General features: G+C 49.8%; 2 protein-coding genes across 2 annotated transcripts in view; both read left to right on the top strand.

Annotated features, from left to right (window-relative positions):
- Nucleotides 1-5,428: 5,428 nt before the first annotated feature.
- On the top strand, nt 5,429-29,875 carry SULT4A1 (sulfotransferase family 4A member 1; the record flags this gene model as incomplete). Its single annotated transcript, XM_080939789.1, has 8 exons — nt 5,429-5,597; nt 13,931-14,061; nt 16,242-16,322; nt 16,724-16,850; nt 20,024-20,118; nt 25,809-25,947; nt 27,396-27,524; nt 28,636-29,875. The coding sequence occupies 7 exons, from the start codon at nt 5,429-5,431 to the stop codon at nt 27,494-27,496; spliced, it is 843 nt and encodes a 280-aa protein (XP_080795915.1). The 3' UTR covers nt 27,497-27,524; nt 28,636-29,875.
- Nucleotides 29,876-48,283: 18,408 nt separating this feature from the next.
- EFCAB6 (EF-hand calcium binding domain 6) overlaps nt 48,284-70,864 on the top strand; it is a gene marked incomplete at both ends in the record, with an annotated part of 175,142 nt that continues 152,561 nt past the window's right edge. The window contains 3 exons of the mRNA XM_080939474.1: nt 48,284-48,354; nt 59,261-59,400; nt 68,626-68,837. Of these exons, the coding sequence (XP_080795600.1) occupies nt 48,284-48,354; nt 59,261-59,400; nt 68,626-68,837 (423 nt within the window). The remainder of the gene's footprint in view (nt 48,355-59,260; nt 59,401-68,625; nt 68,838-70,864) is intronic.

Genomic DNA, 70,864 nt, shown 5'->3' on the forward strand with positions numbered 1-70,864 from the left:
CAGGAGGCTGCTCCAAGAAGGCTGCCATTGAGCTGAGGTCTGAGAACAGGCCAGGAGTTATGCAAGGCCCTGGACGGAACTGCAGGTGCAGAGGTCTGGCAAAGAGATTGAAGACCTTGTCACAGCATGGCCATAGCTGTGGGAAAGAGGATGGAGGGCATTTTGAGAGCCACAGGCAGGTGGCGGGCGGCAAGGCTGCATCACCAAGGATTTTGGAGATTTCTTTATTTTTATTATGTGCTGTGTCTGTGTGAGTTTATGTGCAACACTTGTATGCTAGTAACCACAGAAGCCAGGAGATGGCATCCAATCCCCTGGAACTAGAATCACAAGTGTCTGTGAGATGCCGGATGAGGATGCTGGGAACTTGGATCCTCTGCGGGAGTGATCTTTCTCTCTAGCCCCATCACCAGGGAGTTTGGGTCAGGGGAGGGGATGAAGAAATGAATGAAGAGCTGGTGTAGGGTTTGGAGTGCAAGCCTTTAATCCGGCAGTGAGGGGCAGAAGCAGGGGAAATATCAAGTTCCAGGCTATCCTGGGCTACACAGCAAAACACATCTAAAAGACAAACAATCCCGCCTCCCCTGAAACCTCAGAGGTGTGAGCCAGTGGCACACAGACAGGGCAGGGGTGAAGGGACAAGGAGAGTAGACAGCAGGAGTGAGAAGCCCTCCTCCCCTGGCAGTGCTGGGGCCAAGCTAGCCTCACCTCCTCGCTGTCTCTCATGTCTCCCAGGTGGGCCAGACACAGACTTGGTCTAACATTAGGGAGGGGCAGTTCTCTGTCTAAACTGAGCTGGGGGTGCTGACGTACCCCTACCTTCAGACTCTAGTTTGAGGCTTTTTCATCCTGGTCAACTGGGGCTCTAGGCCAGGGGACTAGACGACCACGAGAACATTCTCATTCCTGTCCTTTGTGTCTTACCGTGGACCCATCCTCCATGCTAAAGACTTCTCAGCCTCTCTATGCCTTCCCCTTTCATATCAGCTCATTCCATACAGGACCTGCTGGGATGACAGAAATGCTGGCTGTAACTACCACACATAGTGGCACTGGGGATGGAACACAAGGCTTTACTGATACTAGGCAAGGGTTCTACCAATGGGACTACATCTGAGTCCCTTTGGGTGTATGTGTGTGGTATTTGGTGTGTGTGTGTGTGTGTGTGTGTGTGGTATATGGTGTATATGTGTGTATGCATGTGTGGTATGTGTGTGGGGTATGGGTGTGTGTGTGTGTGGTGTATGTGTAGCACATGTATGTGTGATGTGTGTGTGTGTGTGTGATGTGTGCATAACTGTATATGTGTCTCTGTGTGAGGCATGAATGTGTGGTGTGTGTTTAAGTGTGTATATGTAGCATTTGTGAGTGGTGTATGTGTGCATGTGTGTGGTGGGTGTGTGTTTGTATGTGTGGTATATGGTGTATGTGTGTGGTGTGTGTGTGTTTATGTGTTTGGTATGTGTGATGTATGTATGTATGTCTGTGTATGTGTGTGTGTGTTCCATGCACGCATGTGTGCAGGTGCAGAAGTAAGAGACTGTGTGTCTTCTGTCTCCCTCTGCCTTGTTGCCTTGAGACAGAATCTCTGACAGAAGTGGAAACTCATCCTTTTGGATAAACCAATTGGCTAGTGTGCTCTTGGGTTCTGCCTATCTTGGCTCTCAATGCTGGGATTACAGGCATGTACAGTCATATCACATATTATTTAATATGGGTGTTGGGATTCAAACTCATGACTCCATGCTTTCACGGAAAGAACTTAAGCCATCTCCTTGGCCCTTCTTACTTCTTTTAAATGATGCTATTGTGCTATGTATGGGATGCAGAGTGAGCTGGATCTTACAGTGAAACAGGTTTGTTTATCATCTCCCACGGTCACTCCTGTCCTTGGAGTTGTGAGACAGTCTTGAAAGAGCCAGCGTTGGGATCAATCTAAGGTCAGTGGAAAATTTCCACCACAAACCTTTGAGCACAAAGACCCCTCTCTTCCAGGAAGAAAAAAAAAAGCTAGTTTAGTTCCTGGAACAGCTCTAAGCCAAACTGTCAGACAAAGCTACCTGTAACTCCCAACCGACCCCCATTGGGAAAGTTCTGTACGGTGCACTGGGTCAGTTTGAAAGTTGTTTTGCTCCACCAAATGTGCATTATACCTGCCTAGTTACCATTGTTCAAGTTCTGCCCCAGTTGTTTGAATTCTGCCCCAATTGTTTAAAAGGTATAAAATCCCGTTAGAATCTGCTCAGGGCTGTCTCCCCTTGAAGTGGGACAGCCCCACATGTCAGAATGATCAAACTTCTCTTGCTTTTGCATCGATCAACACCTCTGTGAGTCTCTTTCAAGGGGACCCAGAAGAGGCCCAATTCAAACTTCACAGTCTCATGTGGCCCAGGTTGGCCTCACACTTACTGTGTGGTTGAAGATGACCCAAACTCCTGATTCCCCTTTCTTACAGCTCCTAAATGCTGGGATGACGGGCATGAGACAGGATGCTTCACCGGTCGCCTGAGAATTGCTCTTAGGTTGTGCCTCTGTCTTAGGAAGTGAGTTTTCAAAGAGTTCTTATCTCTTAGTGATCTATAGGGAAATATGCACGAATGAGATCATGCACAAACACCCTAGTGCGTGTGTGCATGATGCATATGCATGCGTGTAAGCTGATAAAACATGAGTTGATAATGGACACTGTGATGAGATGTGGCAAGTGCATACACACTATCTCATTCCCTTATATTTTATATGTTGGGCATTTCAAGTTCAAGAAAAGTTATTTACTTATTCAAATTATATGTTGGGCTGGACAGATGGCTCAGAAGCTAAGAGCACTGACTGCTCTTCTAGAGGGTCTGAGCCCAAATCCCAGCAACCACATGGTGGCTCGAAATCATCTGTAATGAGATCTGATGCCCTCTTCTGGTGTGTCTGCAGACAGCTACAGTGTACTTATATATAAGTATTTTTTTTAATTAAATGCACTTAAGCCAATAATTTAAATAGATTTAAATAACATTTTTCATTTAAACCTTTATTCATCCATTAACCTATGTATGTATCTAAATATCTATCTCTTTATTATGTATGTGTGTGTGTATGTGACTGTCCCACAGCAAATGTTTGGCGGTCAGAGAACAACTTGAGGGATCAATTTTCTCTTTCTAGAGGGTTCTGTTTTTAGCAGTATAGTGAAATAGGAGAATATGTCTCAAAATAATGTTAAGTGAAGCTGGGTTGCTGTGTGTTAGGCGGTGGGGAACGAGCTTCGGGTGTTCAGCACCGTGGACAGCGCCACGACGCTGTGCCTCTGCGTGAGGTCCCTCCCAAAATTGTGGCAGTCTTACTCCTACAGCTGGTTCTCAACGCTGTGCCGTCACCCCGAGAGCCTGGCATCTCTTTCTATTCCACTAGGTTTCCTTTTATCCTTCCTTTCTCACATTTGTACAGTTTTTTGGCATAAAATGCTTGCATGGGGTTTCTTAGCTTTGAAGAACTTTTTAAAAAAATTTTACATAAATGTTACTAAAACCTTAGACTCCTAGTGCTTGTCCAAGTGGTTCAGTAGCCATGTCTACCCTGATTCCACTAAACTCATTTCTTAGCTCCACTGCCTTTTGTTTCTTTGTTGAATATTCCTAGGTATGTCTTTAAACCCACTGAAAAATTTACTGCCACTGCAGAAAGAGGGATGCTTGTCCTCCAAAGATGCCCACCCTCTAACTAGGAATTTGTTAGAGTAGTGCTATGTCAGAGTGAAGGCGCGTGGGCACAGCATTGACTTGAATATCTCAGAGCCACAGATCAAAGTTTCCTCAAGAGTGGGAGAGGAGGTTGGAAGGAGAGGAGTGGCTCTGGGGATGGAAAGTGACCAGAAGCCAAGGCATGCAGGCAACATATAGGAAGAGCCAGTGCACCCCTGTAATCCTGTCAGTAGGACCTGGTATTCAAGGCCAGCAGTGGTGACGCAGAGCTCGGAACTCTGCCTGCAGGGATCTGGTGGGCATGATGTAGCAGCGTCCACAGCGATGCCCATGTCTGTCCTCACTCCTGTCAGCACTGATATCATGTGACCCGGGTCTATTCTCAGTAGACGCCCAAGTCAACACCCTTAGACCTCTGTCTGCAGATATCGGTTCTATCTGAAGTGTGAGTAGAATCTCACAGGACCAGTTGTCTCATGTGCCTGGGTTTCTTGGCTTCACACTGAAATAGCAGCTTACCAGGGATTGTTATGTGTGGGGGTTAGCTTTTGGGAATCTGACACAAGCTAGCATTATTTGGAAAGAAGGAACCTCAATTAGAAAAAAAAAAATGCCTCCAATCCAATTGACCGGAAAACAAGGCTGTGGGGCATTTCTGTAACTGTCTTCAGACACACCAGAAGAGGGCATCAGATCCCATTACAGGTGGTTGTGAGCCACCATGTGGTTGCTGGGAATTGAACTCAGGACCTTTGGAAGAGCAGTCAGTGCTCTTAACCGATGAGCCATCTCTCTACCCCCCAGTTACTGGTATCTCAAGTGTGTGCAAGCCCAACTTTTGTATGTCTGTTTTCCCCTTTCTCCAGTGCTGGGGAACTGACCCCAGGGCTTCATGAGAGGGAGAAGCTCTATACCTAAGAGGTTTTTCAGCCCCTTGGGTTCTTGTTAGCTGCTTCCCCCAGATGTGGCTCCTGGAAGTAGGATTCCCACTGTCAAGGAGAATGAGGACCTGGGCAGGTGGCGGGCGCCACCTGGAGGGTCCTCTCTGCTTGGGGGTTTCCTGAGGGCGCATCTCTGCTGGGGTTTCCTCTATCTGGGGGTCCTCTTTGCCTGGGGGTCCACTCTTGGGTTCCTCTCTGCCGAGGGTCTTTTCCGCATGGGAGTTTCCTCCCTGGAGGAGGGGATTGCCTCTGTCCGGAGTGTCCTGGGGGAGGGGGGGGACTCTTTCTCAGCCTGGAAGGACCCTCTCTGTGGTTCCGATCTGCAGGGGGAATCCTCTGCTGATTGTCTTCTCTGCTTAGGGGTGCGGGGAGTCCTCTCTGCCTGGAAGTCTTTTCTTGGGGCCTCTGCCCGGATTCTTCCTAGGGGAGTCCTCTCTGGCACCTGATTCCAGGCTCTCTAAGAGCTGCCTTTGTCAGCCGCGCTCTGATACGAGCTTTTCCATCTCTGGCATCAGAAGCTTCTGGAGGTGCGGCTTTCCGAACCCTGAGGCTCGCCCTGGGTCTGCGCGGACGCCTCCTTTTTGTTCCAGGGCGTGGGGTCCCTGACCTGGCACGGATGACTGACAGGTAGCGGTCCGGCCAGGACTCACCTTTGCGGCAGGCGCGGGGCCTCGGCCACCGACGTCACGGGGCGCGCCGTGCGTGGGTGCGGCCATGACGTCATGCCCGCGGAGCCCCGCGCCGGCGCCGTGACGTCACGCCCTGGAGCTGCGGGCCGGGCCGGGCGGCGGCATGGCGGAGAGCGAAGCGGAGACCCCGGGCACCCCGGGCGAGTTCGAGAGCAAGTACTTCGAGTTCCATGGCGTGCGGCTGCCGCCCTTCTGCCGCGGGAAGATGGAGGACATCGCCGACTTCCCAGTGCGGCCCAGCGACGTGTGGATCGTCACCTACCCCAAGTCTGGTGAGCCGAGGACCCCACGCCGTACCCGTCGCCCGCGCGGCTGTGTGACCTTGGGCAGGTCGCTCAGCCTCTCTGTGCCCTAGTCCTGTCCGGCTCCCCGTGTGGTGAGGACAGTGGGGGCAGCGGGCGCGCCTCCAGTGTAGGCTCTGTGGGGGATGGGACCGCCCTCCGCTGCCCCTGTATCCTGTTTACAGGCGACTGTCCCCAGGCGGAGACCTGGTCACTTGGGTCCCCAGCAACTATGTAAGGTAGAGCTTTTGGGCAGAGGACCAGAGAAGGGAGGAGGCTTGTCCAAGGTCACACAGCTGGGCTGGGATCTGAGCCACACAGCTCTCCAGGCCTGGTGTAGAGATCGCTGGTGTAGAGATAGCTCTCCTGTTAGTTCGCTGTCCCTGTAGGGCGTCCTTGTGACCACTGTCCTGCAGGCTCAGGGTAGTTGAGAAGGTGGCTGTCCATCAGCCCGCGGTATCCAAGCAGGGCGGTTACAGGAGAAAATATTAGCAGGGTATCTCCCAGGGTGGAGTCCAGGTTCCCAGGGCAGCTGCCCATCATCCCCCACAGAGTGATGTCAGGGTAAGGGTGGGGGTGCAAAGGCCCTGGGGTCAAGTCCAGGTGCAGGTACTGAACCTACCACTGGGCATACAGCCAGCTGGGCTGTCCTGGAAGAGGCATCCCAGGAGACAGGCAGAGCTGACGGAGGCTTCCACCACCCTACAACCTCATCTCAGCCGTCGGTCCCTGCTGGCCTTGGCGAGGGTTGGCTAGAGAACTCTCTATGTACATCTGGGTTAGTGGCTGTACCTGGTGTTGTTTCTTTTGGTTCAGTGCCTGGGATGAACCCAGGGCTTTGTGGCCCTATGGCTCATGTATGCTGGGTGCCCAGCCTCAGGGTGGTACTTAAGGAGGAATCATGGTTGTACTGTCCTTGCCACAAAGTGTACTAAGGTGCCCATGGGTGAAGAAAGATTCTCGTTTCCTCCCTAGACCCTGGGAATTGTGGGGGACTTGGTTTTCAGAGCCCTTTGGACCAGGGCTTGGGGCTGTGGTTATCATGGAGCGGCTGCAGGAGGGGACAGAGCATGAGTTACTAACTGGAAGGTGCCGGGGAGGGACTTGGACCCAGGATACCTGAGGGAACAGTCAGGCTGGAGGACCAACTTAGAGAGCTGGTGAGTGTTAGCAAACCCTGTGCACAAGCCTAGTGGGTTCTGGGGAGCTCCGTGGACACTGCAGAGAAAAGCTGGATGGGAACTATCATTGTGTGTGTGCATGCGTGTGTGCGTGCGTGAGTATTTTCAGACAGGGTCTCTCTGTGTACCCCAGCTGGCCTTGAATTTCCAGTCTTCCTGTCAGCCTTCCCAGTGCTGGAGTTGTTGGGGATATACTATTTCAGTCACCCGGACAGGATGCCAGGTTTTTGTTGTTTGAGACAGGGTCTCAGGTAGCACAAGGCTGTCACTGAACTTGCTGTGTAGCCGAGGCTAGCCTTGATTGAAACTCGTGATCCTCCTGCCTGAGCCTCTCAAATGCTGGCGTTATAGGAGTCTTCCACCACCATCCTTGGCTGGATGCTCCTTTTCTGGGCAACACATACATCTCATGTGTAACATGTACCAAGTGTAGAGAGAATCACGGGCCAGAGGTGGTGTAAAAGCATCAAGTCCTTCCCCAGCAATGAGACCCCAGAGGTGCTTCAGGGACCCCAACTCTGCCCTCCCCATCATAGCCTGGTATCTCTTGATGGATGCCCTGACACTCCCTGTCCCTCCCTTAAGGCCACCATGCTAGAGCACAGTTGAGTTAGGAGCCACCTCCAGGCTCTGAGCTGTCTCAGCTCCTGACCTCCCCCACTATGTTTGAGTAGGTAGATTGGGAGTCCCACAGCACAGGTGAGGACTGTGACTCTGGTAGTCACCTGTGCGGCAGGTTCCAAGGTGAAGCAAGCTCCTCTGGCTCTTCTGGGAGGAAAGCTTTCTTTTCAGAAGTCAGTTGACCAGTTCTGGGTCACTCTGGGGTCAATGTCTTGGCACCAACATTGCCGCTGCAGGTGCCAAATGCTGTGCCCAGGCCACTGGGGTCACTCACCTCATCTCCCAGAGAGGAGCCACTGTCAGGGTTGAGCCTGGCTGCCCCCAGGTCTCTGGGCACTTCCTGGACCTATTGACCTCCAGGGTTGAGAGTCGGCCTGACAGTGGATCCTGAAGAGTAGCCCAGCATTAATCAGGCAGGAGTGGTCTCAGTTGGGAGAGGGGAGGAACCAGAGAAAGACAACCTCTGTGGCCTTCTGAGAGACAGGTGGCCATATCTCAGGTTCTTTGCCCCTGCGAGAGAGGTAGGAGTCACTGGCAATTTCCCAGCCCTGCCCCAGTGCTCTGGGGCTATTGTTACTGTTCTTTTAACATAAGCTTCTCTTCCATAAAGAACTGGCTCAGGGCTGAGGCTAGGTGCCTCCGTGCATCAAGGAGCCAACCACCTCAGCATCAGGGGCCCCCAGTGGCTGAAGGGCATTGTCTATTGGAAGAAGGCAGGCGGGGAGGACCTAGGTTTGTTCCTAGTTAGAGGTCAGCTTCCAGTCTGTCTAATCTGGACTTAGAGCCAGCTCACGTGACTGCAGGGTCTCCGGGCTTGCTCCAGGTGGGGATAGCCAAGCCGTTGCACTCCCATCTCCTGGCTTTGGGATGAACTGCCCAGCCTGGGGAGGTCACCACAGTGGTAGGCGGTCTAGAGCACAGCCAGAGTCTGCATTGGCTGCAGTGGATCACATGGTTCTACCAGGGTGACGGCAGAATTGTTATGGCTGAGTTGTACCCGGGTGTCCTCTCTGTCTTTGGTGTTCTCACTTGTCCTAAGCTCTTCCTTCAAGAGCACCTGCCTGGTATGTTCTAGTGCACGCTCTTTTAGAGGTGCATGCTTCACCACATGGGGTCCTGAACTCGGCTAATGGGCTGCAAGGTGTCATCTGCACCAGTGTGCAGCAGGGATGTTCTCCACCTGAGTGTCCACTCAAGAGAGCTGCAGGCCCTGGAGATTGGCACTGTGGGAGAGCTGAGGCCCAGAAGAGTGGTGGTATCTTTCTTTGGCTCCTAGAGTCACTCACTAGAGGACCAGGCTTGGTATCCAGGTGAGCTTTCTCTTGTTGTGATAAAATAGCCATTGAGCAAAGCAAATTGGAGGAGGAAAGGGTTCCTTTTCAGCTTACGATTTCTGGTCTCAATTTATCATTGGGAGAAGTCAGGATAGGAATCTGAGACAGGAGTCTGTAGGCAGGAACCTTGGAGGAATACTGCTTGATGGCTCACCCTGGCTCATGCTTTTTAGCTAGGTTTTGTTAACACAGCCCAGGACCACCTGCCTAGGGATGGTGCTGCCCATAGTGGGCGGGGGAGGAGGAGGGCTCACATCAAAACCATTCTTCACAGACACACCCACAGGCCACTGTGAGCTCAGTGGTCCCTGGGTTGAGACTTTCTCAGATTCCTGTACAGAGTTAACAACTGAAGCAAAGCAGAATGGCTGTGGACTGGGTTCCAGGTCCTTGGGGTTTCTGAGTTGTGGCCAGGTGGTGTTGCCTGAATAGAGGAGCAAGTTGCACTTGGTGACTGGAGATGCTGCTTCCTCTTGGACCCGGCACAGGCTTTGTTAGCAGTGGAAGGTATACCCTGAGAGGTGAGGTTCATCTGTCCTTGACAGGATGCCTGGACCCCTGTTTGAGCCCTGTGCCGGAGGTTGGAGGTTGCCATCTTTGGGAACATGGACACGAAAGAACTGGTCTATGGGAGAGTACAGATCCAAGGGGAAGAGAAGTGATGGGTGCTCTGTAAGGAAATAGGTGGGTGATTTGTGCTCTAATGTCTGTCTGTGTTTCTGCCTACCTGTTCTTTTCTCTCTCCTCACCTTTCTGTGTGTGTGTGTGTGTGTCTGTCTGTCTGTCTGAGTCCCACATCTCATCTGTGCATACACCTGGACTTCCCTTCACTTCCCCAGATGGTGGGAGGCTCCCAGACGAGGTAGTAAAGCTTCCTGTAGAATAGTGACCCCTTCCCAGGGTTCACACGTCAGACATCCTACATATCAGATAGTTATATCACGGCCTATAACAGTAGCGAAATTACAGTTAGGAAGTAGCAACAGAATAATCTTACGGTTAGGAGGTCACAACATGAGGAACTGTATTAAAGGGTCACCGCAATGGGAAGGTTGAGACCCACCGCTGTAGCATAACGGAGACCCCCAGACACTTAAGTGTGGGAAAAGAAGACACTGAGTGGTGTCTTAAGTGTCCCCTCCTGTGCCTTGGTGGCTTCTGTCCTCAAACAGTGAGGGCAGTACCTGCTCGGAGAAAGCAGCACGGAAGGGATTGGAGGGGGCGTTTTGGGTTCCAGAAAGTCTTGAGAGGGAAAGTCCAAGAGGATTTCCTGTCATACATTCCACTGTACTTGAAACTTGATGGCCATGCGGCTTTGGTGAATGCTATCAGTAAAAATTAAAGGGCTCATCCCCAGGAACCTGGGGGTGCCAGGCCCTGCTCCCATTAGGGTCTCGTCTCCAGAATTCTGAGAAGATTTTGCTGGTCTCCTTGGGTGTGTTGACAGGCTGCACCCCAGATTCTCAGGCAGGTCCACTCCTGAATCCCATACACCTCAACTTAGGACTCAGGTCAGAGTGTCCTGTCAGCCACCACCAGGACATCGGTGCTTTGTTATTCAAGCGTTAGCTGTGTTCGTGAGGTGAGCTGTGATGGTACTGGTCCATCAACAGCAGAGCCAATGGAGAGTCTGGCCGCCTTCCCAACTGACAGCTGTCTCCCCTGCAGGTTGCGTATGCTGGGGTGCCGCAGGCTGGTAGCTCAGGGGCTCCCTCCTCCAGGCAGCATGAGAGGCCATATTTTTTTGTACATTTCAAGGTGTTCCAGCATGACCGTGGCCACCAGAGCAGCATGAAGGCCTTTCTGCTGCCCCTTTTCCCAAGTACTTGTGTGGGTTTGGCTCCAGCCCCTGGTCTTACTCTTTCCGGCTCTGATGTGGCCTTAACTGTCACTCTGTATTGGCTGACCCACTGAGAGAAAGGTACCTCTGTACCCTGTTCCCAAGACCCAGAGTTGACAGCTGGAGGAACCACACAGGCTCTCATTTAGGAGCTATCCCATCCAATTAGCCTGTTGTTGGGATGCAGTGCACGGTCCTTCTGCCTGTTGTTTCAGCTGGGGGTGGGGGGCAGTGCGGTGTCCACAAATCAGCATACTCAGTATTAATTAGCCGTTGAGCAGCCTTGACCCGAGCAGGTCCTTCCTGTGTCTTCTGTAGAAGGGAAGCTTCGTTTTAGTTTTAAAATGTAATAGCTTTGCTTATTCTCAAAAGAATTTCATACATGTATAAAACACATTTTGGTCATGTCTGTGTTGTTTCCCCTTCCAGAACCCCCCTGGGTCCCTCAGTGCCTCTCCCTCCCAACCTCATGGCTTTTAAATAAACAGCCCACTGAGGTTACTTAGTGCTGTCTGTGTGCACATGGGTGACGGGAGGTGGTAGCTGCTTTGGCTCTCTCGGGGTGCCGTTCTTAGGATGAATTTGTAGTGGAAGTAAGGGTGCACTTATAAATGGAGGTGGCTTTGAACTACAGTTCAGGTGTGTTTGGGATGTGGGCCTATGTGGACCGAAGGCAGGATAGAGCGTGTTAAAAACTGGCCATGAAGATGGACCAAGGAGAAACTCATTTCAGGGCCTTTCTTGGATGCTAGCTCGCTGAGCCTGAGTGGGCAGTACTCACAGGCAAGCTGTCCTCACCAGGGCCTTGGCACCTTCTGGCCTTCCAGCTTCATTGTGTGTGCATGTGTGTGTGTGTGTGTGTGTGTGTGTGGGCGCGTGCACGTGTTCATGTGTGTATGTGATATGTGGTATCTTCCTCCTCCAGCTATGGCCTAGAACCCTCCACATGTGACTGAAAGGCCTGTGATACTGGCCATTTCCTCACTGGTGACTTTGGTCCCTGCTGCCTGGCTTTCCTCTTGTCTGTTCTGCAGAGCTCACTGTGACCTGTGTCCAGGTGATGGGCCCTTGGAGATGGATGGACCACAGAAACATCTTTGCTTTCTGGTTATATATAGTTATGGCTAAGATCTGGCCTCAAGTGTGTGGCTTCTGGGCTGTTGGCACAGCAGGCTTTGCTGATGGGTGGCATTTGCTAAATAGGGAGAGGGAGAAGCAGGGAGAAAGGGCTTTTACAGAGGAGCAGCCAGGAGAAAGGGGAAAGGTCTCTCTGACGCGGTCTCTCTGTTTCTGTCTGTCTCCCTCTCTCTTACACACACACACACACACACACACACACACACACACACACAGTAAAGGCTTTGTCAAGTCTTGCTTTTTAACTTAAAAAAATTATTTTAAAAATAGTAACTTTATAACTCTGTAACTCAGGGTGCCCTCCAACTCAATCCTCCTGCATCAGTCTCCTGGTTGCGGGATTATAGGTGTGTGTGTGTGTGTGTGTGTGTGTGTGTGTGTTTTCACTTTTATTAAGTGCAGAGTCCCCTGGAAATAGATGGGCAGTGTTATTTGGCTTCCAGGCCTAAACCCTGACTATACTGCCTTGAAAACAAGTCAGATGTGTTTCCTGGAAGCCGCTGAGGCACGTTTGCAGGCCTCTCAGGAAGCTGTTTAGGCGTGAAGACAAACATCGCTGCGGGTAGGAAAGCTCAGGTTTGGTCACACCTGTGGTGGGAGTCAGGGTTTGCCGAGGTGGGAGGAACGTGAGGTTGTTCGGTGTGAACAGCTTTTGAAGGTGTGGATTGCTGAGATGTTGGAGAAAGGCTGTAGACAAGACTCCACCTCCACTGGGATGTGTGCATTATCCACAAGGCCTACATGGGCCATCTTGGCAAGGCCAGGGAGGAAGTACCAGGATGCTCAAAGAGAAGGGACCGTACACACTTCTCTTCTTTGAGTCCCTGGGAGATTAGCCTAGCTCCGGGAAGTACCTGCTCCCATGCCTTGGGAACTGGAGGGCACAGGGGTTAGAGAATTTCAGGCATGCCCGCCTGCTTCTCTCCGCTCCCTGCTGTCATTGGGTTGGCTGACCTGTCCAGCCCTTAGGCTCCAGCTCAAACTGTATGCCCCCGCAGAGCCCAGGCAACTTTCTGGGTGTGACTCACACACAGGGATTAGAATGCAGTGGGGGGGGGGCAGGCTTAGCATGGTGGGAATGCAGTGAGGGAGGGTCTGAGTGGCAGTGTGTGCTGTGAGTGTCCTAGGGCTTCTGAGAAGGCAGGCTGTGGGGGTGGAGATGCTGTAGGATTCCTGAGTTTTCGAGGAGGGAAGCTAAGTCTTGTGAACAGGGGAAGTTTGTGGAAGCAATTTAGGTTGGAGACAGTGGGATCTAGTCTGAGGGGACTGATGGTCCCCAAATCCAGCAGGGGACCCATCCGTGTCATGCTGCTTTAGGAAGATAGGGGTTTATTTATAGGTCCTTAGCTCCTTGTACCACTATGCCCATGTCTCCTGGTGGGTCTCTCTCCACAGCTCATGTGTGGGCTCAGCTCTGTCCTTGACCTTTGGCCCTCCCATGCTGTGGAGCAGGCTGTGTAGAGCAGGCTGCTGCAGGCAGAAGTGGGTTCTGTCTCTTGGTGAACACAACTTCCACACACCTCCCATGATGTGCAGTGAGAGACCCGAGGCCCTGCTCTTCTTTATGTCTCTGAGTGACCACTTCATGCGGCTTCTGGTCTCGCTTTCTTCTCCTCAGCTCCTTTTGCAAAGGAACAGCCAGAGTTGCACCGAGGTCCTGGGCCCTCCCCACCTTGGGTGTTCCGTGTCTGCCCTTCCTTGCCACGTGTGTCCCATCATGTGATCATTGGTGTTTTCGGGCCCTGGGTGTTTCATGAACAACAAAGCCAAGAACGATCTGGAATGCTCCCGTTGGCTTGTTCCCCTTGAGAGCATGAGCGGCGTGTGTGCTTAGCTTAGTAGACCCTGGGCACATAAAGGAATCGGTTGGTAGCGGAGGTCACACCCTTGTCCTCTGAGCTTGGTCACTCCCGAATCCAGTGGAAAGTTTAGCTCTTGGAAGCTTCAGGTGAACTTGTACCCACCGTGTTGGGTGACAGGCACATCCTGCTTGTTTTCCCAGCTGTCCTGCCCCAGTCAGCACTGAGGAAAGCTGCAGTCTGGGCACTGGTGGCCGTGGTGGGCTCAGACCTCATGTCCAGCCTGGGTTTTTCTCTTGGTCCCTCTTTATGGCTCCCTGAGCTATGCCCACTTTTCATGCAGCAGGAGTTGACTGTGAGGCTGGTCCAGTGGCTCCTCTGAGCACCTTTCCTTGTTTCTCTCTCTACCTAGGTACAAGCTTGCTGCAAGAGGTGGTCTACTTGGTGAGCCAGGGGGCTGACCCTGATGAAATCGGCTTGATGAACATTGACGAGCAGCTGCCAGTGCTGGAGTACCCACAGCCCGGGCTGGACATCATCAAGGTACTCGTGTGACCCCCTTCCGTCATAGTTACTCAGTAACAGTGGCTTCTCAAGAGGCTCCCGAGGGCTCATGGACACCTGAGGGCCTCCTGGTAGTTCCAGCTAGCCAGGAGGAAGAGACTGACAGGTCCGAGTTTTTGACTATGACCCCAGGACCTGTGAGTTACAGGTAACGGATGTCAGCAGCAGGAAGTCTCCGAGGCGGAGAGGAAATACATACACGTGTTTGGTAATGGCCTGGGGGAACCACTGGTCATTTCTTCATCTGTCAAGGGAGCTGGGAAGGACGTGTTTGAATAAAATCTTGGGTATCAAGAATGAGATTAGTGGGCTGGAGAGATGGCTCATTGGTTAAAAGCACTGACTGCTCTTCCAGAGGTCCTGAGTTCAAATCCTAGCAGCCACACGGTGGCTCACAACCATCTGTAATGGGATCTGATGCCCTCTTCTGGTGTGTCTGATGATAAATACTTATATAAATGTACTTATATAAATAAAATAAATAAATCTTTAAAAAAATGAAAGAATGAAATTATTGCCCCAGCACTGAGGTGGCTGAGGCAGGAGAATAACATGCGTTTGAGGCCAGCCTAGGCTGCATGATGAGATGCTGTCTCTACAGTAAGAGGGTTTGTGCATTCTGTCCCTCAGAGGCATCTGTGCCTATCTTTACACTCCATCCCCTGCTACCTCTGTAGTTCAGGCTTTGTAGCCCTCACCTCAACTACCTGCCTTTCTGCTAGATAAGAATTGTGGGACACTCTGAGAGCCCCACTCCACATGTCATGGTAACAGATGCCTCCTGCTCTTGGTGAGCTTGTTCCTGACTGTACCCGGCACCTGGAGGTTGGCCTTCCTGTGGGCAGTCTGTGCTGGTCACATTGACTCCTCCCCAGGAAACACTGGGAGTGTGGGGTGCCTCTTCTCTGAGTGCCTCACGTGTGGGTGCTGCTCCTGTATCTGGGGCAGTAGTGAGCTGATAGTTCCCACCTCATAAGGCAGTAAGTCGTGATGGCTACAGAGCTGGGGACAGTGCACCAGGAGGCAGCAGATGTCTAAAGAACATCCATAAGGGAGAGATGGACAGGGGCAAGATTCATGGTCCAAGGGGAAGCTGACAGGATGAGGGCCTCTGCACAGAGGGCTGAGGGAGCCAAAGCTCCTACCCATGATCCTCTGGGCTGCTGTGAGGTCAGAGTTCAGGATAGCTGGATGCTTTAAAGCTGGACCTCTTCCTGTTCTTACAGGCACTATTTTATGCCTGTGTTTCATGTTTCTCCTGCCCCACAGACCCTTCCTCATTCTCAGCCACTCAAATCACAACCCCTATAGCCATAAGGGATAGATCCCTCAGGCTGGGGAACAGGGATTCTCATTACAACTCTGGGGTCCAGCCAGCTGTGTACCATGTTCAGATGGCTCAGGTTGTTGGGTTAAATGGTGGGGAGTCCCATGTCTGCTCTGCTACAGGGCTCGGGCACTGGGGGAATCAGGACGCGGGAAGTTTGACCGTGCTTATTCTGTGCCTCTGCCACCAGAGCTGGCTGCCTGGTTCCCGGGCTCTTGGACACCCAGACACTGCTGGATGCTGCAAAAGAGCTGAGAATGGAGTGGGGGGCTCATGGGCGGGATCTAGCCCAGGCAGGAGGGGGGACTCCAGCTGGTCCCTCGGGGGTCCTGGTCTTGACAGTGGGTGGGCTGTAGGCTTGGGCTTAATGGCAGCCGCAGCTGGGAACATAGAGAGGCCTTCTATGGGAGGTTAGGCTGTGGCTCTGTAAGTGAAGGCTTTCTCTACAGATCCCGACAGCAGGTCCCAGAGAAGAAACAGTCCGTAGGTTTAAGGCATTTATTGTCATGGCAGAAATTGGATGGTAAAACTGTACCCCCACTTCTTAAATACCTTTTACAGGGAGGCGTGTCTTGGGAAAAAAGTCTAATTCGCTAAGCCTCCATGCTTTTTGGTTCCTCATTATAATGAAGATCTGTCTTGAGCCTATGTAACCTAAGTGGGTAGTTGGTTAAAGCATGTATTAAGTCTTGCTTGGTCAGGATCCTCCTAGACCTGTTATAAAAGCCCTGGGAGGAGAGAAGAAGTATGCTTGTGTATGCACATGTGTGTGTGTTCACATACACATATGTACATACATACATGAACATAACAGCCACACATCTTCCTGCAGGAACTGACTTCTCCCCGCCTCATCAAGAGCCACCTTCCCTACCGCTTCCTGCCCTCTGACCTCCACAATGGGGACTCCAAGGTAACCTACCCCACATCTCTCTTCCTCCACTTCCTCATTAAGAACCCCAGGCCTCTGAACCTATTCCACGTGCCACTCACTGTCTCTGGCCCAGGGTCCCTCTTGGATCACGTCTGCAGTGCTTTCTCCGTGCTCACCGGGTAGTAGGGGGTGCTCTCTCACCGTTGAACATCAGAAGATGGGGTTCATTGTGCTTCCTGTTCTTGTCTCTGTCCTCAGTCGCCAAGTCCCCAGGCCACCAGGCCCTCACGAGGGCATCTGTCTCCTGAAGATTACAGTAGTGCCCAGATAAAACTTGGCAGTAAAAGAATCACGTGCTCACCCCGCACACTCAGCCCGTGGGCCAGAGCCCATCTGTGCCTGGAATGAGCAATGGTGACCTATCTTCCTGCTACCCGCAGGTCATCTACATGGCTCGCAACCCCAAGGACCTGGTGGTGTCTTACTATCAGTTCCACCGCTCGCTGCGGACCATGAGCTACCGAGGCACCTTCCAGGAGTTCTGTCGGAGGTTCATGAACGACAAACGTAAGTGCCTCAGGGTGCGTGTGCTCTACCCTACAACTACCAGCCAGCGCTGCACTTCCTGGGGGGCCATGCCTGTCATGGAACCTCGCCTGCCACCTTTGCAAGCCCACTGTGCAGACGGGGCTTGAGTTATTGCCAAATGGAGGAGGTGCCGAGGCTGGGGAGCTGTGAATCTTAGAGGCAGTGGAGATCCTGGGACTTCTGAGTCCTGTCCCCTACCACCTTGCAGGCTTTCCAGTTACACGTCTGTCCTTCCTGCCTGGGTCCTTAGTGAGGTGAGAATGACAACTGTGAACTCAGAGGCCCGGATCTCTATGCTGTGAGTGGCGTAGCTGCCACTGGGTGTGAGTTATCACATGGGCTGGACTTCAGGGGCTGGCAGTGAGGCAGAGCAGACTGATTGGAATGTATACTTCCTGTTGGCTCCTTTCTGCCTGGGGTAGAGGGAACAGGGTCTTTCCACCCCACTCCACCCCACCCCACCCCACTTGTCTCCTAGGAAGTCAGGGCCCATAGGAGGAAGCAGCCCCATCCCCATCACTTCTTTCTTCACTCTGCAGGCCACCTATCTCTCTGGAAACACTATAGCAGTACCTCTATGGCTGTGTTCCCACTAAGCCCCTCAAGTTCCCCCTACACTCCTGTGGGTCTTGTGTCTGGCAAGGAATAGTGTGGTGTGCACTCGGTCATGAGGAAGGCGTTAGTTACATCCCAGGTTCATTTAGTCCACACTGAGACTGTCCTATCTCTGAGCCTGAAAACACATTAACTGCTCGGTGTGGCTCGTTGGCGGTCCTGGGAGCTAGTGAGTCAGGATAAGAATAGAGTATGTGACAGTAAAGCTCCCGGTACTGTAGGCCTCAGGGCAGCCTCCGGGAGCCTCCTACCCAGGCTGTGGTGCTGACACCCTGTAGACTGGGCCGTAGCAGGCACACTGGGCGGCCTGCAGTTAGAAACCCATGGGGCCAGAGTTCTCCTTCTGTTAAACATGGCTTCAGCCATGCTTATGCCCAGAGCTGGTACCCTGTTCCCATTTGTGGTGGGAAACTGTAGCACCTGTTCTCCAGGGTCCCTGAGCCTGCTGCAGGCTCTCACCCAGCTTCTTTCCTTGTGTACTATTGGGGGTGCTCCATGCAGTCTCCCAGGTGTTTGAACAGCCCCCTCTTGGCTCACAGCATCATACCTTCCAGTCCTGGTGCCCATTCTGGCCTCATAGGTGCACAGGAATAGCACAGTCATGACAGCAGGAGTCTGCCACAATCAGCCTCTGTACTCTCAGCCAGAGTGTTAAAATCTCCCTGTTTGATACAAAGTTCCCAGGTTCAAGCCTATGCACTCTGACCTGTATTCTACTTAAAGTGTCTGACTTGGGTGCTCACTTCTCCAGCTCTACGCTTGTCCTCTCAGTGACCACGACAGGCTGATCTTCCTTGTCAGCTAAGAGGAGGAACAGTAAAACATCATTTCCTGGCTAGGATGGTGCCACAGGGCTGTAATCCCAGCTGCTTAGGAACTAAGGCAGGTGACCGGCAGGCTCAAGGCCGGCCTGAGCTACAGAGTGAATTCAGGGGTAGCCTGGTCAACTTAATGAGACCTTGTCTCAAAATGGAAGGGAGTTAGAAGGCCGGGGATGTAGGCGTGGTGCATGGAAGGCCCTGGGTTTGCTGTTCTCAGTACAGGACAGAGTAGAGGACAGAGCAGGCAGATCTTCACAAAAATGTTGGTGGCCTGAGACTCCAGAGATGGGGATAAGGGATATCCAGGTCAAGTGACATGTCTGCGGACAAGGTCACTTCACAGATGCTGTGTTGGCAGTGGTCCGTGGACAGACACTGCTCTGTGCCGCATGGGAAGTACGGTGACCTCTTCCTAGGTGGGGGCTGTGTGGAAGTAGAACATCCTGCAGGCCCTGGGTAAGTGGCTTTGTGGTCTTACCATAGTGAAGCATGGAGAGAAGCAGTCGTGACAGGGCCTTCTCTGGAGGCTCAGCTTTCCCTAGCATGCATTGGCTCTTTCCTCTGTGGCCCCGAGGACCACACAGTGGGGTGTTCTTGATCTCCCTGCTAGCTGGCAGCCTGCTTTGTTTGGTTCATGATCCCGGCTGGCCTCTCTTGTAGAGCATCTTGTGATCAATGGGGTCCAGGCCACCTGGAGGTTATGTGCCTTTTCTAGGAGTGGAGAGAGTTCCCCCCCTTTCTTTACTAGGTGGCTTACCTTCCTCCTGCTCCAGGACCTCATCTGCTTGAACCGAGCTGCAGGGATCCAGATCCCATGGATCCAGACCAGGGTCCAGGCTCCCATGGCACTTGACCTCTTGTGACCTGGCCTGCCACTGCCCTTTCCTGAGACTCAGCTCTGTAAAATGACTAGATTTGCTAAGACGAGTTTGCAGAGGTCAACCAGGTGTGTCTGTGCAGGAGTGGGGTGTGCCTATGCAGGTCCACTGTACCCCAGTACTTCTTACCAGGGAGCTTGCTGATGGCCCTGAGGGTGGAGCCTCATCTATGCCTCTACATCTTCCTGCTGCCCAGCAGGGTTCAGGGAACCCCCCTTCTGAGAACCCCCATAGTAGCAGGGCACGAAGACCATCACAGGACTGCACAGTTCCCAGAGAGATGAGAGCACAGTGCAGTGGAACTTGCCCCTAGGAATGCTATGGTGTAGCCTGCAGACTGGACCACGTCCTCTTATACCTGCCAAGTTGCCTAGCCCAGACCGGAAGTGCTGTGGGGAGGCGAGGCCACACTGTGGCACATGTTGCCCGTGTGACAGCGCAGGGTTTCCACCTCTCTTTAATTGCAGGTTTCTCTGAGAATGCCTGGAGTCAACAAGAAGTCATGGGCAGGGCCTTGTTCTGGAACTGTCTTAAGAGATTCACATGCCCCAGCCTACTCCATCTGCCTCTTTATTCTGATTTCTTTGGGCATTGTTTTCTCTCGTTGGTACCAGCATATGCACCATGTCCTCATGTCTTCAGAGTGCCCTCTGTCATGTCAGGTCTCCAGGACATCTGTACTTAGGCTGGGTAGGGGTGAAGAGCAGGAGAAGGAGGAATGAGGGCCATTAATGGTTTCTTCCTTCTAGGAGACCCCGTAGTTTCCTTCCCAGCAGCTGGGGGCAGGAATACCTGCACAGTTCCCTTCCTAGCTGTGCCCTTTTCTCTGTTTCCACAGTGGGCTATGGCTCCTGGTTTGAGCACGTTCAGGAATTCTGGGAACATCGAATGGATGCAAATGTGCTTTTCCTCAAGTATGAAGACATGCACCGGGTGAGTAGTTGGGGGGTAGGTACTCTGTCCACCTTGCCCAGAGACGCTGTCCACGGTGCTGGAGCTGTCCGTGGTGCTTAAGGCGTGTGGTGTCATCACCAAGTGGAGGCAATGGAGGGATCTGCACTATTTCTTCCATGCCCAGGGGTACATGTGGGCTTACGTCCCTGTTCCACTGGGACAGGCTGATTTCCAGTGATGTCATGGGAAGCCTGTTTCTTGGCTTTACTGTCTTAGCAATAGAAGCAGGACCTTGGCCATTCTCATGTGCAGTCTCAGTACCATCGCCTTGGTGACCGTGTAAGGTGGTATACTGTGGTAGTTGAGTCTCTGCCTTCTGTGTCAGCTTTTGGGATGCTCGTGACCTTGTGTGTTGGCCTGTGGTTCCCCCTCCCTGTCTCTCCTTGGTGCTCAGGGAAGGAGGTTAGTGTGGATGTGAAGTCTTACTCTGTGTAGGTTCTGCTGGGTATGGCTGTAGAGGTGAGGAACACTTGGTATGTGAGCATTTTGGGTGTTCTGATAGCTGTATTGTCTTCTTCTTCTCCTCCTCCTCCTCCTCCTCCTCCTCCTCCTCCTTCTTCTTCTTCTCTCTCTCCCTCTCTCTCTCTCTCTCTCTCTCTCTCTCTCTCTCTCTCTGTTTTTGGAGGTAGAGTCTCTCTGTATAGTCCTGGCTGTCATGAGACTAACTCTGTAGACCAGTCTGGCCTCAAATTCAGAGATCTAACTGCTTCTACCCTGAAAGCTGAGATTAAAGGGGTGTGCTTTAAAACACCAGTGGTTTTTCTCTTAAAACAGACCAAGAGCAAACTTGGCCTTGACCTCGACCCCTCTCAGTTTCTTACCCTTATCTTCACTTCACTGAAAACCCTTCCCTTCCTGTCTCAGGCCTCTTGCTGCCCCACAATTCCCACACTGTTCTGTCACTGTCTGAAATGATGTCCAACTTCGGTACAGCAGGTAATGGTTACTGGGTTCCCGTAACCCAGCCTCCTAATGATATTTGACATAGCTGCTCCCTTCCTCATTTGGCTGCCAAGATACCCTCATCTCTCATGATCCCCTTCTCTCAGACTCTCAGATTTATAGTTTTTTGGGTTTTTTTTTTTTTTTTTTTTTTTTGCTTGAATGTATGTATGTGCACAATGTACATGCCAATTCCCAAAGAGGTCAGAAGAAGGTATTGGATCTGAAGTTAGGAATGGTTGTGAGCAACTATGTTTATGTTGGAAACCAAACTTAGGTCCTCTGCGAGGGCACCAAATGCTTTTAGCTGCTGAGCTACCTCTCCAGCCCTGCATCTTGCATCTCTTGCCATTTTCCCATCTCCTGACTGCAGATGCTTACACACTACAGATGCTCACATGCCAACGAACTCAGCCCTGGCCTTGTTTTTCATCTTCCGTTCAGTTCCTATGGTCTCATTCCTTTGCCAGGTTTAACTGTCCTGTGGGTGTCACGAGACACGTCTGTGTGGTTGTCCAAGGGAGACTGAGGATTTGATGCCCCCAGACCAAGTGCTCACTGTCCCTCATCTCAGTCCATGGCAGGCTGCTCTGCCTTTCGGGGTTGCTCAGGTGGAATTCTCTACTTGCCCTAATGTCCCTTTCATACTGTGCGTCATGTCCCAAGTCCTATTGGCTGTCTTTAAATCCTCTCACTTACACCACAAGCTGTGCCCAAGTCTGTCTTCCTGTCTATGCTGCATCTCTCCATCCTGTTACTGAGTTATAATCTGAGCTTTTACTCCTCCCTGGCCTCTCTACCAAGTTCTCTCATCACAGCGGCTGTACCTACTGGTGCTAAAAATTCGTCATCATTCGTCTTGTCACAGCCATGTGGCCATGATGATTGTCCCAATTCCCGGATACCTTAACCCCTCGATTACCTTGATAATGCTCAAACCTGTCCCTCAGCTTCTGTCTCGGGTCTGTGCATTTGGTCTTGTCATCCAGAATGTTCTTCAGATATCTACATAGGCTGTCTGCTCACCTCTGTCTTGGCTGCTCATAGGCCCCCTTGTCAACAGTTCCCTTTCATGTGTGTGTGTGTGTGTGTGTGTATATGTGTGTGTGTGTGTGTGTGTGTTCATGTGTTCAAATCAATAGCTGACAGGTTTCAGGTTCTCAGCCACTGCTTTCAGAGAGAGAGAGTGGTCTGCAGGATGGAGACACCTACCCGCTTTCCACAGGAAGATGGAGGAATGAGTCTCAAAAGCCTGTGCAGGTCTCTTGCTGGAGAATGCTAAGGGTACACAGGTCTGGGTTGCAGAGAGCCAAGAGCAAGTGTCCTCTTGAGGTTCTGAACCAGGGCCAAGCTCACTGTGCCTAGGGGGGAATGGGATGGTTCCTGGGAAGCACTGGAGCAGAGGTCAGAGAGACTGAAGGTGTGTGTTAGAGCATGGCAGCCTGTGTGGACTTGCACACAGCCTTGGACATTTGATCGAGAGTGTGTTGAAGGCACTAGGTGGAGGTGAGGGGCTCATGAAGGGACCTGGTTGAGGATGGCTCCCAGGCACTGGGAAGGGCTGGATAGAGGTTGTGATGTGGTGTCCATCATACCTCCTAATACACCATCCTGGATGTCCTCTCTGTGGTGACTATAGGCTGGGCTTATGCACTGGGGTCCATGAAGTACCAGAAAACATGCCATAAGGGAAGTAGGTGGGGTGGGAACGTGCTTCAGGGGTCAGGTACCCCCATAAGGAGCAGGAAGCCAAGAGGGACAGAGGTTGGAAATTCCTTTCAAAGGCCCACCCTAGAGACTGCTTCTTTCAGCCAGGCCAGGCCTTCTAAGGATTCTGCTGCTTCCACAGTGTCCCCAGCTTGGGGCCAAGTTAGACCCATGGCTACTGTCTGATTTTTAAGAATCACTTAGTTATGCATATGTATGTGGGTTTGTGCACATCAGTGCAGGTGCCCATGGAGGTCAGAAGAGGGCATCAGGTCCCCCTGAATCTACGGTCACAGGCAGTTGTGAACTGTCACACACGGGTACTGGGATCTGAACTCCAGTCACCTGGACAGGAAATGTGTGTGCTTGATGGTTGAACCATCTCTCCAGCCCTTGTTTCTTGCCTTTTAGGGTCCCTCAGCATACCCCAAAAGTGCAGCTAAGAACAGGAGCTCCCTGAGGGTTAAGGATGGTATATACTCACCAATAAACCAGTCACTGAAGTCAGTTGCTTTAGTGTCTAATCAGCATTGCCGATTTTTCTAGAAACCTCATCTGTAGCTACTGAGGTCTTTGATGGAGACTAGGGGGATAAGATTACTTTGTTTGAGACAGGGTTTTTCTGGGTAGCTGTAGGTGTTCTGGAACTCACTTTTTAGACCAGGTTAGCCTCAAACTCAGAGTGTGGGGATTTAAGGCTTGCACTACTACTATGCCCTGCCTGAGATCACATTTTGTTTTAAATTTTAAACTTTTTATTTTATGTGTATGACTGCTTTGACTGCATGTATGTCTGTGTACCACATGGGTTTCAGAATCCCTGGAACTGGAGTTATATAGGCAGTTGTGATCTACCACATGGGTGCTGAGAATTGAACCTGGGTCCTCCTGGAAGAGCAGCAAGCTCTCTTAACCACTGAGCCACTCCTCCAGCCCCTAGAATTACATCTTTTAGGAACTTAAAACTTAAGTTCTCGTCTTACTGTAGAAAACTAGCTGTGAGAGAACATCTGCAATCTCCAGTTGTGGAACAGGTTGGGCACATTTTTGTCTTGGTGTTTATAGGCAGAGCAGGGAGCTCCCCATGTATCCACTCTGTGTGTGTGTGTGTGTGTGTGTGTGTGTGTGTGTGTGTGTGTGTGTGTCAGGGCTTCTTGTCTTCTGTGGCTCATGCCAGGCTGGCTCGCTAGTGACCTTGCTAGGATTCTCTCTGCCTCCTGTCTCTCTGTAGGAGCGCTGGCATTGCATCTGCGTGGATCCGCACCCATGCACGCATCTGAACCAGCTTTAATCAGATTCTGGGGATCTATACCCCAACCCCCACTTCCCCCCTTTGTGCCACAGCTGCCTTACTGCTGCCAGTCCTGTTTTGGTGGACTGTGCGAAGGTGCCCCAGTTAAGGTCCCCTTCATCCCCACAGTCAATCTGAGGGGTAGTCTGTCACTAATGAGGTTCTCCTGATAAGGACCGGTGGCTGGTCAGCGCTCCTGTCCCTGATTGTGAATGGAAAGTACATCTCGGATGAGTGAGTAGTACAGTTAAGTTTGGCCTGGAAACCATCCAGCAGTTTTCTTTAACATGTATCCAGATGCAGAACCGGTCCATCTTCCAAGAAGGTACATGGATGCTGAGCTGCCTGGAGCAGTCCTGCAGGGCACCCCAGCTACCCGGCTACCTGCTGCAGCTCTTTCCTTGGGCGGTTTCTTCCGAGGGCCCGTTTTATTTCTCTCGTCTTTTTTTTTCCTTTTAAACGACAGGGTCAGTAGATGCGGGTTCTTCCTATTTACTTTGTGTTTCTCTGACATCTCTTGTTCACATAACCCAATGTGTCATTCCTGTGCCTGAGACCTTGGGCCTATGTGCCTCCCTGCCCCCAGGAGACAGAGAAGGTCGGAGTGGTAACACCAGCATCAAGCCTGTTGGGTGGGTGCTGTGGGAATCCTTGGAGAGGCAGACACTTTCACCACAGCCTGTTGAAGTTAAAAATGGCATCAGTTAACCAGTGTGTGCTGTGCCCTTGCACAGCTTTAGGGACTGACCTAACTGGGGTGATGGGGACAGACATACAAAAGACATGGGGTCAAGTGGGAGGTGCTACACAAGCAGCATGTGGAAGCTCATTGGGTTTATTGTATACAGCCAAACAAGCAGACAGGCTTAGCTAATCTTGGTGGGGGTCTCTGTAGGGATGCAGTATCAGGACATAACCATCCAGGAGGAGGGAGGAAGAAGGAAGAAGGGTATGCCAGCATCCTCATATGGACCAGGGGAGGCTTTGCAATTCCCCTGGGTCTGAGGCATGGGGTACCTTGGCCCGTGTGTGTTCATGTTAACACGTTCAGTCAGAACTTTCTCCACCCCTGGTACCACCATCTAAGGTGCTGAGGCTTCACGTGCTGATTTCCTTTTAGAGTGAAAGTGACCTCTAGCATTTTCCTAATGTTTGAACAAGGCAGCTGACAGTGGGCTTTGGGGGACTTGAAAGGGACAGCTCAAGGACACCACTGGACATAGGAGTTTCCTCAGGATTTCCTGGGGAGAGCATGGCTGCTGTGAGGAGACATGGTGTGCCTGCTCCAGCTATATTCTAACTTCAGTTGTGGCATTTTGGGGCCCATAAGTGGTTCTTTGTCCAGTGGGCTACTTTGTAGGACTGATTTGTCTCTGTCCACTTTTATGTTGGTAAGGTGGTCGGGGCACAGGCCACCAGGGCACCTGTGGTGCAGAGGATTCCAGAAGCTGGGTGGCGGCTAGATCTTGCTAGTGATGGGCTATTCTTTATTGCTGTTTATAAATGAGCCACAGGTCTCAAAACCTCTTATGTGTATCTCCCATCTCCCTCCTCTTCCCAGAACCATGGGTTCAAATCCCAGCCTTGCGGGTTTTGAGTTGAGTGGCCCAATCAGCATCTTACCCTCTTGGCTGATGGTTGCCTGAGCTCTCATATAATCCCCAGCTCAGCCCTGTGTCCTGGACGCTGCCTCTGAAGGGCTGCTCTGCTCTCTCTCCTTGTCTTCCAGGACCTGGTGACCATGGTGGAGCAGCTGGCCAGATTCCTGGGTGTGTCCTGTGATAAGGCGCAGCTGGAGTCCCTGATTGAGCACTGCCACCAGCTGGTGGACCAGTGCTGCAATGCCGAGGCCCTGCCTGTGGGCCGGGGTATGTCTCCTCCCTCCTCCCTGCTCCGAACCTTCTGGATTAATTTCTCTCTGGGTAGCAGCACTTGCTGGCTGGCCAGTACCTATTGAGGGCACGGTGCTCCTGGAGTAGGGCATGCTCCGCCCACCTGCACACATGGTGCTGCAGTTCAAAGGGGCAGCAGCTGCTGGGGCTGGCTCAGGCTCTGGACAAGGTGTGTTTACGCAGAGCCATCCCCACTGTCAAATGCCCACAGAGGAGAGCTACGGCAGGGCAGTGGTGCCAAGGTGTTTTGCAATATAGGGCAGGTTACTGACTTAGCAGCCTTCCTTCTGCTGTCTGTGAGTCGTGAACTATGGTGGATTGGAAGATGGATCCCATGTTAGGAGATGTCCTCTTCTCTTCCCAACCCAGAGTATGCCGACCAAGGGAGGGGCTTCCAAGTTTGAGTGGCACACATGATAAATAACCAAGCCTACAGGCAGCCAAGCATGGGTAATCAGAAGCCAGATGGAGGCGGGACACATCCATGGTAGCAAGAACAGTTGGTGGGTGGGCAGGCAGACTTTGGGGATGATATTCCAGACAGGAGTCCGCCCCGGGCCACTGAGTCAGTCTCCCCGTTCTTTACGCACGTGTTAGCTGCCGCTCTACAGCAGTGTAGAGGTGGGGTAGGTACTGAAGTCCCGGCATGTCTCAGAGCAGTGGCCATTTCCACAGGTCCACCCTACGTAAGTATGGTCTAGGGTTGCAGCCAGCTGTCAGCAGTGTGAACTGGACACTTGTAGAGGGTGAGAAGCTGTAAATGGAGATCTTAGGATTTTGGGTGGTGCCTGAGGTGGAGAGAGATTGCAGCCTGGCTGCCTTCAGGTGTCTATCTTCTATTAGCTCTGGAACAGCTATGGCTTCTAGGAGGTCCTGTAAGTTCCAGTTGCTAGGGGCTAGAGGCAGTTGCTGGGGGCTAAAGGCAGTTGCTAGGAGCCAATGGCAGTTGCCAGGGGATAAAGGCAGTTGCTAGGGGTCAATGGCAGTTGCTAGGGGCTAAAGGCAGTTTCTAGGGGCCAAAGGCAGTTGCTAGGGGCTAAAGGCAGTTGCTAGGGGCCAAAGGTAGTTGCTAGGGTGCAATGACAGTTGCTAGGGGCCACAGGCAGTTGGAGAAGGATGAACTCTTCTCCTCCAGAGAGCAGCTCCCCAAATCACATTCCCTGTCCTGTGGCTACATCTTCACAAGCATTTATTATTTTATTTGCCATCTTTTGATTTTGCTTTCACGATATTTTGTTAACCCCTTCTGGGACCGCCTCCTCAGCCCCTTTTTGTTTGCACGTGGTGAGTGTGTGGTTCGTCTGTAGCTCGCCAGGTCATGTGTGCTCCGCTGGGTGTCAACACACTCCTTCAGAGGTGTCCCCTCTGTCGCTGTTGGCCTTGGTTTTGCTTTATTTCAGTTCTGTGGTTTTGTTTTCTTTTAGCACATTGCCTCTTTACTCGGAAGATCGCCTTGAGGTGGCGAGGATGCAGGGGCTCGGGGAGCCGGCTGCATTGCTTAAATTTGGTTCATGTCACAGCATAAATTGTCTTGATTCCAAATCCTACATCAGGTGGGTGACTCCTCTGACAAGCTCTCAGCTGGGAAAAAGAAATAATCATGGAAAAATATATTTATAGTGTGGTTGGTCTAGAAGCTTCTAATTTGGTCCCTTTGGTATCGTTAGAAGGTGACACGAAGAATTTTATTTTACTTTTCCAACACCGGCAGATGATGTCTCATTAGCAAAGAGAAAGTCCTGATGTGTCCGTTGTTTTAGCTCAGCTACTGGAGGGCTGTGGCTGCAGACTTGAAGTCTTGCTGGCACAAATTTGATGCAGGGCTGCCTGTTAGAGATGACAGAGTTTTCTAACTTTAGAGCTGCCTCCTCCCTCCTCCCCCAATCCCACTTGTATAAAAGCACAAAGCCAGCCCACAAACTGTTCAGCACTCCCATGAATGGGAGGTGTGGAATACCAACTCCTCTCTCTCTTGCTTACACACACACACACACCCTGCTGCACACACAGGCATACATACAGTCCCCTATTCCCCCCTCCCCTCCCCCCCCAGCTCTAGGCAGCTGAGGCTGTGGAGAGACTCGCTGTTTCTTTTGAGTGACACATTTTGTACCTAGCCTGGAAAGCCAGCTTATGCCATGGGCATTTCATTTATTTTAAGCCCTCCCCAACTGATTTTTATTTTTTTAAACTCAGGTTTCTAGAAATCTCCACCCTTGATGCTTTCAGGAGAGCTTCCTGTTGGCCCTTGGGATGATTTTTCTTCTTTTATACTTTTGCAAATTCTCCAGAGGCAACCGATACATCATCAGCACGCACTTAGCCCACAGTACTTCCTCTCTGGCAGGTTCATGGCAAGAACGCCTGCTGTGTGGTAGGTTCAGGGAGCTAACCTGGAACAGGAGGTGAAGTTCCTCTCAGATCACAGGTTCAAACCTGTGTGATGCCTGGGGCGTAGTTGACAGAAGCAGACAGAAGAAAAGCTTCCCCCAGACATAGGGCAGTTGGTTCCATTGAGTCTGGCCACAAGCAAGACTGGTGATCTAGTGCAGGTGGTCCATCTCACTTGGCAGACCAAGTTCAGAGGGGTCTGGCCATTCCCCAGGCTGCCTTATATTCTGAAACTGGTGAATTCAACCAGCTCTACTCTGGTCTGTGTTGCAGGAAGAGTCGGGTTGTGGAAGGACATCTTCACTGTCTCCATGAATGAGAAGTTTGATCTAGTGTATAAACAGAAGATGGGGAAGTGTGACCTCACATTTGACTTTTATTTATAATACCGGAATCCGCAAACTTGCATGCTCACGGTCCCCAGACGCTCTACTAGCTAAAAGTCCTGTTTGCGTTCATTTATTCCTTGCTGGACACACTCTGGAAGCTGCTCGGAAACAGCAGGGGGCGAGCCAGGTGGAGAGAGCCGAGGAGTGCGATGCGGCTGCTTCAGCAGCTGCCTGGCCCGTAGCGTTTGAGTCTCCATGTGGTGGCCATACCACACACACAGGGCAGGCAAATGTCTGCCCTCTGCCCCATGTTATTCACTGTATTTTATAGCGCTTTTCACTGAAAATCGAAATAAATATCTGTCAACCAAATGCAAGTCTGTTTCCAAGGGGGAGCAGGAGCAAGCTGTGCCGGGATGCTAGGAAGCTCTCAGGGGTCACTGTAATTTTTATAGTCTTTTCTCTAGGCACAGCCCTCCCACCTTGCTCTGAGATCGAAGGACAGGTTGGGGGGAAGCTGGAGAGGTGGGTGTAGTCTGTGGAGTTCAGTCTTCTGGAACCATCCTGACACCAAGCCAGGACCTGTCCCAGGCTGAAACGCCTCGAACTGAGCAGCCCTCTGAACCCAGTACAGAAGAGCCCAAGGAATGTTCTGGAAGGGAAGCTGGCCTGAGGCTGCAGATGGCCTCTGAAGGCATTGGTGGTGTGTGAAGAGTCCCCACAGACACCAGACTGCACCAAGAATGAGCATCTTCCACAGCCTTCACTTGCTCCCCAAGGCAGTTACTGACACACATAGCATGGTTCTAAAGTCCCTAGTCACTGTCCCGGTCTGTTCCATCTGTGCCAAGGGCTCTCACCCAGGAGACCCAGTCTGCCGGCTGACTGTCCTCCATGCAGATAAGATTGGCAAGCCCACCTGTCTGGGCACCGTTAGCACTCAGAAGTGTCTGAGGGAGCGATGGTCCCACGTGCTACCCACCCCCACACCTACCGGCTCTGTCTTCCAACTCAATTTTGGCTCAAGTCATGACCAGATGATCGGCCGACCAGGGGATTGCTGCTTGTGTGGGACCAACTTGTTCTGTTCTTTACCAGGTCTGGAAGAGTCTAACGTGGTAGTTGGAGGCTCTGGCCATGGAAGGGAAGGGGCTGTGAGCCACCTTTGAAGCAGGTGTGGTTGGAGGGGCGTTATCTCTGTCCAGAAAAAAGCTTGTGTGGTTCTGGTGCATGGTTCTCTGAGGCGGGCATGGCAGCACCTTTCCTGTGTGTCTGGGGAGGAAGGCTGCTTTCTGTGAAATTTTCTTTCTATTTTTCTATTTTTTTAGTACTGTACGGATGTTCTGGAACCACACACGGTACTCTGTGCTTGCTTGCATCTTTAATAAAAGACACCTTCCCCGTTTGTGTGTTTTGTCTGTGTGTTGGGTGGAGAAGGGCCCCTGAGCATTCTCCTCCAAGGAGTATGAGCCCCACTCCTGCCCTGAGTGGCTACGGGGGTATAGCCTGGAGTAGGTTCTGATGAGGCTGGATTTGGTTGCTTCACCCCCATGCAAACTTCAGTGAGAGCTGAAGCCTATGCACGCATGTGCGCGCACGCACACACACACACACACACACACACACACACACATGCACGCACAAGACATCAATGACCTTTGATCTCCTGGAAGTGAAAAGGGTGAGAGATTCTGGTGGTCCTGTGGACCTCTTCTACCTCTGCAGTCTGTCTACCTCTGGCTCCAGCCCAGGGCATGGTGGGACAGAGACTGATCAAGTCCTTCCTGGCCATCTTCTTCAGTCTTGAAGTGGTACGGCTGGGGTGAGGGGCCACTCTCCCATATAGGAGAGTGAAGTCTGGGCACCATTTCCTCTACAGAGGGAGAACTTGGGATGAATGCAAACTCTGGAGAGCCATCTTTGTGTCCCCATACTGTGCCTAGAAGGATCTGCCCTTAAGTCATTTCCAAATTCGAGACATACTAGGGAGTCCAGAGGAAGCAGGGTGATGGAATCTTTTGCCTGCTGTACCTGTAACCCCTCAGCATGTGCAGGGGGTTGGGGGAGGGTTGGGGAGGGTCAGTGCTACTATGGCACTGTGCTAGCCAGCAAGAAGACCCAGCCTTCCAGAGCTTGAGTTCCAGTCAGGGATAAGCCAAGGATATTTAGGGTTAGTTCAGGATTAGGAGTGATGTCATGGGGCCATTGAGATCAAGTGACATCATAGGGCCACTGAGATAGAGATATCTCAGTGGGTAGAGTGTGCTGTACCAAAAAAGACTGGTGTTCAGTATGTGAGTGTAGCCATCATTCCAGCACTTGGGAGGTAGAGGATCCACTGAATAAGCTAGGCCAGCCCGTATTGGTGAGATTTAGGCTGAGTGAAGAGACTGCCTTGACATATAATGGGGTGAGCAAGCAAAGAGAACACTTCCTGTAACACCCCCCCACCCAGCATGTAGACACGTGCACCCCCATGTACATGCATGTAAGCATGCATGCACACCACACACATCCCCTCCCTACCTCCCAGAAGGCAGATGTTGCAGCTGGTAAGCTCACACGGAGGACTTGGGCTTAGGAGATTGTTGGGGGGGGGGGCAGGACTGGCAAACTCCAGAGTGCCCCACACAGGGGCCGTAATGGAGGTTAGCCTGGCATTTGGTCAACAGAGTGCTCCCTAGAACACGAGAGCTTGGGAAAGCCCAGGAAGGTTTAATCGGGGGATGCTACCTTGTCAGTGGTTTCTAGGGCTCCCTGACTGCTGAGAAGTTTCTTGTGAGGATGGGGGCCCCTCACCCCAGCCGTACCACTTAGGCTAGAGGGTAAGGGCAGGGTCTGTGTCTTAGAGGTTCTTTGTCCAGAAGCTGGGTTCTGAGCATCCCTGGGGATCCCAGTTATTCCTGCATGGCTCCTGCCTCTTGCTGGAGTGACAGGAACACAGGACAGGTGTGGTAAGTGGACTTGGAGAAGAGCAATGGGAGCATCGGGTGGCCCGTGGTGAGCAGAACAAAAGGAGAAGGGTGGAATCATAGGCTAGTGTTTATAGAATGGCCCCTTCTGCTCCCCAATGGTAGGGCCGGAGTGCAGGTCAGTGGTTGCCTGGCTTGGGTTCCCAGAAGAAAACCCCAGAGACTCTTGTGGGAACAGCAGTGGTGTCAGCTCTTCCTTAAGGACTGGAAGTTCAGGCGGCTGCGCCCGTAAGCCCATCAGTGGGGGAGGCTGAAGCAGGAAGCTCGTGAATTCAGTGCCAGCCTGAAACGCTCCAAAATCAACAGACAAACAAACAAACAAACAAACAAACAAAAAATCAGAACTAGAAGGTAAAAGAAAACCCTTACGTAGCAGGTCCTGCTCATCCCCAAGCTGCTGGCCAGCCAGCGCCACCTGGTGGCTGTAGTGGGATTGTCATCTCACAGCTTGGGCTTTGTGGGGTTTTTACAGCCCAAGAGGTGGGGAGTGGGGTGGGAAGGACACCACCACCCTAGGTGGGTACACACACCACTAAGAGCAGACCTAATCCTGGGGACCTCCTGGGGACAGGTTTTACCCACCTTCCTGTTTGTTGATATCGGGGAAGGGTGTGTGGCTCCCATGCAGCTAGTCCTCTGTAGCTACCAGCCCTGCTCTGCTTAGAGCTTGGCAACCCCTTCCCAGAATGCCATCCATCACTATGCACTGCATGTTGTGTGTCTTAGGACGGGATGGCCCCTCAGTGTGGGTATAGGCATGGAACGACCTCTGACCCTAGCAGCTGAGTGCTCCCATGACCTCAACGCCTCAACTCAGAGCAGTCCTTTGTGCCCCCTGGCAGACAGTGTCCCCATACAGCCTGAATGACTCTTAACATGCTTACCCCCTCCCCTGGGCTGCCCAGCCCTGCATCTCCACCGAGGCAGCATCCCTTCCTGAACTGGATTGGTTCCTCTACACTCCCACCCTTGCTTGCCTTCTGACAAGGAGGTCACCTAATCCACGACACCTCCTGTCATTCCCCCTTCCCCCGTGGACAGGGCTTCACTGGAAGCAGGGATGTGCTGCCTAACCAGCAGCTGATGAATGAATAGCACAGCGGACGGTTGTGGTCATTCTTCTCTCTAGATCTTTGCTCACTTCCAATCCCCTTCTCTGTTCTTCTAGGGCAGTGGTCCTTAAATCTTCCTAATGCTACGACTCTTTAATGCAATTCTTCATCTCGTGGCGACCTCCAATCATAAAATAATTTTGTTGCTGCCTTCTAACTGTAATTTTGCTATGGCTATGAGTTGTGATGTACATAGTTTTAGAGACAGAGGTTTGTCAAAGGGGCGGCAACCCACAGGTTGAGAACAACTGCTTGAGGAACTCACTGCTGCCAACCAAAAGCCAGGCTCCAGCCAGCCAGGCAGAGGAGAGGAGCCGAGCCAGTAGCTTGAAAGTTCTGAACTAGCAACCTCAGGTAGGGTGAAGATGCTGCTGGGTGTAAGCAACAGGCAGGGGCAGGGTCTGGGACAGGGTGGCCCAGCAGGGAATGGGACAGCATAGGAAACAAGGGGACGCTATTTCCTTACCTGGAGTACCCCAACACTCTTGGGACCACAATAAGAGACCATTCGTCTCTGACAACGGGTCCCAATATGCAGCCCGGGAGCCTCCTGTGACTTTGGCACAGAGCACAGTTGTCTGGAGAGGGTAGTTGATCATGAAAGCTTGTAACTGCTGTCCAGTGGGGATGGGGCCAGCAGAATATAGCCAACTCAGAAACATCTGCCACACAGTGTGGCCGTAGTCACGCTCTGCGAGGCATGCTGGGCTTCTGCCAGTTCCTCACATCGGAGGGTGAGCTGGTTTGTGCTTGGATCCTGGGGTGGTGTTGACTCACTGTGAGCTGCAGCCCTGAATCCTGCCTCAGAAGGGAGCCTCCTGCCGCCACAGGAGGGCGCTCATGTTCTATTAACCATGGTTCTTGAGACCCCACCCCCACCCCCCTGGAAGCTGCTGAAGCCTTACTGCAAGGCAACCAGGAAATGGATCTTAGGGTTTTAAAAATTGTCATTATTATTTGTGTGGGGGTGTGCACGCGCATGTGCACATGTATACACGTGTTTGCAGGAGTGTGAGGCCAAGAGGTTCATGGTGGGTGCCTTTTTCAGTTGCTCTCTGCCTTGTTCTCTTGGGATAGGTCTCATGGAGCCTGGAACTCACAACTTCAGTCGGGCTAACTGGCCTGTGGGCCCTGGGGAAGTCAACTATTGCCACTTCTTTTTTATTTTATTTTTTTAATGTGGGCTCTGGGTTCTCACACTTGGGCAACCCACCCTGTGTTGACTGAGCCATCTCACTATCTCCAGCATCTTGGTTTTTTTTTTTTTTGAAGTCACCATCTTTACCTTGGTGTATGGTGTTGGGTACCAGCCGTGGAGAAGTTGAAAATACCTCATGGCAGGTCATCTATGAGGAGGCACCCCCCCCCCCTCCATTTCCCTGTATTGCCCCTGGGAACCTCTGGTGAATGGCTACAGCCATTTCAGCTGTTGTTCCTGCGCACTCTCCCCTCACAGTCTGCTACACGGTCCAAAGAAGGAGGAAGCTCTTCTACTGGGACTTGCTGTGTCTCATTTCTCTCTGCCAGGGACTCAGTCCAACTATACAGAGCATGAAGGCTTTGAGCTTCCTTTGGACGGACACTTATTTTCTCTAACATACCTGGGATACGGTGAACTCCAGCTTGGAAAACCTCAGGAACCCAGGGCCCAATATCTCTTACTTCCCTTGGTATTAAGAATGTTTGGTGTTAGCAAGAGTGAGACTGGAGAGGGGGCTCGGTGGTTAAGGGCAGTTGCTGCTCTTGCAGAGGATCCGGGCGCAGTTCCCGGGTGGTTCACAACTGCCTGTAACTGTAGTTCCGGGGGGTCTGGTGCTCTCTTGCGGCTGCTGCAGGCACACAGAAATAAAACCAGAATGAATCGCATGACCACCGGCTCAGTCCCCTGCTCTTGGAATTCCGCTTGGCTGGGTCCCCCAGCAGTGTTTTGTCACCAGCAACCCTCGCCCTTGAAAACGAATTGTTCCTTGCCATGGGGGGGGTCCTCTGCACCACACACCTACAACCCGACTTTATGTTGGCATCCCTCACTTTTTCCTGTTGGAACTTTCCCCTGCTTCTCTGTTTGGAATTGGGGTTGGAATCCAAGGCCTTCAGAGGCTGAACACACGTTCCCTCAGCCACACCCAACCCCTCTAAGAGCTGCTAGTCTGAGGCCCCCACCCTAAGGAGGAGTCTTGGCTTGCTGAATGGGCCCCTCCCTGCAACACACTGTTTTACCTGGGAAGCTGGCAAGTGAGGGTGCCAGGCTGGTGACTGCCTCTGTCCTAGATCCCTACCATAACCTGGGACTGCTACAGCGGGAAGACTGGAAACTGCCTTAGTCTAGCTTAGGCAAGGGCAGGACCCTAGTCTCATCCTGACACAAGATGTGGCTACAGGTGTCTGTCCATTGAGGGGAACATACCAGAACTTAGAGCCCTGAACTTGAGAGAAGGGAGATTTTTCTATAATTCAACAGTGTTTTTTATTTCTTAACCAGTCTCCCGTGTTTTTATTCCCGAAGTGGGTGTTTTCGGCCCCGAGGAGACCGGAAGTGGAGCGGAGGCCTCATTCATCACTCTCCCAGCCCGCTCCGTGTAGCAGTCCTTTCCTATCAGGTAATCAATAGATGCTTGTTAGCTAACTAAAGGCAAATTAAATGCTAAACAGCACTAATTACAAGCTGTTGCAAGATACCCCGCTCTTAGCAAAGAGACCGGCTGGTGATTGCCTGGGTTTGTTGCTGTCCAGGTGGATGATCTTGAAATTGCTTTTCTCTAACTGCAGATTCGGGAGGGGGCCCTAAGAGGACTGCAGCGTGATTGGGGGGGGGGAGTGGAGGGGATTCTTGAAATTCGAAAATCCCAGTGTATTTCATCATGTGATCTCGTTCAGGAGCAAGATAAATGAATTTCACTTCCAGTTTCCACGAAAGGGGATAGCCAGCAACTATTAAGTGGGGGAGGGGCTCAATGGAAGATCAGGGAGTGGGGGGAGGGCGGGGCCGATAAGGTACAACACGGAGCCGCGCTCTCTCTTTCCGTGGTGAATTCTGAAACGCTCTAGGAAATAGCCCCCATTTACAGGCTATTGTCAGCTATTGGTGGTGACAGTGTTTAAAATGTGCGATTTAGTTTCTGGCTGATGGAATTAAAATGAGCAAGCCTATCATCTGTCAAGGTAAATATCCAGAAGCGGAGGGGGAGAGAGGGAGGAAAAGACGGAGGTGGGGAGGACTATTTTTAGTCAAGAAAAATAACTGCAGTAGGAGCTACTTACACCTCATTTATTTTAATTTTCAATTATTTTAGATTTATCTTACGGCTATGGGGGTTTTGCTTACATGTATATATGTGCACCGCATATATGCTTGGTGCCCGCAGAAGCCAGAGAGGGCATCAGATCCCTTGTGAGCTACCACGTGAGTGCTGGGAACAGAACCCATGTCCTCTTGATGAGCAGCTAGTGATCTTCAGCCATCTTCCACCCCCCCCCCCATTTATTTTTCTGTAATTTCTTTTCTCCTAAGGACAGCTGAGTAGAGTCGTGACTGCATTTGGGTGACCGCCACCAGGACAGTGCTTTTAGTCTGTGGCCATGTGGTGGCATCACTCCCCCAGTATTGCATTCACCACCTTGGAGAGCAGCCCAGCTCCTCAGGGCTTGGTCACTTCTGCTTGTCTTCAATGCAAAGGTCTATACTCCCGCCCTCTTCCTGGACTGACAGGGTGACGCTGCCCATTCTGTCCCCTTCTCTTAGGCAGGCTATTGGGAAGAAGGTTGCTGTGAATGCCCAAACCCGCAGGGCGGCCTGAGGTTAGGGCCATGGCGGCAGTCTGTCTTCTTGATTCCCGAGGGAATGAGAAATCTGCTGACCCGTCTCACTGTGAAAATGTTTTCTCTTTAACCTTCCTTTTTGTGTGGCACTACTGAGGATGGAACCTCAGCTGCACGAATTCCAGGGGAGCAGCTGGGCTCCGCTGCAGCTTTTTTGACTTCCGAGTCTTTTTCAGGGGCGTCACCGGAGGGCTTGGGCAGCGGGTACACGTGCAGATGGAGAAGTGTGGGCAGTAAGTTTCCTGGGAGGTGAGTATTAGGAAATATAAAGTGGAGTGATGTGGCGGTGTCCACTCGCCCCGCTCGGAGAAATCTCGGAAGGCCTAGTACAAGAGGAGGTTTACTGTGGGATGGGAGGGGGCAGGCACCTGGAAAGGGGGTAGAGATAGAGAAAGGGGTTACAGAGAGGGACAAAAGGAGAAAAAGAGAGGTGGTTGGGAACAGAGAGAGAGAGAGAGAGAGAGAGAGAGAAGGAGAGGAGGAAGGAAGGAAGGAAGGAAGGAAGGAAGGAAGAATTAAGGAGGAAGAAGAAAAGAGGGATGGGGTAGCGAGCCATAGTGGCGGTGGGCGGGAGCTGTTGGGCAGAGCTTGTCGGAATTGTCTGTAAGACAATAGTGAGCCCCTCAAGTTCCTGATGTAAATGATGCTATGGGGGATGGGCAAGAATGCAAACACCGCAGTTGGGGTCCAGGCCCACCCTTTTGAAAGAAGCCATTTGCAGAGCTTCCTGCTCGGACCCCTGCTCCTAGGGATGCTTGGAAAGTTTTCCCAGAAGACATAACAATCATTAAATTCTTGCGGGGGGGGGGGCACTGTTTCCATATAGAACTTGCTCTGTTTGGACAGAGATCCCACCCACACTAATAGGTGTTATGGTTTCACTGGGCAATAAACTAGTACGTTGAATTTAGCGTCTTGTGAAAAATAGTCAACTCTTCACACAGAAGAAATTGCCAGAGCAGGAAAACAGTACAGAGTAAAGATGAGGGGAGGGGCACGCGTGCGCGAGCGCGCGCGCGCACCCACACCCACACCCACCCACACACACACACACACACACACACACACACAGCACAGAAACAATAAACGTGATCAACTCACCAGGTTTATGTTTTAACATTTCCCATCAGGGATGAGACCCTACTCTCGGCTGCTAAGGACCTGGAACATAGCAAGCATGAAAGGCCAGGAGTGTGCAGAGCTCAAAAGGGACCCTGCATTTGCCCACGAAGGTCCAGGCTGTGGCCTGCTTATCTTTTATTTGCCAACTACAGCTTCTCTTCCCTAAAGGTTTCTAGAAATTTCCAGGATCATATGTGTGTGTTTGTGTGTGTGTGTGTGTGTTAAGTTTTGATGAAAATAATATTTCCCAGAACAACAAAAGAAGGCTTTTGTAATCTGTTTATTAACAGGCAGCTGGATTCTCTTCTCTTTGATCTTATCTCCAGCACTGCTTCTCTTTGGTGAGAAGAACTGAAAAATCCAGTAATGTCTTAGCTTCACGAGGAAAGACTGTTGACCAACTGTCTTCCAAAAGGGCTCCAAACACAAACAAAGGTCTCGGAGAAGGCTAGCATGTAGCCCTTTGTGAAGGGACCCAGGGCAGCCAGTACAGGAGTTGGACTCTCTGAAAAGCAGTTCTCTTATGGGACAAGAAAGGGTGTCAAAGAAATGGTGAACATGTGCCATGTGTGTTGGGGGCTTATGGATTCTTTTCCTAATGACAGGAGGCCTGGCCATTCAGTTAGAGAAGTAAGTGTGGCAGCCTGGTAGTGGGTGGGAGAGATTGCTTATTCCTTAAATAGGCCAGGAGGCAGGGGCTTCATATAGTCCATTTGTACTGCTCAGTGCAAAGTACCCATAACTGTCATGCTGGCAGAGATGTGTGTTGGGTATCTTACCCATGAAGCAATATCTTCCTCTCCAAATAAGAAGAAGTCAGGAAGGCTGTAAGTGGGGACTGCGGACTCAGGTATATGGATTTTTATTCTGGGTTTGGCTTGATCAGCTGTGAATCCTTGGACAGAGTATCGTGTGGGTGTTTCCACTGGACCTATCTCATTAGCACGCTGTGAAGCAGACTGGACTACACATACAGTACTTACGTGGGTGTCTGAAGAAGGGGACTCCACAGAGCCAGGGAGAAGGACCATTGTTTTCATGATCACTACTGCCATCCCTTGTGCTCTGACTGGGCCTGGGGACTCTTGGTACTAATTCATTTGTGAGGGCCCTAGGCATGGTTGTATACCATACCATGTGCTGGGCACGTGGTAGAGTCCAAAGATAGTAGTAGGCAAGGTAAGCAGGTCTTGTGTTTGTAGAGTCATGCCCTACAATAGGCAATTAGGCCTCTGCCAGAGATCCAGCTAGCTAGCCCTCATGAAGAATGCTATGGGGATGCCGGATTCATTATCCACGAGGTGATTTAGTAGTTAGGAGCACTTGCTGCTCTTGCAGAGGACCCAAGCTTGGTTCCCACCACCCACATGGCATCACAACCATCTGTAACTCCAGCTATAGATGATCTAATGCCCTCTTCTGGCCCCTGTGGGCATTGCATGCACATAGTGCACATACACACATGCAGACACATACTCAAACATAAATGTAATCTCTTGAGGGCAAAATAAAGCATTTTATTTTCTTATTTTTTAAAATGATTTATTATATATAAGCACACTGTCACTGTCTTCAGACACACCAGAAGAGGGTATCAGATCCCATTACAGATGGTTGTGAGCCACCATGTGGTTGCTGGGATTTGAACTCAGAACCTCTGGAAGAGCAGTCAGTGCTCTTAACCGCTGAGCCATCTCTCCAGCCCTATTTTATTATTTTTAGTTGTAACATAACAATTTCTTGAGACGATAATGTATTTTAGTATATCCATATTCGCACACAGATTATATATATATATATATATATATATATATATATATATATATATAGGCTTGTATAATTCTGATGAATATAGCAATTATACAAAAAAAAAGAACACAGGAATATTTTGCTATAATAATGTAAAAATAAATAACTTTAAAAAGTCAGCTTCTCAGAGGTGGGGCAGGTCCATGGGACTCGGCTTCAATCACACAGAAATCCAACATAAAAACAACAACAAAAACAAGAACAAAAAAGAGGAAGACACCACACTTGTCTCAGGTTCTCACCTCTCCCAGGGGCAGCACTTCCGGCGGAAGTCCTTTCTAGGTCTAAGCCTCATTTGGCCCCGCCTCCTTTCTTGGCCAATCGCAACTCTGCTACTATCCGGAGGCGGGGATTTACCGTCCACCTGGCACGCACCCTGGTTGCTGGGCAACAGCGTCCTGAAGCCGTGGCTCGCGCCCGCCCCCAGGACCCCGGCGGCCAGTTCTGTGCACGAGTGTGGGCGCGGCGAGGCGGAGGCCACCCAGCCGGGTAAGGCGGCGCGCGGGCCCACGCGGAGCGAAGCGGGGGAGCGCGCGGGCGGGAGGGCGGGCACCCGCGGGAGGCAAGGTCTCCGGACTTCCCATGGCTTGCAGTGTTCCTGACGCTGCTCATTCGCGCCCCGCCTCGATCCTGAACCCCGCATTCTCTGCTTCGTTCTGAGGAGGACCTGGGTGAGAGACCTTGTCAGCCACCCAAGCAACAAGTCGCAAAGGCAGAACCGCCTCATTCTGCTTCCAGGCAAATGCTCCCTTACACGCCCTTATTCTGTATCAGTTAACCCCACTGAAATGTACCAAGGTTTCAGGCTGAAGGCTGCCCCCAAGCTCACCCTTCCATTCCTCTTTCTTTCCCTTCTGAAGAAACCGTTTTGTTTTATTTATTTTTTAGAAAATCTCACTAAGTAGCCCTGGCTAGCCTGAGACTTGCGGTGCACACCAGGCTGGCCTTGACCTCACAGAGATGCTCCTTCCTCCTCCCGAAAATATTTACTTTCCATAAGTCTGCCTTTTCAAAAGGGCTTTTATATCACTCTGGGAAAAGCACCCATTTCTCTTAAGTTGTATGCCTTGAAGGAATGAACTTAAGAGAAGTACGTTAAATAAATCCTATCTTTACAAACCACACTTCATCTTGGTCTTTAATCGTTTGTCTTCCGTTCAATAAACATTCGCCTAAACTCCAGGGAGTCTAAAACGAACCTGCCATTGGCTCCTTGGGTCTAGGTGAACGTGTCTACTCTCCAGCCGGATGAACTGGAGGAAAAAGAATCCACTGGAGTTACCTGTGCGTTGCCTTTATTTACATTTATTTGTAATGCTGAGTTCAAAGTAGGATTTTTTTTTTTAAAGAAGAAATGCCTGACAGAAGCTGGCCATGGTGGTGTACACTTGTAATCCCAGAATTAGAGACTTAGAGAGAAGCCGAGGCGGGAGGATCTCTCAAAAAATAAACCCACAAAGCTTACCGTATATTTTGTATTTTGCGTGCCAGTCTTCTTTGCACATATACTTTATATTCTGCATCCCCCCTTTCCTGCCATAAGGAAGTTGAGCACCGGTGCTGTGACCCTTACAGCTGATCGGCACCCCCAAATGGGGCCAGTCTGCAGGCCTGTTCAGCAGCCTGATGCGAACGAGGCAGTTGCTTTAGTAAAGCTACCTCATTGGTCTGGATCAAGAGCAAGTGTTTAAAGCTCATAGGCCAATGGTTCTCAACCTGGGGTCACATATCAGATACTCATAGATAGATATTATACGGGCTGATTTTGTGTCAATTTGACATAAGTTAGAGTCATCAGAGAGGAAGGTGCCTCAGTTGAAGAAATGACTCCATGAAATCCAGCTATAGGGCATTTTCTCAGTTTGTGAGGAAGGAGGGCCCAGCCCATTGTGGGTGGTGTCAACCCTGGGCTGGTGGTCCTGGGTTCTATAAGAAAGCAGGCCAGTGAACAGCACTTCTCCATAAACTACTGCCTCCAGGTTCCTGCCCTGCTTGAGTTCCTGTCCTGACTTCCTTCTGTGGTGGTGACCATCTATATGGAAGTGTAAGCCAAATACACCCTTTCCTCTCCAACATGCTTTTCTGGTTAAGGTGTTTTATGGCAGCAGCAGAAACCCTAATGAAGATATTTATGTTATGATTCATAACAGTAGCAAAATTATAGTTATGAAGTAGCAATTAAATAATTTTATGGATGGGGTCACCATGACAGGAGGAGCTGTATTAAAGGAAGCCTGAGAAACACTGTCATAGATGCTTAGAGTCACAGGGTGGCTTCCTGGTGGCTCCTCCCCCTGCCAGGACTGACATATAAGCCATAGGCAGTAGATGATGTACTGGGAGAAAAGACACCAACAGCTACCTTTTTCCTTAACACACTTCCTGTGATCTTTTTGTAAAGCTCTTGTGTATAAAAATACCTTGTGTGGGCCCACGGGATGATACAGGTGTGGTTATTGTAACATATTCAAGTATTAATTCACTTTCCCTATAGTATTCTTTAGGATGCTCTTTAGGAAGAGAACAAGTAAAGGGAAGGGAAATGTTTTGAACCCCGTGGTCCTGTGACCTGGGACTCTCAGGACCCCAGCGGTGAGCACCGCCTTGGTTCCAGGACTCCACCAAAGCGCATGGGTTTGGTTCCATTTTGCTCTGTCCTGGGTTTTGACCCTTACTGCTGTTCTGTTTTATCTGGTTTCAGATGCCATTTGTTGTCTGTCTTCTGCTGCGATCTGTGATTTGAACGCTGTTCCCGTTGGTGGGGGCGCCAGGCACTTGCTGAGTCAGGCATCCATGAGGGCCTTGTGGATTTTAAAGTGTTATTAGATTCAGTTGTTGTTGTCATTGTCGTTGTTGGGGGGATGGGGAAGAGAGGGAGCGATCGAGAGAGAGAGATGGGGAACAAATGTTCATGGGAGCACATGTTGTAGTCAGAGGACAGCTTGCACAAGTCAGTTTTCTCCTTCCACCATCCAAATCCCTGAGATCATATTCAAGTTGTCAGGCTTCATGGCAAGTGCCTTTATTTGATGAGCTATCTTATTGGACCTCATATACCTTTTAAATTTACTCCTCAGTTCTCAGCTATGAAAATCTATAGTGAGTGAGCCAGGTTAGGGCACTTCACAAAGCTGAGAACTAGCAGGGTGTGCCTTCTTTCCTGTATTGTATGATAGTAGAACCTGTGTTCTTGGCAAGCAGCTGTCCTGTTTTATACCTAAAGTCCAGGCGGGCTTTGATGACACGTGCGAACACCTACCATGTGCTCACCTAAATCATATAAATCATCACAAGAAAAAAATACTGCGTCCTAGCTAGCTTAAACTATCACCTTGACACAGCCCGGAGTCATCTGAACAGAGAGTCTCAGTTGAGGGATTAGCCTGCAGGTGCTTTTCTAAGGGACTGTCTTGCTTGTTCATTGATGTGGGAGGACCCAGCCCACTGTGGGCAGCATCATTCCCTGGAAAGGTGTGCCTGGACCGTATAAGAAAGCTATCTGAGAATGAACCAGTAAATAGCCCAGAACATCAGCCAGCAGGCAGCATTTTTCAGTGTTCTCTGCTTCAAGTTCCTGTTTCTGTTTCTACCATGACTTCCCTCAGCAGTGGACTATGACCTGGAAGTGTAAATTAGATAAATCCACTCCTTTAAGTTGTTTTTTGGTTCCTGTCTTAGTTAGGGTTTTACTGTTGTGAACAGATACCATGTCCAAGGCCAGTCTTATAAAGGACAACATTTCACTGGGGCTGGCTTACGAGTTCAGAGGTTGAGTCCATTATCATCAAGGTGGGAGCATGGCAGCATCCAGGAAGGCGTGGAGCAGGAGGAGCTGAGAGTTCTACATCTTCATCTGAAGGCTGCTAGCAGAATACTGACTTCTAGGCAGCTAGGATGAGGGTCTTAGAGCCCATACCCACAGTGGCACACCTACTCCATCCAACAAGGTCACACCTTCTAATAGTGCTACTCCCTAGAGGGAACATATACAAAACATTACAGTTCCAGAAAGGAAATTAGATCAAACAAGGACATCATGGGGAGGAAAGAGAGATTTACATTGTTATTTATTTGGAGAGATTGTTGTTTGTTTTTTGGAGGGCATGGGTGATATCGCTCGTTTGTGGAGGTCAGAGAACCACTAGCGGGAGTTGGTTCTCTTACCTGTGGGTTCTGGGGACTGAAGTCAATCATAGGGCTTTGCAGCAGGTGCCTTTAACTGCTGAGCCATCTTGCAGGCTCCTTGTCTGCGAGAAGATCTGGAGTCAGATCATCCCTCCATCCTCCCCCCTTCCTCCCGTGACACACACACTTTTGCATTTGGTCGAGGGGTCAGCAGAGCTCACATGTGGTCTTCTCCCTTAGGATCCAGGTTGAGAGCACACACTTGAAGGAGAGCTGCTATTTCCAATTTGCCCAGTAGATGGCAGCGTCGTCTGACCTACACGCTGCGCTTTCCCCGCTGTTCAAAGAGTGAAGATGCTTGGTGACTGAGGTGTGTATGGAGGTCTGTGGAAGGTCATGGGGCAGGGGGAGGAGAGCAACCCATTTTAAGGTACACGTTCCCAGGTAGAACTTAGCACTCACTCGATGTTCCAACAGAGTCCTCTCAAATATGTGGATGGAGCTGCCCGTCTTTTGCGTGGCGCACGATCTTTTTCCAGTTTAGTCAGGCACTCCCCCCTTACCCCGTATGATGCCAGAACCAACAGTTTTGTTCCCGATGCCATTGCTGTTGGCTGCACGTATATTTTGCTCTTGTGGTGAGTTATGTTTTTCTGGGTGCCAAGGCAAACGGATGGTACTTTTGTTAGGATTCTGTTAGAAATAGCATCTGCTAAAAACTGGACATCAGTCCTCTGGCAGATGAACAAATAGATCTGGGAACTAGCTGCCACATGGCGGTTTTTGCCTGTGTGCAAGAAGCATAGCTGGAACAGGATGTGGCTCACTCACTCCTGTGAGCCAGCATGCAGGGAGGTAGAGGCAGGAGGATTAGGAATCCTCTGGTTCATAGGAGCTCTAGGCTAGCCTGGACTACATGAGAGCCTGTATCAAATAAAACAAAACACCAAAGTGTAATATATATATATATATACTTTTTTTTCATATGAAAGTCAGCAAGTTACTGGCTTTCCAGTCCTTGCCAGTGTCTACCCTCAGGTTCTGATTAGTTTCAGTTATGAATATCTCAGGAATCTCTTTTCGTGGAAAACCTAATGATGATGTAGTTAGGGACAAGATGTGTAGAATCTGTCACAGTGTCTTGTCCTGATCAGCACATTGTTAGCTTTCCAGACCAGGGGTGATATGAGCCCAGACGCCTACCTCTCAGTGTAAGGTGTTCATTGTAGCCCATCAGGAACAAAGGGTAATGATGTGTTCGTCCTGTACCAGGTCTCCATAGGTCCAGAAAGCCCGTGGGCTCTCTTCTGCTGGAGGGGCTTGCTGACTAGCCAGTTCCTTTGGACCTACAGAAAATCTAAAAGCAGAGAATCAGTGAATGTTAAGATGGGGTGAGAGGAACAGACAAGGAATTATTCTATCTGTGCTTCTCCCCCTCCCCCATCTGTGGCCCCAACACAGAGATGGAGCTGCAAGTCCTTCTGGACCTTGTGTTTTCTTTGTCAAGCAAAGTTGTCAGAAGATAAACTCACAGGCCTAAGTTAGACATGACTGAGAAGGGAGTCTCATGACGGAAACCTCGTATTTTTAATCTTCCAAACATTATTTTTATGTGTATGAGTGTTTTGTTTGTATGCACGAATGTATGTGTACCCTGTACGGGCATCTCCTATAGAGGCCAGTTGAAGGTGCTAGATCCCATGGAACTGGAGTTAAGGCCAGTTGTCAGCCACCATGTGGATGTTTGAAATCAGACCCAGGTCCTCTGCAACAACGGTTAGTGCTTTTAGCCACTGAGCCATCTCTCTAGCTCTCTCTCTCTCCCTTCATTTTTAGATAGGGTCTTACTGTGTAGCTTTGGCTACTGGCCTAAAAAAAACAATCACAGAGATCTACCAGCTTCTGCCTCCCAACTGCTGAGATTAAAGGTGTTCCCCCCCAACCCCTGTATCTTTTATCTTGAAAGACGAGTTGTGCCAGGGAGAGTGTGATGGGTGTTCTTGGTTGTCAGCTTGACACACCTAGGTAAAAGGAACCTCCATTAAAGAGTTGCCCCTGTCAGACTGGCCCATGGGCATTTTCTTGATTGTGAGTTTATGGGTAGGGCTCCATCCACTGTGGGCGGTGCCATTCCTAAGCAGGTGGGCCTGGAATGTAGGAGAAAGGTATCTGAGCTGGAGCAAGTAAGTCCGTGAGCAGCAGTCCTCAGTGACGTCTGATCCAGTTCGTGCCCCCAAGTTTCTGCTTTGAGCTTCCGTCATAACTTCCCTTGATAATATAAACTGTAAACCAAATAAACCCTTTCCTCCCCAAGTTGCTCTTAAAAGTCAATTTTATGTCTTCAGCAAAGATTACACTCTTTGATAAGTTATTTATTTTTATATTTACATAAAGTTGAGAAAAGTGGTATAGAGAGGCTGTGGGTACTTCCAGCTTCCCTTTCCCCCAAACGTGGTGATACCATTGGCAGAATTACCATAGTACAGTCTTCAAAACTGGGACACAGGCTTGATAAAGTGTCAAATTAACTGAACCCAGGATTTAAAACTTTATTGTGATTCAGGAGTCTTTTCACCCCCTGGAGGGAGGGGGCTCTGAGATGACCTTGATCAGCAGAGTACGATCCACAAGAAGGCAAGAAGTTCCGTTCAACACAACTCAGCAGCGGGTGCTGGTTTAAGCTAAACTTTAAGAATCTGACCCTGCGTAGTTTACTTTTGGCACACTTTAAGTACAGCACAATTTGGTGAAAAATTTTCTGGTGATAAATAACAATCCTTCAAACATCCACATGGTTGGTGCCTTACAATTGTCCTTTACTGTTCTATGGGGTTTAGCAGCTTCAGCGGGCCTCTGTGGGACGGCAGTACAGGGGGCGCACTAAAGCTTAAGGGGTGACCTATCGGAACTTTAAAGTACATCTGACAGCTTAAAGCTAGGTCTTACAGACTGACTGAGAACAACAGGCTCCCGAGAAGGGTCTGGGGGAGAATCTGGTGCGGTCTTGGCCACACAAGTAGCACAGAGGTCACCAGGTCATTGACCACATTCACTTCCAGCCTTCTGGGTGGAAAACAGGTTACACGTCTCTCTCCTCGAAGAGGCAACTGTGTGCTTAGTACTCATGAGTCCGTAAGTGCTTGTCTGAGCAAAGCACTTCCATGCCTCCCACATCTCAGGGCAGTTTTATTGCAGCTTAACAGTATGATTTGGCAGCGTTTGTTAGACAGCTAATAGGCTGTAGTAATTTGAGGTATGTGTGAATGGGGGTGGGGTCTTCTGCGTTGTTCAGGCTGCCCTTCAACCCACAATCCTTCCTCTACCAGGATGATTAGTATCTGTCACCCTGTCCCCTGTTAGCAATGATTTTGTATCTTTTGTCTTATTTTTGTGTATGGTGCATGTGAGCATGGAGTCAGGAGGTCAACCTTCTGTGTCACCGTTAGAAATGTTGCCTTCTTCCTTTTAGAAATCAATTTCATAGGAATGCCCCTGGCACTCCCCTGCCTCCACCTCCCCAGCACTGGGATTTTGTGGGTGCCTCCATTCCAGATTTTATTCTCTTAGCATGGGTTCTGAGCATAAAACTCGGGTCCCTCTGTAGGGACAGTAAGTGCTCTTAGCCACCGAACCATCTCTCCAGCTCCATGGTTTCGGTCCTCAAAGTCTCAAAGGCTCACACCAGTAGACACGTCATGATAAAGTAGGTGAAGGATGGCCGAGGTCACTGTCACTGTAAGGAAGAGTGGTCTGTGTGGAGGTATCCACAAAGGCTTCTCAGGGAAGTGACATTAGTTTTGAGATCCAAGGCAGCAGTTTCCAGAGTGGTGTCTGAGGGGCCTGTGGAGGCAGTAGCAGCCCCTCAGGAACTTGGACAGTCATGCATTCTGAGTTCTCGCCCACTCTTCATGGCGATTGGAATCTAGAACTGAGTGCAGCAATCTGTTTCTAAGAAAGATTCCAGGTGACTCTGAGGGACATTTAGGCTTGAGAACCAGTGATCTCCAGGATGAGGAGAGTTCAGTAGGCAGGGAGGGAGAAGTGTGGGTGGTTAGGCAGAGGTGACAGCATGTGAAGACACCTTGTGTGTCTTGGGGACCACTAGAGGCCAGTGTGGTAGAGGTGTGGGAACAGGAGTGGGAAGCAGCTGCTGAAAGACATGGGTTGATACTGTGCCTTCATGGGTATCAAAGCCCAGGGCCTGAGGGACAGTGACAGTGGTCAAAAGAAACAGGACACAATGGGGCTTTATAGTTATTATTTTGTCTGTTGTGTGGAAGATGGAAGTGTGTGTGTATGCAAGCATGTGCACGTGTGTGTGTATGTGTGTGTGTGTGTGTGTATGAATGTGTGCATGCCTGTATGTGTGTGTACGTATGTGTGTGCTCATCTGTGTGTGTGCATGGGTCATGTGAATGCATTTGTGTGCGTGTGTGCATTTGTGTGTGTGTGCACGTGGTGTGTGTGTGTGTTAAGCTGGAACCTGGGAGGAGGAGGAATGTGGCTACAGTGCTCACAGGATCGCTTACTTGTGACTCGGAGAACCAAGGAAACTGGTCAGCCCACAGGTGCTAACCCATGCTCTCCTCTTTCTCAGAATTCTCAGATTCACAAGGATTTGATCTAGAAGGAAATGAAGCGCAACGGTGCCAGGCTAAATGTGGCCAAAGTCAACAGCACCAAGTCAGGCAGCACAAAAGCAAGGTGAGTCGCTGCCATGCTGCCTGCTGCTGGGAGGGTGTCTGCAAAGCTGGGGAGTCTCTCTGTGCCCCTTCCCTCTAGTTTATGTCAGCCAGTCATCTTTCCTAAACAGGAGTGCCCAGACTCTGAATTCTGTGTAGTGGCCGGATCCTAATGTGAACCAGGCAGTCACTAGTCAGTGACTTCCCTGCAGGCACCCATGCAAACAGTCCGGCCACTCAGGATTCCTGCAGTACCTCCCTCTTCCTGTAGGTGGAAGCAGCAGCAAATGTTCGGTTGCTCTGTCCATGGCAGAGAAGCCCTGGAAACTCTCTGCTGCATCTGAGGACTTGGGGACATGGCTGGACTATAAATAGTATACACTAAACACGCTGTGTCTGCTGGTAGGGCAGGGAGAGAGAGTTGTCTCCAGTTCGTACGCTTCTGAAGTGCCGAGAATGGGACAGCTCTGTAGCAGCCGACTGTGGTCCTGCTTCTTTCCATTGTCCCGTCTGTGTCTGTCAGTGTGGTGGGGGTGGGCGCTGCGAAATCCACCCGGTAAATCATTACGTCCATGACAGAGAAAGAGGAACACAGACAGCCCGAGGCACACAGAGATGCTCCTGCGTACTGACTTTAAAGGTGTGTGTGCCACGCCTGGCTCATTTACCACTCCTTTGAGGACTGGTACGGAATAGGTGTAAGGCACAGTCCCTCTTGTCATGGCCTCCATGGGAAGACACATGGAATTCATGAGACTTGTGGTCCTGTGGAAACTTTACTAATATTTTTCACTTTCTTGTAGAAGGGAGGAGTGAGGGGTCATGGATGGTGTGGGGAGTGGAGTGATCTTCAGGCATGGAAGGAAGGAATGTGTGTGTGTGTGTGTGTGTGTGTGTGTGTGTGTGTCTTATACACATGTGGTGTGTGTGTCTAGACAGTGGAACATGTGTCTGTAGTGTGTATGTACCTGTGTGGTATGTGAGTAGTACAAGTATGTGTTATGGTGTGAGGGGTGTGTATAGCATGTGGTGTGTATATGTGCTTCGAGTATATGTGAGGTGTGTCAGGTTTGTGTGTGTGGTGAGCACGTGCTGTGTGCAGTGAGAGTGTGGCATTTGTGTGGTAACTGTATGGTAAGCATGTGTAGTATGTATGGTAGGTGTGGTCACCGTGGAATGTGTGGTAGGTATGTATGATGAGTATGTTTTCTGTGTGGAGTGTGTGTGATGAGGGTGTATGGTGTTTATGGTATGCGTAGAGTATGTGTACTATAGTGAGTGTGTGATATGTGTGGGGAGTGCCTGTGTGGTAAGGGTGTGGTATGTGTGTGTGCGTGTCATGTGAGTGTGTATATGTGTACATGGTGAGTGTGAATATGTGTGTTGTGAGTGTAAATGTGTGTGTGCTGAGTGTGTGTATGAGTGTATAGTGAATGTGTGTGTGGTATATGTGGGGTGTGTATGTGTGTGTGGGGTGAGTGTCTGTGGTGTATGTGGGGTGTGGTATATGTGGAGTGTGGTGTATAGTGTGTGTGTGTGTGTGTGTGTGTGTGTGTGTGTGTGTGTGTGGTAAGTGCCTGTGTGGTGTATGTGGGGTGAGAGAAGCTGCTTGGTTTCATGGAACTTGTAGGTCTAATTTACAATTTCCCACATAAAAGTAGAGTTTCAAATTCTGGTGGGTGCAGTGCAGTGGTCGTCCTGGTGTTCAAGGGACGGATGGCGGGAGCCTTCTAGGAGTGGAAGGGCGCAGCTGGTGGTGGGAGGCACACGGTGGGTAGAAGCCAGCACACACGACCCACTTCTAAGAGAACATCGGAACCAAAAGGACGCAGACTCCACCATTCCAGGGTAGCTATTCTTGTGGCCTCTTCTCCATGCCGTCATGTGAGGAGCAGGTATTTATATCAGTGTTTGGACTGCGTGCTCAACTGGGCCCTTTTCTTTACATTGTTCTAAATGCATTATTTTGTTATATGTTCGCATAATCACCATTTCCAGGTCATTAAAGCACATTATCCTTAGGAGTTGTGCTTCTTTGATTGTGGGGTTGATGGGCTTTGTCTTGTGCTGTGAGGGGGGATTTGAAACCCAACATCATTTCTATGGCTGGGGTTCAGGATGGAGGGAGGCTATGTGCGGCTGTGAGAGGCCCCAGTGGAGGCTGGTCAGTTTCTAAGCACGGTTGTTTCTGTTGAGTTGAATTCAGATGGCTGGCTAAATTGTTTTTGTAAGACACCCTATCATTTAGAAGCTGCTCGCAGATCAGCTCGCATCCTTCTAATTCCTATGTTGAGAACCGTGGACTGGGGCTGCTGCAGCCCGCACCGCAGTGTAAGATGGAGGCAGTGTGAGACACCAGCCTGGGCTTTCCATGTTCGTGGTAGGACCCTGGGTTCCTCAAGGGTGCTAGAGCCTCTGTGTGTGCATGTGTGTGTGCGCGTGTGTGTGTGTGCCGTTTCCTCCCAGCTCATCTCTCAAGTAGTTTTGTGGATAGACTATAAACACATGTGGGTAGATAGTGAAGATTCCCTTCTCTCCCATCAACCCTATGTTAATTCCACTGTTCACACAGACCCCTCACGCATGCACACAAACATACACAACTGCACAGTGCTGCAAGTGTGTAACAGGCTGAGGATTAAGTTTAGGAGAGTTTGGGTCTTAGCCTTAGTATCCAGTAAATTTTTTTCTCTCTAGTGTTTAATTTCCCCTTCTTGAAAAATGCACGTAGTGGTGCAGAGTTAATAACTGGACGCTTAGCGTCCAGAGAAATAGGCATCTGGCATCATGTTTGAAGCTGGTCTAGAAGCTTTGCTAGCTTTTTATAGGTCTGACCACTTTACTTGGGTTCTAAGGATCAAACCCTGGTCCTATGTTTGCAAGGGAGTACTCTACCAACTGTGTGCTATCTCCCTAACACTGAATCCTGATCCTTTGATATGTGCATATCATGTATAATATCTGTCTATCTACCTGGATTTGGTTTTTAAATTTTTTTGTGTATGAACATTTTGCCTGCATGTGTGTATATGCACCGTGTATGTGCACCATGTATGGGGCCAGAAAAGGGTGACGGAGTTCCTGGAACTGGAGCTATAAATGGGTATGAGCCACCATGTGTGTGCTAGGAACCGAACCTAGGTCCTGTGGAAGAGCAACTTGTGTTCTTACTCACTGAGCCATTGCTCCAGCCTCTATGATGTCTGCTTTTTATTCTTCATAGATACAGTAATTTGTAGAAGTATACAGACTATTGCTTGACTTTTTAATTTTTTTGGTGGTGCTGGGGATAGAATCTGAGCCTTCTATATACTAAACACGTGGTGTATCACTGAGCCGCGTCTTCAGCCTCAGTACAGCATCCAGATGCACGGACTGTGTGTGTAAGGAACAGAGCTTGGCTTACTCGTCCCTTCAGGCGCTCCTCATTCCCGGTGTCTGGAACACTCAGGATCCTGTCTACTGGCTGCTTTGAGATGTGTTAATGTCAAGGGAAGGTGTGATACAGCGCTAAGGGTTGGCTCTCTTCTGCTGTTCCCAGGCTCCCTGCTGCACTGTCCTGTATTTTATCAGTTTAGTCTCCACGAAACACCTTGTCCCTATACTCTACACTGCTGCTGTTAGAGGGGGAGGGGTCCCACGTTCCTAAACCTGTGTGTATATGTTTGTGCATGAGTCCATGCGTATGAACACGTATATAGATGGCAAAGATGGCTTCTTCCCTCCCTAATTTTTTTTTTAAAGACAGAATCCCTTATTGAGCCTGGAGCCTGCCAAGTCTCGACTGGCTGGCCAGAGGGCCCCAGGGAGCTTCCTGTGTCAGCCTTCAGTGAATTGGGGTTGCTAAATGCCTGCTACCATGACTGGCTTCTTTACACAGGTTCTGAGGGCTCGAACTTAGGTCCCCATGTTTGCCAGAGCGATAACTTCTCCAACTGTGTCACCTTCCCAGCCCTGTTATTGTTTTAAAGCATGTTGTCAATGTTCTTCTACCCCCCTGACTTAGGTGGAAAGACACAGGAAGGTGAGAGGGATACATTTCCCTCCCTCTCTAGACTGCAGCTGTGGCCTGCCTGTTGCTTTTGCTGAGTGCATCCTAGTTTGGAATGTGTTTGTATCCTGCACGTTTAGGTTGACTATCAAATAGGGCCTGTTTTCAGTTCCAGTCAGCCCTTTGGGACATCTGTGTAGCTACACCAGCTTGCCTTTGGTTGGAAGAAGAGTTGTCAGAGATCACACAGGTCATTGGGCCATCCTTCCCTGGGGGGAAAAAAAGCAGGCTCTCGGCTGCTTCAGGAGGAATTGCTTTTCCTGGGAAGGTGCTTTTGTTTGTTTGTCCCACCCCCCACCCCTGCCACCTTCAGCTAAGTGTTTCCTGAATCCGATGGCTCTGTATTGAAGTAATAAAGCACGCCTCAGGCAGTAGTCCGGGTTGATTATCTCACCCCTCAGGTGGCACAGTAAGGCACAGGCCAAAGCCTGGGCAAGCAGCGTTGTTATTAAGAAGGGGATTTATGGGGAAAATAAAAACCCTGGTCGTGCAACAGCATGTGCCGTGCTGTTGCGGATGTTCCCTCATGCCTGAGGAGTGATGCTGTGTTCACAACACCCCTGCCACTCAGTCTTCCAGACACAGGACAGCCTTGGTCATCGACTAGGATGCAAACTTGCACAGCCAGGGGGTGACCAGGGGGTGACCTTGACCTTCTTACCCTCCTACCTTCCTCTCCAGTGAGGGGTTGTAGGTGTGAACCACTGTTGAGTTTTTGACCACTTGGCATAAACCTAGACTTGAGTTGGAGGAGGGGATGGCAATGGAGGCTGTGCCACCATCAGATTGGCCTGTGGGCCTGTCTGCGAGGCAGATTACTAATTGACTGAGGAGGACACCCCCACTGTGAGCAGTACCACTCCAGGACGGGTGGTCCTAGGATGTATAAGGATGTAAGCTAAGCAAGCCAGTGAGCAGCTCTCCCCTATGGCCTCTGCGTCAGGTCCTGCCTCTGGTTTCCTACCTTGGAGTCTCTGGCTGACGGACTACAAGTCATAAATTCAAATACACCGCAGCCTCCCCAGGTTGCTTTTGGCTAGTGTTAAATGGCAGCAATAGAGAGAAAACTAGGACAAGGAAGCCACATCCTCGGAGCCTTGCCCTCTCTGCTCTCTATCTTCATTGCTACAGGGTTGGATTCAAGAGGCCCAGGAGTTTACCTGCTTTGTTCATGGACTCCCCGGACTTGTTAGAAGGAAGTTTAATAACCTTATGTTTTCCCCGTGAACACATAAGCCACACATTTCAGAACATGTAGGATTCTGGAAGCTTATCCACAATACTATGATTCCCTACTCTCAGTTTAGTTGGAATAAGCCACTTCTAGAAGGCAAGCTTTGCTGGGGCTCTGAGGTTCTGATGGGTCAAGCCATATGCTGTGGTTTTGATGCCGATGTACTATAAAGATCACACACTGAAGCTTGGTCCCTACTGGGATGGGACCCCTAAGATTAGGGGGTTAGTGCAGAGTTATTAGATAGTAAGGGCTCTGCCTTTGGGAGGGCTTAATGGATGTGTGTGTGTGTGTGTGTGTGTGTGTGTGTTTATGTGTGTATGTGTATATGTGAGTATGTATGTCTATGTATGTCTATGTATGTGTATATGTGAGTGTGTTATATGTGTGAATATGTATATGTGAGTCTGTGTTATGCGTGTGACTGTGTGTGTGTTATGTGTATTGTGGTGTTTGTAAAAAGATAAAGAGAGGAAGGATATGTTCTGGTAAATGTGTGGTGAGCTGTGGGGAAAGGGGGTGCCTCCACAGGCTGATATTGAGGCATCTCTTCTCCACTGAGGGACCAGCCACACAATGGTAGAGTATGAAATAGAGTTTATTTAGGGCATGGGGAGGGGGAGTTGGGAGGGTAGTAGAGACAGAGGAAGGGAGGGAGGGAAGAGAAGAGAAGTGATGTAAAGTAGAGACTAGCTATGAGCACGTGGGGGAGGGAATGGGGAGAGAGTGGGAGCAGAAAGGCAAGAGCAAGAGAGAGCAGAAGGGGCAAGCAGCCCCTTTTATAGTGAGTCAGGCATACCCAACTATTGCCAGTTAACTGTGGCGTGGAGCTTAGACAAAATGCTAACATGTATAAGTGTGTGGTGTATATGTGTGTGTATCTGTATGTGAGTATATATGTGTATGTGTGTGTGAGAGTGTGTATGTGTATGTGTGTGTGTGTTGTATACCCACACTGATCAGCAGAGGGTGCAAGGTCCCCTGGAGCTGGCATTACCGGCAGTTATGGTCCAGCCATTGTGAGAGCTGAGAGCCAAACCAAGAGTAGCCAGTGCTCTTAAACCACTGAGCCATCTCTTTAGTCCAGTGGCCATCTGTTTTTGAACACGTGCACTCAACTTCAAGGTTGACCAAATCGGGGCTCTCTGAGGATTCTGATGTAAATCTGGACTCTGAAACCAGAGTTGCTATATAACCAAGCAGATTTATTCCCAGGTACACTCACAAGTAGCACAAAGTGCACGACCGCACACAAGTGTGTATGTGACTATCCCAGCGGCACGAGTATCCGTTCCCAAGAAGTGAGAGTGCTTTGCTGCTGAGCTAGCCCCAGGCTTGGTCAGCCTTCGTATGCCAGCCGCCTGTACGTCCGCTGGAGGAATCCCCCTGGGCTCTCCTGTCGTCTCAACCTAGCTGTTAGGTTTAGTTTGTTAGTGTCTGTGTGCCGCATAGAACGTCGGTCTTTGGCCTTGGTTTCTGGTGACATCATCTTCTTTCTGTCAGGCTGGTTCTGGCTTTATAGATGTGGGGATGAGTTCCCTTTCTCCTCAGTCTGTCCCTCTTATTCTAGGCAAGTGCTCTGTCACTGGGCGCCTTGTGAGCTGTCTCTTTTACTTCGAGTTTGTGGTAGACTGGCTTCCAGTTATTCCATGCATCTGGTAGGACTCACTGGGTAGTCCACTGACCCTGGGATTTTCGTGGCAGTTTTAAATGTTGAGCCCGTCTCTTCATTTGTCCACGTGCTCCCTGGAGTCCTCGATTCCTTCTCAGTTCCAATCCCGTTGTCCTCAGAATGCCTCCATCTTGTCTTGGTTGCCATTAGTGTGGTATTCCCTTATAATTCTTATTTCTGGAAAGAGGGTTTTAATGTCTCTCCCATTTCTAATTTCAACGGGTTCAGATGTTTTTTAGTTTTTCCTTGGTCCCCCTAGTATTTATCAACTTTGCCGATATTGTCAAACAGTGGCCTTTCTGCTCTGTGGTTTTTTTTTTTTTTTTCTGCTGTTTCTGGGCCCCAGCCTTCTTTGTTTCCTTCCAGCTGCTCACTTTGGTTTTATTTCCTTTTCTTAAGGAAGGAACTTACTTTATTCATTTGAGATTAGGACACTCAACATCTGTGACCAGTGAGCTGGCTTGGCTGGTCAGGGCGCTTTCTGCCAATTCTGACCACCGGAAGGTGAGCTCTGGAGCCCACATGGTGGAAGGAGAGAAAAGACTCTGTAAACTGTCTCTGACCTCCACACATGAGCTGTGGCACACACACACACACACACACACACACACACACACACACACACTGTAAGCAAATGGTGTGATATAATTAAACCCAGGTATGTGTATCCCTCATGTCTCAGTATTACTTTACAAACACCTGCGAGCTGTTCCTTCATCTCCCACCCCGTAATGTGCACATTCTGCTGGGTTCCTTTGACCTTCTGGCTGTTGACAAGCACATTAATTGCCACACAGTTGTGAATGATCCAGCTGTCATCTGTTACTGACTTGTAATGCCATCCCTGTGTGGCTTAGTTCTATCTTCTGACGTCGTCTCTCAGGAGGACGCTCCCCTTTGCATTTGAGAAGAACTTGTGTCCAGATGGGCAGGTGTTCTATACTTGTCAGTTCCTTGGGGCTTTTGTGACTTTCAAGCCTTGTCCTTTCTTTTTAAGGTTTCTTATGTGTAAGAGTGTTTGCCTGCATGTGTGTCTGTGTACCATGTATGTACAATGCCCATGAAATAGGAGCATCAGAGCATTGTGAGATTCGTGTAGGTACTAGGAAGTGAACCCAGATTCCCTGGAAGAGGAGCCAGTGCTCTTAACCTCTGAACCACCTTTCCAGCTCTCTCATTAGCTTCTAGATAGTTCTGCCATCGTGGGTAGGTGTGGGAGTCCCCAGCTGTGGCTGTTGAGATATCAGTTTCCCTGTTTGGAGAAGTCAGGTATCCCCTGTGCATCAGGCTGGTTCCTAGTGCACGGGGGCTTGATCCCCTTCACACCATCCGTGTGCGGCCTGCTGGTTTCATTGGTATTATTTCTGGCTATATAACTTTTCTTTGTTTGGAAAAAATGGTCTTTGAGAGATTTTGCATGCAGGTCTGCTGCTGCTGAATTATCTGAATTTTCATGTGGCCAAGGAAACCCTCATTTCTCCCTTATTTTTTATGCAGAATATAGAATTTAGCTTTTTTAAAAACATTTTTTTCATTGAAAAAAATTTTTTTCATACAATATGTTTTCACAGAGCTCTTACGGATCGCCTAGTTTCTGAAGGCAAGTATGTATGGGCCATACTTAATTTAAAATTTTGTGTTTTAAAATTTTAAAATATGTTTTGAGTCTGTGTCTGGTATGTGTGTATCACGAATGCAGGAATCCATGGAGGCCAGAAGAAGGTGTCAGATCCCCTGGAAGTGGAGTGGCAGGAGGTTGTGAACTATCTGATGTGAGTGCTTAGAACTGAACCCCAGTCCTCCGAGAGAGCAATGGGTGCTCTTATTGGTTAAACCGTCTCTCTCTCCAGCCCTAGACCATGCTAAAACTTTTGTTGAAATCTTGGCATTTGAAATAATACATGTATGAGATTATGACAGTTATGTTCTCAGCCCTCTGCACGTTCTATTGCTGTCTGTGTCTTTTATGGTTTGGTGACTTTTCTAAACACTTTGTAAGGTTGGGCCCCTGCTTCACATGGCTACCAAGTGTCTGGTTGATTAGCTTCATAGACAGAAGATGGCAGGGTATTTTCTAAGTGCTTAGGGAACAGCAAGTCTTCCAGGTTTTCTGGATGCTACCCTTGCTAGAGCATCCATTTCTCCTCTCGCAGCCAGTGTCCCTCCTTGTTACACAGGCCCTTCAGGTACCTTGTTACACAGGTCTTCCCAAGAATGCACCTGAATCTGGAGGTACCCATGGCCCTGTGCACTTGAGTGGCCTGCTAGATTTCTGGGAAAACGTGGGAGCCTTCTAAAACCTCAGCTGTTCCTTTTAAGGTTTTGGCTAACAGATTTTTGTGTCACTGCCTACTCATTTAGAAAGCTGTAATTTTAAAATTGTTTTAAATCACATTAATTAATTTGTTTGTTTGTTTGTTTGTTCATAAGCATGTATGTGTGTTGGCATATGCCATGGTATACATGTAAACCTTAGGGGACAACTTACAGAAGTGGGTTCTCTGTCTCTGTCTCTCTGGTTGTGTGAGTGTGCATATGAGTGTGTACTCAAAATTCAAGTGCGTGTGTAGAGGTCAAAAGACAAATTTGCTGAAATCAGTTCTCTCCTTCTACCACATGGGGCCTGGGGCTTGTACTCAAGTTCCTGGCTTTGCATCAAGTGAATCTGCACTCTGAGCCCTCTTGCCAGCCCTAATGAGCCCTTTTCGTGAGTCAGTGCTGCCAGACTGCCGTGAGGTAGCACCAGCCATCGTTGGAGGCTCCCTTGGGTGCCGTTTGGACCGTTCAGAGTCCTTGTCACTGTCGTTGCCGTCGCCTTTGTTTACAGTGCTGCTCTTCAAGGGCACCAGAGGGGCTGGAGAGATGGCTTAGTGGTTAAGAGCACTGACTGCTCTTCCTGAGGTCTTGAGTTCAATCCCAGCAATCACATGGTGGCTCACAACCATCTATAATGAGATCTGATGCCCTCTTCTGGTGTGTCTAAAGGCAGCGACAGTGTACTCATATAAATAAAATAAATAAATCTTAAAAAAAAAAAGAGCACTGGAGACTCTGGACAATTCCTTTTGTTTTGTTGTCTGAAACAAGTTTACCCTCTGCTGCCTGCCTCAGCCTCACGAGTACTGGGGTCACAGGCAGGCACCACCACATCCAGCAAGAATTAGAACTTTTTAACCTCTTACTGCCTACCTCAGAAATCAGTCAGCAGTGCTAAAGCCTCTTTAATTAACAAAACAAAAGAAAACCGTATTTGAGAATTTCATACACATTGGCAATGTATTTGGATCATAGTCACCCCTCCAGCTCTTCCCAGAACTCCCCACTGCTCCTGCCCAACTTCATATCTTCTATCATTTTAGAATGTGTCCAGTTAGTACTCTCAGTGTATTGCATGGGGATAGGGCCACCTAAGGAGCACAGACAACCAGCACACTCCTCAAGACAACTGACTCTTTTCCCCCCAGCAGCCACCAGTAGCTTCTTTAGCTCTGGTAGCTTTCTCTGGTAGCCAGGGGTGGGACTTCATGAGTCCTCCCCCATCTGTGATGGATGTTGACTGGCTTGGACTGACACATGGCTGAAGATGTACGCTGAAAGCCCACAGATGCCAAGCCAGACTACTATACCCAGCAAAACTATCTGCCAAAGTTGAGGGAAAAAGAAAAGCTTTCCACGATGAGAGTAGGTTGAAGGAATGGCTGGAACACCAGCCTTGCACAGGGTATGGGAAGGGAATACTTGCTGGGAGGCAGCAGGAAGCAACAGCAAGGTTAGGCCAGTGATTAACTACAGTAGGCCTAAGAAAACAAGTTCTTAAATAATCTTTATTCTGCTCTCTTGTTCTTTGGACATGCTGTAGACAGTGTAAACATGACTTTGTTCCTCTTAAGAATGGTCAGAAAGGGGCAAACAGCAGGTTAACCATGTTTACAAGATGCAGATGGTGTAATCTGTTCCCTTTCCTCTCACAGGGATTTAATGTACAAAATGTCAGTTTTACCAGAATGGCATAGTTTGCACAACCGGAAGCTGTCATGTTCCCGCCCCCACTCCTCACCATGCAGAGTGCAAAGGACTGGCCTCCAAGATTTATGCAGACCTTCTTCATCAAGTGAGTATTCAGAAGTGATTACTACACCGTCTGCAGATACCACTTACTGTCAGGCACAAACTCAATTGAAAGCATCCTTGAGTGAGTTCCCATATCCTCCTGATACCCCATGTGGAGACATGGGCCCTTGACACTTTCCTCAAAGTCATGTGTACTTTTAGGTCAGGATTTGGCAGGATTTGAACTCAGGATATGTGATCCTGAATTCTGTCAGCTTAGTGGTTGTGCTACTTAGTAAATGACAGTTGTACAAATTTGAACAGGCCTGTCCCCCAGCATTATAGAATTGCAGAGGAGTTAAACAGAGCATAACAAATGTTCCCAGGTAACCCTTGCCTCAGCCATCTAGGTTTTCCATCACACAACCTTCTAATTTCATGGTTTTGAGATTTATGTCTAGATTGTGTTTGTGTTTTTATGGAGGGTTGAAGGTCTACATCTAGATTTTTCTTCTCATCCTTTTTCTCCTGCTCCTTTTTTGAAGAACCTGGGCTAGCCTCCAACTTACAGTGTAGTTATGGATGACCCTAAACTTCTGACCCTCCTGTAACCACTTCCCAAGCTCTAGGATTCTAGGTGTGTGCTCTATGCCCAATTTCTGTAGTGCCTGGGATGGAACCTGGGGCCTCATGCAGGTTAGGCAAGCTCTCTACCCACCAAGCCATGCCCCCATCAAGCCACGCCCCACCGAGCCATGCCCCAACCTCTAGACTCACATTACACTGGATGTCCATTAGCTAAGACTCTCTGTTCCATGTTGTGTTTTACCTGACTATCATATACCCTGCAGAAGTTTCTTACCTCCCTCCTCCATGTGGCTGCTTCTAAATTTGGAAATTATGAGAAAAAGACTGCAAATATATATTTGCCGAGTAGTTTTGGTGGGGATGCAAGTCTTTGAATCATTTGAATTCTTCCTTCAGTTTTAGAGGCAACATTTCACTTGATGTGTGTGTGTGTGTGTGTGTGTGTGTGTGTGTGTATCTTTAGATATTTACTCATGTCCTCCTCAATACATTTGTTACTTATAAGTAGTCTTCGGAGCACTGGTTCCCTAGTTCCAGATGGGTACCGTTGACAGGTGCATAGGGCTGGACTTGATGAAAGGCTGGCCCTGCAGGAATGCAGCCAGCGAGTAAGCAACTGGAGCAGACAGAGCACTGAGACTGAAGCAATCACACTGCAGTGAGAGCTCAGGCTTGAAACCCAAAGGATGCAGGATGGAGTGGGGGCATCGTGAGGGAGAAATGGGCCTGCCCTATGAGCAGAGACAGGCACTAATCATATTGGACACATGCTTGGTAGTTGGTGAGACTTTACTCCAAAGCACCTATGTGTCTACTACTAAGCCTAGGGATACAGGCTTGATTTCTGATGGCCACCATTGACCCTAACGTATGATCCGTGGTTAAGGAGAACGATGAAAAAAGTTACACAGTAAAATGCAGCCCCATCCTAGCTCACAGCTATGAAGTGGTAAAATGGAGGTCTTAGTGTAGTTAAGAAGACCATAGAGCAAGTAGACCCGTGTGTGTGTGTGTGTGTGTGTGTGTGTGTGCTCTCACACTGAGTCCACACATCTATCACTCAGAGTCCTCAAAGGCTAATTATGAAAGAGCCCCCTAGAAGCTGGTACATGCATGTTTCCCCCAAAGAATACAATAGGCATTAGCTTCTGAGTTTCCCACCAGAATAAGATCTTGTCTATTAGCAGTAGTTACATTTAAGTTTTAATTACATTTTTAAAGTGTGTATGCACGTCTGGCCACATGCTCACATGCTATGTAGTACAGGTGTATGGGCCACAGCACATGCATGTGACAACCTTGGGTGGCAGGCCTCACCTCCTGCCTTAGGTATGCACAGCCCCTTCTTGTTCACTGCTTCTCAGACCAGGCTGGCCAGACGGCGAGCATCTGGGGATTATGTCTCTGTCCTGTCTTAGTGTCACGGGCATTATAGATGTCAGCTTCTGCCATCAGCTTTGCCGGAAGTTTTTGGGAGCCAAACTCGAGTCATCATGTTTGCATGGCAAGCTTTATCCTCTGAGCCATCTCCTGAGCCCTTGATGACGTCTGTCAGCAGTGGTTGAAATTCTCCTTCTCAGCTCACACAGCTGTGTTACCTGCTCCATTCGCTGCCCGTTTCTGCATGCCAGGCTGGTCTTTACCGCTGTGAGCATAATTGTTCTTCCCTTGAAGATGCAACCCTTGGTCCGCTTTTGCCTCAGCCATGCTACGTCTTTATCATTTGCTCCCAACATTCGCCAGTTATAGTTTTTAAAACTTACTGACGTGTTTTGTCTTTTGAAAAGTTATTTCTTGGGCTGGAGAAACGGATCAACTGTTAAGAACACTGGTGACTCCTGCTGAGGACCTGGGTTTGGCTTTCAGCATCCATATGGCAGCTCATACCCATGGTAACTACAGGGGATATGATGCCCTCTTCTGACTTTCAGGAGCACCAGGCACTAATGTGGCACACATACCTAAACACAGGCAAACACACGTTTATTTATAATGTATAATTATTACATATAAATATACATTACATAAATAAATAGAAATACATTTGTTTATAAAGTAAATAAGTGAATATAAATTCTTTTTTATAGTTATGTCTACAGGGGAAGGGAGGCTATGCAGTCAGCAAAGTCCCTTCTGAACAAGCATGATTGACTTTAATTCCCAGAACCCATATGAAAAATCCAGACGTGGTGGTGTTTACCTGCAGTCTCAGAGAGGCAGATCCCTAAACCTCAATACCATCCACCTGCCTTGCTCAGTGGGTAAGCTCCAGGCCAAGGGTGAGACCCTGTAAGTACTCTAGTACAAGTGAATTTTTTCCAAACTCCCATACACACACACACACACACACACACACACACGCACACATGCACACATGCACACTTGCACACACATGCACACATACACACATTGTCAGTGGGCGGCAGCAGCTCAGTGCTCTGAGGTCCATGAACGCTTGTGGATTTGGACATGAAGCTGTGTAACATGCACAAGCAGACAATGGTAAATAAACACACATGCTCAGATACAGTCTTTTTCTTTCTAAAAGTAGTTTTGCCTGGGGCTGGAGCACTGGGTCAGCTGTTAAGAGCTGTTCTTGTAGAAGACTTGAGTTCTATTGCTAGTACCCGCATCAAATAGCTCATAGCCGTAACTCCAGCTCCTGGGAATCTGATGCCTTCTTTTGGCCTTGTGGGCTCTGCTTTCAGGTGGCACACACACATGCACATATGTCATGTGGACGAGAGTCACAAGTTAAAACATTTTTATCTCTGTGTTTCTACCTCACATTTACCGGTTCTATTGTTGCATGGAGTCCGCTACTGAGCCCAGAACATGAGCCATGTCTCCGGCCGAGCCTGCATCCCATCCCTTCTGAGTATGAGTGGCAGTGGCAGAGTAGGGCCCCCAGACTCCTCAGTCTTCCAGCTCCACCGACAGTATCTACATGGGAAGGGCTGCGGCTGACTCTGTTGCCTTGCCTCCAGCCTGCAGCAGGCCCCTGATGCTCCCTGGGCAGAGACTCCCACGTGTTCTGTAGGACTTGCTTTGCCTCTTCACCCTGTAGCCAGCTTTTGGAGAACATCTGCCTCAGCTGGGGGAGACCTTACGGGCTGGGAATTGTTACATGGCTCTTTGCACTTTCCTGGCTTGCTCCTCACATGCATTTGACCAAGGGCCCGAGATGACAGTCTGTCTGCCCCCTTTTCCCTGAAGAGAGAGAAGGCACTGTCCTTCTGGGATATCTAGGACCAGCTTGTCCTGTCTGGTATTTGGTTTCTGTTGTGTTTTCAGGTCTTGGCGTGGTTTGGAACTGTACAGATTTATAACTCATCTTGCTTGGCCTTATGGCAGGCCTAGAGTTGTGGACTGCTGCAGTTCTTTAGCTTGTCAACTAGTACTGGAAAGCTTGTTCAGTTGCCCTCCAGGAAGATGGCATTGATTGCTTCTCCCAGCAGCAGTTGAGGTTTGGGTCTAGCTTTTAGTTCTAGTTGGATGGGCTGTATTGGCCTGTGTCTGAGGGGCTGTATTGGGCTGTGTCTGAGGGGCTGCATTGGGCCTGCATCTGAGGTGCTGCATCAGGTTCTGTCTGAGGGGCTGCATCAGGTTTGTGTCTGAAAGGCTGCACTGGGCCTGTATGTGAGGGGCTGTATCATTGGACTTGTAAAACCAGAGGCTTCTCTCAAATACTTCCATAGTTTCAGGCTGATACTGTCTGTTGCCTCTAAACCACAATTCTGAGTGTCAAGTTGGGGCTTCTTGGAAAGCAATTAAAAAGTACACAAAAGAGTCTGAGAAGAGATCTCAGGGTGGAGGCATCTACTGCCAAGAGGGTCCCCTGTGACACCCTGCAGGCCCAGAAAGAGTTGCGCACTCCAGCTGAGTTACACCACACAGCTCCTTTGTGGGAACCAGCTGCTGCTCAGAGTCTCAGTGTCTGGAAGAGGAAATGGGAGAGTGGAAGGCCCTGCCTTGCTGAGAATCCTCGGGGGTCTGATGAGAGGTTCCAGAGTATTCCTCTGCCTTCAGGCTCTGTGTTTGGTCCTCTGCCCACTGTCCCTCCCTGGCTGCATGTTCTGGAATGTCACATGTGTAACCAGTTCTATACTGATTTCCCCAATAGGTTTCAGGTCATATGTCCACTGTTTGTCTGGTTTTATTGTTACACATTAGTTGCAGACAACTTACACAGGCTCCACAAGGCCCCTTGCCCTACTGTTTAGCCAGTAGCATAATTGGTTTAGGTCCTCATATCACGCTTAGAGGCAGGGTCCTGATCTACTTCTCAAGTCTCCACCCATCCCTGAGCCACACTGTCTGCAAGACCTGGTCAGTGCAAGAGCTGGCACACCATGTCTTGGTTTGCCAGTCTGTGGTCCACATTCAGGATGGCACCAGGGTCAAGCTGTTTTCCTCACGGTCCAGATGTATGACATCTTCTCCGACCCCCTTCCCAGGTTTCTTGTTCCTTTAGTTCAGTCTCTGTCGTGGCTGGAAATGATGTACTGTTGTTTCTCTGGTGATCCCTGGGCCTGCCTGCTTCCTCCACAGACACCCAAGCCCCTTTGTTCTCTCAGACAGACTCAGGTTGCTCCCACACAGAGTGCTTACAAAGCCACTCTGATCCATGTTTAGAATGTAGTCACCTCTGCTTGCTAGCTGGTGGTTCATTTCTAACATTCTGGTCTTGGCTCCTAAACTCCCCGAGGAGGGATCCTGGACCACCTGTCTGGCTAGACCAGCCCACAGTGCCACCATCCCATACACCGCTGATCTCTTGCCATCCTTGCTGCATTCACCACCATCTGTCACCACCCTGTGACATACTGGCTGCCTGCCCTTGTCTGTCTTGTCCCCTCCAGATGGTAGGTTGGACTTGTTTGCCCAATGTGGTGTTCTTGGCACCTGAACTGGGCCGATAGTGATTGGTGTTCTGCTAGTAGCTCTGGAATGGAGGATCCCATTTCCAGCAAAGTAGAGGCTTCCTAGATACCCCTTCTTTCCTGGCCCACCCCCCCATGCTTTCTGTGCTGCTGGCTTCTGGCTCCCACATGGCTTTGCCCTACCCCCAGCCTCCTGATCTCCATATTATAGATTCAGCCTTCAAGAGGGCGTGTACACTTAGACACTCCACACTGAACTCAGGCCTTTTCTCTTTAGCCTTGGCCTCCTCTGCCGCAGGTGTTGGTTGCAGGGGTGAAGCCCCACACACAGTTCCTTGAAAGAACAACAGCTGCATCTTTCTTGCATGGTGCTGCTGGTCGTAGGGACAGATGCGGCTGATGCCATATACAATCAGGAGTTGGAGTTGGGGAGAAAACTCCACCCATTCTTGCTGGGAGGAGGGACAGTTGACTGTGATGGTTATTTTCATTGCTAACTAGAAGCAATCTAGAATCACCTGGGTGAGGGGCTTTAGGAGGAGGAGTTGTCTGGATTGGATTGGCCTGTGGTCATGCTTGTGAGGGGTCTTCATAATCGGGCTTGAGGGGGGAAGGCGCACCCTGACCATGGGCGAGACTGTTTGATGGGCTGCATGGAAGGGGGAGAGCGAGTCCAGCATAAGCATCAGGGCATCGATCTATTGCTGCCTCCTTGGATGAGGGTGGAATATGACCATGGCTTCAACTTCCTGCTGCCTTGACTTTTCTGGGTGATAGATGGTAACCTGGGATGAGATAGACTGTAACCGGGACAGAGATAATGTAACCCGGGATGCGACCTGGGACAGAGAGAGAGAGAAAAATACATCCTTTTGCCTATAGAGGGGAGGGCTCACCTTGGCCATCTTGGAAACTTTCATCTCCTGAATGGTTTGCTGTCTTCTGAGTCATAGGAGGCCATGATTACCTATTAGGCTTCATGGGCTTCACTGTTTTTTCCACTTCCCATGACTCATCAAATCAAACATTCTATGTGGCCTCTGCACTTTAAAAAGTTCCCTAATATTCTTACTTCCTGTTTCGTGACCTTCACATTAGATAGCTCCATAAGCTCTTGAACAGCTGGGATTATCTGACCTGTCTACACCACAGGCCTCCTCCCCCTTCCTCTTCCTCCTTCCTCTTCTTCCTCTCCCTTCCTCCTCCCCTGCCCTTCTTCCTCTACCCTTCCTCCTTCTCTTCCCTTCCTCCCCCCCTTACTTCTCCCCTGTCCTTCCTCCTCCTCTACCTTTCATCCTCCCCTCCCTTTCTTCTTCCACTACCCTTCCTCCTATTCTGCTTTTCCTCCTCCATGTGGTAACAGAGGGTGGTGGAGGAAGGACATTGAGTTCTGTCATTCTGTTGATGGGACATCCCATAACCAGAAAATGAGGCCCCAGGTCTGGAACATCCCTGGTTCTTGGCTGTGCTGCCTTGATTGGACTCCTCTTGTTTGCTCTCATAGCCCTACTTTCTCCCTGCTGTTCCTTCTTGGGGACATCCAGTTGCAGCTGTGTGGTGTCAGTGTGAGGACAGTACATGGCAGAAGCAACCTAAAGGAGAAAGGTCTCAGGCTCACTGCTGTAGAGGCTTCAGTCCATCATGGCAGAGCAGCTCAATTCCCCAGAGTGTTTGGTGGAAGTTGTTTATGTAATAGACCAGAAATGGGGGGCAGGGGGAAGCAGATGGAGAAGGACCACACCAGGGGCTGGATATAACCTCCAAAGTTCCCTCTCTAGTGATCTGTTTAAAACAGATAACAAGTAGGTTCTGCTTCTAAAAGGTCCCCCAGCCTCTCCAAACAGTACCAACACCTTCTATAAAGCAACCATGCCACCCCAAAGCAACCACCTTATTTCTAGGTCTTCATTGCCAGGAGGTTATCTAAGCTTGTCTTTGTACCTTTCTGGTCTCCTGGCTACCTTCCTGGAGGAGGCTGTGGGCACTGAGAGTGAACAGCATCTCCCCAGTCTCTCCAGTGGAGGCGTACACAGCTCTGGGCTGTAACAGAGTGACTCCAGGACTTGCCCATGGCCTAACCTTAGGAGGTGAGAGGGGGGCAGATGTCCACTATGACATGACTTGGGAGCCCACGCTGTTTTCCTGTACCACCATTGACAAAAGAGCCCTGGGGATGGTTGCACATCACCAAGGTGTTCTCTGATTCCCTGGTCTGCTCTGGGCTACTTGGGGTGAAACCCTTCACTCCCCTCAGGGCTGATAAGAAAAGCACATTCTAAGGAAGAAGCTATATGCAGGGCTCCCTGGCTGCCCTTGTGAGTATAAAAGACGAGGCCTTAATGAAGCCTTTGACAAACAGGAGAATCTGCTTTGTGAGAAAAAGCCTATGCAGTAATCATGAGGGGCATGCCAGGCTGCCATTCTCAGCCTCTCAGCCAGGTATGGAGTATCAGGCAGAGCACCCAGGGCCTGCACACTGGTCCCAGTGGGTACCCTGGGGCTCTGAATTACTACATTTCTCTCCACAATCCCTGTCTGGGATTGAAGTCAGGGAGGTCTGTAACCTATTACCTCTCATGGGTGACATGTGGGCTTCTGAGGCCTGAAGCATCAGTTGGGACTCCCCGTCCCCAGGACATTGACGCTCCTGATGCTTATACAGAGCGTGGTGAATACCTGCATGTTGCTTCTCCACAGCCAGGCTGTTCACATCTCCAGCCTTGGGAAGGAAAAGGATCCCAGCCAATCGAAGATTTCCCTGCAAGAAACTGTCAAGTTCGTGTAAGGAAGACAGGATACTTTTGCTGGTCTATTAGCTCTAGATTTGATGAGGAGCCTTGTTTCAAAAAATAAAGTAGAGAAGAGATTCAGGAAGACATCCATAGTTGGCTTTTGGCCTTCACATGCACATGTACCCATCCATGTACACTCAAACACACACACAAACACACACACACACACACATACACACACACACACACACACACACACACACACACACAGAGAGAGAGAGAGAGAGAGAGAGAGAGAGAGAGAGAGAGATGTCAAGCTTGATGACCTAAGTGTGATACCTGGACTCCACAAGGTGGAAAGAGAGAACCCCCTCCTCCGAGCTATCCTCTTGAAGGACCCTAGGGGCTTTCACCAGCCTTACACCCACTGCCTCAGGTCAAGGCTAGGCTAAGTTCCATTCTCCACCCACAGTTTATGGGAGGAGCAGGAACATTCTTGAAAAACCACAGAATGTACTGACTGATAGTCACCTGACCCCCTGGTCCCAGATAGAGTACAAATGCCTGTCACATGCTTGATTCAAAGGCCAATACACTTAGCCAATAAGTTTAAACTGTAATCTTGCTGATGTAACCTGTACCCAGTGCACTGGACTAATAAACCTCTTGCTTTTGCATCGATCCCTGATCTCTTGTCTCATTCATGGGAGTCTCAAATAGATAAGACTCAATTTGGGTCTTACATTCTGACCTCCACAAGCATGTGCTGACACTCTGGCACCCGCAGATGTACACATACATGCACACAGAGAAAACTAAGAAGAGAGATTGACTTATGAGACACATTTCTTCCATTGCCCAAGCTTTCTTTCCATAGCCCATGCCCTTGTAAAGGAAGGTCACCATCACCTCTTTCCCTTATGGATGTGATCCCATGCTAGCCAAATTCCCGAGGGGAAAGCCCATTTTCCTTGTCCGAGGCATTAAATGAGTAGACTCGTGAATAGGAAGCCCCGCTGGGCTCTGCAGCAGCGTGTGTTGCTATCTTGGTTTAAGTGTGCTCACTGGGTGTCTCTTTTACAGCCACCGCTATGGCCAACCCAATTCTGTCCTTCTCAGACATTGAGCGGATTTTATCTCAAAAGATTTCCTGCAAAAAGGATGAAATTAAAAAAGTCTTCCAGATACTTGACCCAAGCCATAGCCAGACGGTGACCAAGGGGGAGCTGAAGCGCGCCATCACGGCGTTCCTTATGCCGCTCACCAAGGATCAGTTCCAGGATTTGCTGGCCCAGGTAGGATGAGTGACCTGGTATGGTCTGTTCTGGAAGAGCCAGGGGAGTGGGCAGAGAAGCATGGGGCCTGCTCTATCTTCTCCTCACCATCTTGCATGAGCAACCACGTGCTCATAGTTAGCACGCATGGTGCACCTGTCATTTCTTCCTTAAAAAAAAAAAAAACTCCTATCTAAAAGTAGTTGGTCGACTTATATGTATAAAGATTTGTTTGTTTGCTTACTTTTTATTTTTTTATTTTTTTGAGCTAGGGTCTCACTTTGTAGCCCTGGCTGTTCTAGAACTCACCGTGTATATCAGAGTGACCTTGAACTCACAGAGATCTACCTGCCTCTGCCTCTCAAGTGATGAGATTAATGGCATGCCCCTCCAGAACCAGCTTAAATATTTTTTAGACTATGCATTTGTGTGTGTGTGTGTGTGTGTGTGTGTGTGTGTGTGTGTGTGTGTGTGTGTGTTATATGCATATGGAGGGCAGTGCATGCAGAGGTCAGAAGAGGGCATCAGACTCCCTGGATCTGCAGTTACAGGTGGTTGTGAGCTACCCGATGTGGGTGCTGGAAACAAAATTGGGGGTTCTCTGCAGGAGCAGTATACTTTATGCTGAGCCTCTCAATGTATATTTTAGAACCTAAGACTTCAGCACTTGTCATGTGGAGCTTTGTGATGCTCCCACGTAGTCTGGTGGTTAGGCATCCTGAGCTCAGCTGCTAGGTGGGGATGCCGTGATTCAGGGATGGGCAGGTGCTTTAGAGGGGGTGGGGATGCCGTGATTCAGGGATGGGCAGGTGCTTTAGAGGGGGTGGGGATGCCGTGATTCAGGGATGGGCAGGTGCTTTAGAGGGGGTGGGGATGCCGTGATTCAGGGATGGGCAGGTGCTTTAGAGGGGGTGGGGATGCCGTGATTCAGGGATGGGCAGGTGCTTTAGACGGTCCAGTGGCTGCTGCACAAACAAGAGACTGAGTCTGGATCCCCAGAGTCACACTGGCAAAGTACTATCCATCTGTCACTGGTGCTGGGACCGAGGGGAGGGGTAGGACAGGCAGATCCAGAGGCTCTCTAGCCAGCCATTGTTAGAGGAGGCCTCTGCATGCATGTGCACATGCATATATACACACATGTATATACAACATGCACATGACTGTACACACACAATAGATAAATATAATCTTATAAACATAAGAGACGGGTAGGCTAAGGAGCATGTACTGTGTGTCGGACATGGGCTGGGAGTGGGGCGCATATGGAAGCCTGACTATTCCCTCTAGGGGCTCATGGCTCAGGAGATGTAGAGTTTAAGAAGGCCTGGGTCAATGGTCCTTACAGGGAGCAGACTTCCTGTTACTGAGGTTGGGACTCCAAGAAGTCTGTCTGGGAGGGGCATTTAAGCTCTCTGCTGTTGAGTTTGGAGGAGGTGTCAGTAAAATAGAGAAAGGAGGTCTTTATGCACAGACAGCGGGACAGTCTGTTCTGTCCCAGACTGTAGGAGCCAGGGACAGTGTGCAGCTAGGAGGATGCTAGGGCCTGGGGATGCGTGTGCATGGTGAGGGGCCTTGGGCCAGCCACTAGTGTGCCCAACCAGGACAGTGGAAAGAGTAAGAGATTTCTGGTTCAAGCTCTCAGAGCCCTGAAGGAAAGTCAGCGGGTATTCAACACTAGCAAGTCTGCGAGGATCACAAGAGTGGAGAGTTCATCTGGGGTATTGGGAGTATTCTTTCTAACTCAAGGACTGAACTTATGCACACGTGTACATACACGTGTAATCACACTTTCTTCCTTTATCCCTTCTTAACCAGAGTCTAACTTCATGATATGGTGGAGCTTTTAAAAGTCAATTTCATTTTAGAATTTGATGTCTACACCGCCCCCCAGGTCAATCTGCATATGGTTAACACTTGGTTGTGTGTTACAAACAAAGGAGTTCAGTGGATGGTACCTGTCTCTAGGTTCTTGTTTCAACCCCAGGAGGTCATCACATTTCTCTTATTGACTTAAAAAAAATGTGAGATTTAGTGGGGTGTGGTGA

This window comes from Micromys minutus, assembly GCF_963924665.1.
Source record: "Micromys minutus genome assembly, chromosome: 27".
Classification (NCBI taxonomy): domain Eukaryota; kingdom Metazoa; phylum Chordata; class Mammalia; order Rodentia; family Muridae; genus Micromys; species Micromys minutus.